The following is a 72089-nucleotide window of genomic DNA, read 5'->3' on the forward strand; positions in this document are numbered from 1 at the left end:
CTTGATAACAATATTTTGTGGCTCTTGATAAAATAAATATATAAAATAAAAATCAAAGCACTTCGTCTATACAAAGGGTTTTGAGGACCATATCTCCGCTGAATATAAATAACATTATTAAATATCAACATAAGCCAATAAGCAATTGAATTTAGCTTAATTGACATTGGAGAAGAAATGTATATTTAGGCTTGCGATTGTAAAGTCTCAAGTGCAAATCCAATTATAACCGAGTTTTATCGTAGTGGACCTTCGAGAGACGGGTTTTCTTCAAAACAAAAGATGGTGGACTTGGACTATACAACATTGTCTACGATCACAAGAACGTATGTAATCGCTTTTAACCGGGCCCGACTCCGAGAATTGAAAAAAAGTTGGGCCGAAGGTGAAAAATATTTTGGGCCTTAAGTAAAAAAGATGATTTTGTTGGGTTTAAACAATTTAATTTTAATTTGACTTCCTTGGTTATGATTTAAGATTTGGGTTGTATAAAAAACTATTGTATTAAAATAGGCTTAAACATGCATTAAATGAGACTTGAACCACAACATTTGGGTTGAAAGTCATATCCCTTTGATAGACCAAGTTAGTTGTTATCTAATTATAAGTTTAAATATTAAATATATACATCTTTTTTTCATAAAAATACATAAAAGAATTTTAAAAAATTTCGGGCCTAACGGGTAGTCAGGCCAATGGCCGTTGACCCCCCTACCATAGGTCATGGCCGGCCCTGTTTTTAACCATTGAATTACCCTTGATAACCGAGTTTTATTCGTTGCTTATTAAAAAAATATTAGTATAACTCAAGACATCGTAAGACCATTCCATCACATCAAAGAGACTTTCACATGGAATAAAAACAACAAACCCACATAAAGAACGGCTGGCTTTTAAAAGCTAGAACATGAGTCTTGTCACTTGTGTTTTTTAACTTAAAAGTTAAAACTTAAACGGACCACAATTAGCCACGTAAGCGTTGTACTAAATGTAGATTATATAAAAATCAAGAATATAGTCACTGTGACACTACATTTGAACCAACGAATGGGACGGCTCCATTTTAGTGGTCCCTACACTACCAAAGATGGCAATGGTGAACGGTGGGCATGCATTGTGCTAACATTTTTGCTTTGTTTTTGATGGCTTTTGTATTCTTCTTCTATGAAAAGGAGAGTTTTTGTAATTTGTATATATCATCTCTAGATGGAGGTGTTTATTTTATATTGTTATACGGACCGGCCAGATTATTCAGTTCAGCCTGTCGGGTTTGGACCAAACCAACTTGAGGACTGAAATGAAGATTATTTGAAACCCAAGGACCTAACCGCGTAGAGTACTATCGGGCTGGTCTCAGTCTAGGCCGAGTTGGTTCTCAGTTATTTCGGGTTGGCCCATTGAAGAGGTAGGTCCCAGCAGAGCCCAGTTGGACCCGCAAGACTCACCTTGAAAAGAGACGTCTGCGCAGAAACCAACTGGATCCGCAGGACCCACCATGCTCAGAGACGAGACGTCCTTACGCGCAGTACGCAAGCTGTTCCCGCAGGAAATGCCTCCCAATGGTGAAGTACTCTGCCTGTTCCCGCAGCTGCGGATACAAGCCATCAGGGATGGCCACCCGCGCAGCAAGGCTACACGCACAAGGCACTTAGCTCTCAAAATAATTCAGTTGTCACCTGAAGGAATGAGCAAAGCCGGGAACAATCCCGCACAAAGGCGGGAGGGGGAATACTCCCGCCCAAATAAGCCAGTCCGTACGATACGGGAAGATCTTTTGTACTGTACCTGACGAGGTATGGGCAAAAGATCTGACCAAAGATACGACAGCTCATTGACAACAGTATGGCGAGCAGCATGCTCTTGTACTATATGTCACTATTAGCCGCTGCCTACTCACCAACTCCTGTCATACCACGTGCATAGCTGGCAGTTGGTGGAAAAGGAATAGTACACAGCAGGCCTGGTCACTGTCAGCCGCTGCCTACCCACCAACTACCAGCATGGCACGTGCATAAGCTACAGTTGGTAGAACAGGAATACTATTCAGCCGGCTATACCTTCTTGGAAACCTACCTTCGGCTATAAGTACCCCAAATGGTATGATCATCTCATCTTATCATCTTATCATCATATACTATCTCGTATTACATATTATACCAGATATCTGCTCTAGCAATCTCTTAATATACATTTATATTCAAGAGCAATCTAGTCTGATTCTCACGCCGGAGGGTGGTCACAAGGAGGAACCCCCCCCCCCCTTCTCAGTGACGAGCTCACGGTGTCTATTTTGCAGGTTATCAGAAGAACCATCTTTGCCGGGTCTAACCCCTCGTGGGAAACATCTATCTAACCCCCAGATTATCCGTAATCTGCCCGGGGTCCGATTAGTGTTTCTTCATTGGCGCCATCTGTGCATAAAAGCTAGAACTTCATTTCTTTTCAGTTTTTTCAAACTTCTGGAAAGATGGTTAAAGAAACTCCGGTAACCACAACCCCATCTACTGGGAGGAATACCGGCGACTACACAGTTTTTACGAACACTACCCCGGTTACCCAAGCCGGGGCAAGTGCAGTATATTTTACGAACACTACCCCAGTTACCCAAGCTGGGGCAAGTGCAGTAAACAACCATCCCCTGGGATTCAATAATACCCAGGCGGAAAGACAACAGACGAGACTCCCCCGCCAAACACTTGAGCAAGTTAAAGCGTGGGCGGAGGCACGTCAGAAGGAATTCCAAGCTGAGTTGGACGAACGCTTGCGTTCCGTCCAACAGGCTGACGAATTCGGATACTGGGACAATGATTCGGAGGAATCCGATAGTGACGCAAACCCTCGTCATAGGGCGAAAGGGAAGCGTAAGGAAACGGACTCCCAACCGAGAAGGCATTTTGAAGAAGCCTTCAAACCAAAAAACACAGGTGGAAATCCACGTGACTTCTCGAAAACATTTACACCAACTGCTGCAAAGGCGGGAATGTCCAAATTTGCAAGGGATATTGCGGAAGCAATCGTCCCGAAAAGTGCCAAACAGATGTCCAACATCGGCACTTACGATGGTATATCTGATCCAGACGATCATTTGAACAGGTTCATAGCGGGGGCAACCGTCAGTAGCTGGACGGAACCTACGTGGTGTTACATGTTCCAAATGACGCTTGTTGAGGCAGCTAGAGCGTGGTTCGATCGTCTACCGGTCCACCACATCTACGATTGGGAAGACTTCCAGCAGAAGTTTAGCCAACACTTCAGCCAACAAAGAAAGTATACCGAAGAGCAATGGACAATCCTCAAATGCATTCGAGAGGAAGATGAATCTTTGCTAGACTTCATCACTCGCTTCAACTCAAAGAAGCTAAGTTTGGGTAATATTAGCGAAGATCTTGTTCGCGCTGCTTTCATCCAGGGCGCGAACGACCCAGAGCTCATCCGCACCTTAACGGGTAAAGATGGCATGCCATCCACATGGGATGCCATCATGACAGCAGCTAAACGCTTTGCGGAAACGGAGAAGCAACTGGGTAGAGATCTCCCCCAGAGCACAAACCTCTACACCCAGAAAACAAGAGAAGACAACGTCCTTACCGCCCGATTAAACAAAAAGCGGAAGCTAGGCATTTGGCAGTCAAGGGTAAACTTTGACACCTCATCCGGCTTGCAACATCGGTTAGGCGGAAGAGATAAAGTACAGTCAAACCAGAACTCCAGATGGACGCCGCTCACCAAAAGCGTCACCGAGATATTCGCCACTGAGGAGCTCCCATGGCCAAAGGCTCCAATAATCCGACATCGTCACAATGCTGATCGGAGCAAATACTGTGACTTTCACAGGACAAAAGGCCACAACACTGAAGAATGCACAGACGTAAAGGACATGGTTGAAGCATTTGTCAGAGATGGGACGCTCGCGCACCTCGTGGCGCAATGAACGCTGAGCAGGCTGATGAGTGTAGAACCCCAGTTGGGGAAAACACGAATAAAATTACAGCTTTAATGTTGGAAACTACATACTACGTAAACAACGAGATCCCGAACCAGGTGCATATCGGCTCGATGGCACTCCCATCCCAACAACATGGAAGGGAGCTCAATTACACAGTTTGCATGTAGATCAATTCCAAATTTGTAAAGAAAAGGCCCAGAGCCACTTCTAATGGAAATGATTCTCCTTAGAACATCGACGCTGATTATTTTACATTTATACTTTTAAGAACTTTCAACACTGATGCCGGTTTTCACCGCATACATAAGTGTGAAAGTCGTTGCGTGGGGAAGGCGGCAAAACCCGCATAAACCCAAAAAACGGCAAACCTTCACGCAGGTCAGTTAAAGGTAAAGTTCAGTCATCCCACTAAATGAAAGTGCCGGTCTATCCGCATGAATCATGATAGAGGAAACTGAACACTAACCTATTAACAACCGCGCGTCGAACGGTTAATTCATTCAACACTGAAGCCGGTTTTCACCGCATACATAAGTGTGAAAGTCGTTGCGTGGGGAAGGCGGCAAAACCCGCATAAACCCAAAAACGGCAAACCTTCACGCAGGTCAGTCATAGGTAAACTTTGGTCATCCAACTAAATGAAAGTGCCGGTCCTAACCGCACAAATCATGAGAAGAAGCCGAACCTATTGACAACCGCGCGTCGAACGGTTAACTTATTCAAAATACTTATAAAAAATTTCTAACAGGATGAGGAAAACCTCCACGCAGGTCAGATGAAGGTAAAGTTTAGCCATCCTACTAAGTGCAAGTGACGGTCCTACCCGCACAATCACGAAAGAGGAAGCAAAACTTCAACCTATTATCTACCACGTTCAAAGGTTAACTTATCCTAAACACTTAGAAATTTCTAAAAAGATGAGGAAAACCTCCACGCAGGTCAGGTGTAGGTAAAGTTTAGCCATCCTACTAAGTGCAAGTGACGGTCCTACCCGCACAATCACGAAAGAGGAAGCAAAACTTCAACCTATTATCTACCACGTTCAAAGGTTAACTTATTCTAAACACTTGGAAAATTGCTAATTTAAACTAAAGTATGCAAGTCATATAACGTTTATAAAGCAAGGAATCCAGTGAAAGTAGCGGTCTTACCCGCACAAAGATTTATATTTCATAATATTCATTACAAGAATGGCCGGGTAACTACACGCCTACAAGAATATAAATCTATACAAGCTAAATCTATCCTAGCAGTGGGAAGGGATCTTCAGGATCAAGCTTCAGGGCCACTTCCACTTGGACTAGCACCATCAGTAGAGTGTGGCGGTGCAAGGAAAGCTTTAAGGATAGCTAGCCCATCATCAGCAGCAGCAACTTCGTTCACCTTCTCCACCACCGGATGCGGGAAGGCGGCATACTGATTCACTGCTTGGTCGTATACAGCTTCAGTATCCACATCAAATAAAGGGAAGTTGGAAGGCGGGATGCCTTTCTCAACGAACCCTAGACCAAGCAGGAATCCGGCCTTTTCCCCATCCTCATGAGAAGCGTTGAGGGCTGCGCTCATAGCATCGTCATAAGACGTCTCCGTGAAGACTCGATGCACAACCTACAAAAAAGAAAATACAAGTATCAGAACCTTTTCTATTTACAAAGAAAAGCGTGAAGACATGAAGCTAAACATACTTGAGACAACGCTTCTCGAAGAAGCCATTCCTTGGCAACCAGAGCTTCTTGGAGGGCGGCTTGAGCTTGGTTACAGGCGCGTTCGGCTTCACTTTTATTGAGGTTGGCAAGCAACACTTCCTTTGCAGCAGCCTCTTCGACACCCTTTAGCTTCCGCTCAGTGTGGTCAAGCACGCCCCTCTGGTCCAGGATCTCTTGGAGCTTCTTCGCGTCCTCCATCGCCAAGGCATCATGAGCCTGTTGGAGCGCCTCTAATTTAGCTTTAAGTTCCTCATTCTCGAGGCGTAGAGGCTCAGCAACAGCTTCAGCCTTGGTGGCCCTTTCAGTTGCGTTCCTAGCAGTTTCCTTAGCCAGCCGAAGCTGTTCGTTAACAGCTTGGGCAGCCTTGGAACGGGCCTCGAGACGGGCCTGAACCTCAACTTCAAGGGCCTTGAACGCCTTCTCCTTCTCCGCAGCCGCGGCGGAGAGCCTCCTATTCTCCTCCCGGACAGCCCGCGACTAAGCTACTTCTTGAATGCGAGCTGCTTTTAACTTGTCGTTTTCACGACAAAGCAGCTCGACGCGCGGCTGCATCCGGGCCAGGAGAACCCGAAGCTCATTGGTTAGCCTACCCTCCTGGTAGCTAGCCATGGCTTCCCCCAACGCACCACTGGGAGCTGCGTGACGAGCCCACTCCACGCACTCCACAGGTGTGCGAAGGGTTGTTCCTCGGCGGATGTTCCATCGTGGAACATACACTTCATTGGAATCCGACACTGCAAAAAACAAAAAGCAGTTAGGAAAAGATGATATATATAAAAAAAAAAATAGGCCAAAAGAACCCTACGCACCTGTAGGGTCAATAACAGGCCGATAGCCGCCAAACCCATCACCTGAACCCAAGGGAAATCCGTCCAAGAGGTCAGGTAGATGGGAAGGAGGCAGAGGTTGGCGAGAAGCCCCATGCATACCTGAAGGATCGGCCGTCGTTGCCGATGACGGAGGAGGCATGGTAAAGGCCGCCGCGGAATCCGCAGCAAAAGTAACCGCCGGCTCAGTGAAAGATGCGGTAAAAATGGCACTGACAGCCGGCGGTGATGTCATCACAGCTGGAACAGTTGGCTCAATGGAATGAGCAACTGAAACAGCGGAAGCAGGCGCAGCCGCCTGGGTCGTCGCCTCAGGTAGGCTGACCAAGCCTACCGTCATGGGCGGGGGGGTACTCCTCCCCGCTCCACCCTGGAATGCGTCAACATCCACGCCTGCACAAAGAAAAGTATTAATGATGGAAAGCTATGAAGTTAAAAATAAAGTTTGTACTTACGGGTTTTCTTGAGCCTAAAAGTGCGGACAGGCGGGGATGAACCCGATGGAGCCGGCCTCTTCACGCCGCTCACCGTTGTCATCCTGGGCTCTCCGGAGGTGACAGTCGTCGCAGCCTCCGGAGCGGTGGTCTTATCACCACCGGGGTTCCCCGCCACCTCCTCGCTCTCGGCCTCTGAGTCAGACCGAGGCACCGGATCGGCAGTGGAGGCCACCTTCTCCTTCCCCTTCCCGCCGGCAGCCTTCTTCTTCCGCACCAACGGAGGACCATCTGCGGATTACTCATCAGAACATAAGATTAGAGGAATGCCAGCAGAGGTTTCAGCATTGAGGGGTCGAGGGTTGAATAACGCCTTACCTGGCCGCCTGGCGCTCAGGATCTCGTGGCCTAGCGGGTAGACCTCCACGAACCGATCCGCCGTTTGTTCTAGGATGGGCAACTCGTTCTCATCTAGAGCACGAGTACCCATCCGAGCGGGACTGTCAGCCTCCCGCGGATACAGGAGCGACTGCAAGTCGTTCCCCTCTGAAATAAAAGAAAAGCAGTTAGAAGACAAACCTATATAAACAAAGTAAACAGAGCATACCGTAAGGAACAGAGTTCAAACCGTATTCGAGGACGATCGGGATCTTTTGCGCATCCGCATCCTTCCACACCCGGCTCATCCCGAGCATCACCATCCCGGACTCCGCAAACCGGTAAACCGGAGATTGGACTCGGGAAATCTTCGAAAACCATTCCGCCTCCTGGTAGTTGGAGGCGTGAAGGCTGGGGAGAGCTTGCCCATTCTTAAATTTCATGGCAAGGGGGATGGCGCGAGCGGAGATGAAAAAGAACTCCCGCTTCCACGAACGAAGACTGCGCTCGGTTGCGCAAATCTTCAAACCCTTTATACGGGTTATCAGAGTATACCACCCCTGGATGCACCTCCAAGAGTAGAAGGTCATCAGGCGGTCGACGAAGGGCTCAATGCCTAGAATCCGGCACACCCACTCGAAGTGGCGAATCTTCGCGATCGCCATCGGGTGCACCTCGGTCAGGTGTACACCGTGCCTCTCTAGGACACGGTACACAAACTTTGTCAATGGGAACCTAAGATTCCCATAGACAAAGAATGCAGCATATACCCCGATCTTGCCTCTGGGGGCATCATACACCGTCTGATGGGGTTCAGGAAACTCAGGCTCGAGAGACTCGAGCATGAACTTCCTGACGATGTACTGATATAGATCGACAGGCAGAGCACACTGGCACTCGCCAGCAGTACTCTTGTCATCGGCGTACACCCCAGCCTCCTGGGCTGTAGCCTCAAGATCGTGAGACGACATCTTGCAGATATGAAAGAAGAAAACGATTTCAAGAGAATGCTCGACTGAAAAGATGAGTATTCGCCGGAAATCGTTTTGAAGATGAAGAGAAAAGTGAAAGTGTGGATTACAAAGAACCCTCTCCCCCTTTATATACTAATCGCAATTAATGCGATGAATTTAATGCGGAAGAGAGAGAAATCGAAGGTGCAATGAAACTATGACACGTGGCAAAAAGCAAGCTGGCAACAGCTGTTGAAAGGACGCGTGCCATTAATTTCGCGGCCGCGCGCCCGAAAAATCGCGCCCACGCGCCTGAAAAAGCGTCTGGAATGACCAGGTACTGTCACGTCACCATAACTTCCTGCACGTCCTGACACAGTCAGAAGAAACCGTCGCACGACGTTTCAGCAGTTTGGACTGTTCTTATCCTTTCACCAACTCTTCAAATTTCAAAAAATTTCAAAAAGATTCAAAAGTAAGCGGGAAAATACCCCTTACCTTGGCAACCAAGTAACTGTAAGACAGGTGCGGGTACAGTGTTAAGGCAAAACCCTTCACATACTCAACGCTCCTGACTTGTGAGGAGGTTACAGACCTACCCGCATCATACCCAAAGATCAAGCAGGAAAGTCGGGAATTTCTGCAAGACATAAGGACTTCTGCGGGAAGAATCCCCATGGAAAACCTTAAAACTAAACCCTTTTCAAAACCCTTTGCTTAAGTCCAAAAGTTCACCTCACTTTATTAAACATTCATGAGAAGAACATTGGACTGGGGGGACTTGAAGAGGTAGGTCCCAGCAGAGCCCAGTTGGACCCGCAAGACTCACCTTGAAAAGAGACGTCTGCGCAGAAACCAACTGGATCCGCAGGATCCACCATGCTCATAGACGTGACGTCCTTACGCGCAGTACGCAAGCTGTTCCCGCAGGAAATGACTCCCAATGGTGAAGTACTCTGCCTGTTCCCGCAGCTGCGGATACAAGCCATCAGGGAAGGCCACCCGCGCAGCAAGGCTACACGCACAAGGCACTTAGCTCTCAAAATAATTCAGTTGTCACCTGAAGGAATGAGCAAAGCCGGGAACAATCCCACACAAAGGCGGGAGGGGGAATACTCCCGCCCAAATAAGCCAGTCCGTACGATACGGGAAGATCTTTTGTACTGTACCTGACGAGGTATGGGCAAAAGATCTGACCAAAGATACGACAGCTCATTGACAACAGTATGGCGAGCAGCATGCTCTTGTATTATATGTCACTATTAGCCGCTGCCTACTCACCAACTCCTGTCATACCACGTGCATAGCCGGCAGTTGGTGGAAAAGGAATAGTACACAGCAGGCCTGGTCACTGTCAGCCGCTGCCTACCCACCAACTACCAGCATGGCACGTGCATAAGCCACAGTTGGTAGAACAGGAATACTATTCAGCCGGCTATACCTTCTTGGAAACCTACCTTCGGCTATAAATACCCCAAATGGTATGATCATCTCATCTTATCATCTTATCATCATATACTATCTCGTATTACATATTATACCAGATATCTGCTCTAGCAATCTCTTAATATACATTTATATTCAAGAGCAATCTAGTCTGATTCTCACGCCGGAGGGTGGTCACAAGGAGGAACCCCCCCCCCCTTCTCAGTGACGAGCTCACGGTGTCTGTTTTGCAGGTTATCAGAAGAACCATCTTTGCCGGGTCTAACCCTTCGTGGGAAACATCTATCTAACCCCCAGATTATCCGTAATCTGCCCGGGGTCCGATTAGTGTTTCTTCACCCATGAATTGCTCACCAAGAAGTAACACATCCAAATAGAATTATGTTTAGCAGGGGTGAGCAACATAACAACCATAAACATTAATTGAACGAACCATAATCGTCATAACCGAACTGATATAAACCGATAACAAACATAGTCGTGGGTTAATTTAATGAATTTTTGTAAATCGTCAAATGCGGGCCGGTTTTGGTTAAAGATAATTCGAAACCCTTCATGACCGAACCGACCCATTTTTTAACCAACAATATGTTTGGGATTAACTTTAACTCACACATAACCAACTCGCTATAACCTTTAAAACCGATTAACCGAAACCGTCATAACAGTTTCAGTTATGATTATCTATTAACCGATGTAACGGTTATGGTTATGGGTTTAGCTCAAAACCATCCCAACCAACCCATGTACCCCTAATTTTAGTACTTGTGAATTGACTTCTTCATGACCAAAAACTACGATGAATTAACTTTATATGCTTCCCTTGCAAAAGTAGCCATTGACAAAGATATGGAATGTATTGTATATTTTGATTATGGACTTTATATATAGAGAATAATATTATACTCATATATCTAGTCTAATATTCTCCAACAAGCTCAGAACGCGCACGCACACGACATGTAGCTTGAAACATAAAGAGAACTTTAACATCAATGTATAGTCTCATCTAATAACAACCAATGCATGCTTTATCTAAAAGTTGATCACAACTTTGTCAACGACTCAGTGGCTACAACAAACAGGGAGCGAAATTTACATGACCCTTTATTTAATATTGTTTTAATTTAAGTGATCACATGTAACATCCTGTTTTCGTTATGAATTAATAAAATAAATCTCTTTTATTTTATAGTGTGTCGTTTATGAGTTTAAATAAATAAACTAATAAAATATGAGCTTGGACCTTGAAAGATGGAATGGAATGGACCTTAGGTCCATGGGCTTAAGGGAGTATAAATACCCTTAAACCCTAAACCCTTCCATTTTTATCCATTCTCTACACCCTAGCCTACACCATCAAAAACACACACAGGACCATCCTTTAACCCGAGCCTAGATCCGAAGTAGAAAACCCGATATTGTTGGTGCTAGATCGTCGTGAAGAACCAAAACAACATCAAGGCTTAACCGTATTCGTATTTCAACTCGTTTAAGGTACATTTATGATTAGAAATCATTCGTTTAGGTTCTGATTGGTTTGGGAAATCTCATATCTGTTTTTGTTTGTTGAAAACGAATCAAACACAACAAATATTACTGAAATCCATCAACGTTTGATAGGATAATCGATAACCTAAAAGAAACCGTAACCTATATACCTAAATCGCACCCCTTAAACACGAATATTTGGACGAACAAAGGGTTAGGGTTTGTAGGCGCTGTAATTCCGAATCCGTGGATACTTAAATCGTGTTATTTGGTTAAGAAATGAATGTTTAATTGCAGATTTAGTAACAGTTGACCATTTTGTGTTCTTGACAATTTTAACTTTGACCCTAAGTCAAAGTCTGGATAAGAACAGCTGCTAGTTCGTTATGGATAGTAATTCGTTACGCGTTCATGACGAATGAGCCCTTAATTCGTGTGACTTGATAACGAATGAACACTTGATTCGTTATTCATCCATTCGTTAGATTCAGATAACGAATCAGCAAGCGAATCAAGTGATTCAATGTAACAAATCAGATGATGTTCAAATAACGAACTAGAATAACGAATCAAGTCATGTAGCGAATCGGAATGACGAATCAGATGATGACAAGAGTACGAACTAGGATAACGAATCAGACCATGTTAACGTAACGAACCAGAGTAGCGAATTAGTTAACGAAATAGGATTAATTCGTTATAGAGAATGGGTTAGCGAATTAGAAAATAATTTAAAATTCTAATGGAAAATGTGTTAAGGCACTTAATGAATCAGACCATGTTAACCCCAGCCAGGGGCTCTGCCCCTTGGACCCCGCTAGGGGCTGCCGCCCCCAGAACCCCGCTGCCAGGGGCGCTGCCTCCGGACCCCCGTTCGTTGTGGATAATAATTAAACTAGAAAGACGATATGGATAGTGGTAGTTAATTGATACGTGCAATTGTTATACAGTTAGTCGTGCACAGCTCAAGAAGGGAATAACGATAAACGGTGAACGTAACCGCATTCAGGTGAGTTTCTAGCCCCATTTCCTTGTTATGTTTTCGGGGCTGTGTGCATACTCGATGTGATAGTTAATACACTTACCTTAACTGGTAAGTGTATGCCTTATATGGTTTATATGTTATGTATGTATATCTTAAATGTGAATGAAAGCTTGTCGGTACGTGAATGATCTTCGGATATTGCACGTGCTAACAAGGGCCTATGTATATTGAAAGTTTGTCAATGCGTGAACGATCTTCGGATATTGCACGTGCTAACAAGGGATGTATGATTATGATAGATGAATGTGTATGATAGATATATGTACAATATATGAATATGTATGAATGATCAAAGAAAGTATATGTATGTTATAGATATGTAAAGACAGTATGTACGAAGATGAAGAAAGAGGGATCAGACCCTAATAATATCTGAGATAGAGAAGAAAGGGATCAGACCCTAATAATATATGAGATAGAGAAGTAAAAAGGGATCAGACCCTAATAATATCTGAGATAGACAAGAAAGGAATCAGACCCTAATAATATCTGAGATAGACAAAGGAAAGAGGGATCAGACCCTAATAATATCTGAGATAGAAAAGGAAGGGATCGGGCCCTAATAATATCCGAGATAGAAAATGACAATAATTTATATAGTATGAAGGAATAAAGTAGGAATGTATGTATGAACTTATGTAATGAAAGTGAATTAGGAAAGTAATGATTATGTGTCTTCGGATGCATAATTGAAGGTAGGTGTATGTATGGTATAAGATGTGATTAATTAGAACTCACTCAACGTAGATGACTTTTAGTATGCACGCAGGTTAACAGATTGAGACAGCTGGTTTGAGATGGACAAATGGCAGGTTTGAAGAGGTTGGCATCTGAAGATTGTCATGATGTTTTGAATGTTATAATTTATGTTATGTTTTAAAAGACAAATTATGGATAATTGTAATGAATGGTTGATGTTTTACATTATTCCATGAAAGTTTTAATTAACTCTGATATTTAGAATTGTGTTTATGAGTAAATCCAACACCAAATGTAGGGCACCGGTAATGGGGCCTTACATCACAATTCACAATCACCACCCTCATTTCATTAAAGAACTGTTTACATCAATAAAAAAAACAAACTAGTAATAACTGGTGTCGTTAGTCTTTCTTGAAGAGCATAACTAAGTCGTCTTAAATTCATGAGGGTCATAACATTCTTATTCATGACACGTTGGACACGACTAAGTAGTTCTACAGCTTCATACGCTAGAAAACCGAAAGTATCAAATACAAAAGATATAAACACGTGTTGGTTGTCAATACACACTTTATGTGTTTGGTATCTTTTAGTGCAGCCTAACACATCGTGAAAGCACCGATACCCAAGCCCACAATACGCAAAACCGCTGTAAGATCTACACATGTGTGTTTCCCTCATATCAATTTAAAAACAAAAATATCAGTAGTCTAAGAGTTGACCTTCAATCTAATAGGTCGTCAAAAATTCATATGTGTTTCCTTCTTAATGGAAATCTCGGCGCGCTTGAATATGTCAAAGAGCACATCCCTAATCAAATTGTGTCGGTACTTGAACCCGGGAGCTCTCTACAATTTACCGCGTGCTCCCCAAAGGAGTCCAAACATGCCTTGCGACAAACATGACATATCTCATTAACTAAAAATTGAGGAATCATGAGGCAATAAGATACTACGATGCTCCACCGGTGACATGTGCTGACCTAAACCTCTATATGGATAGCAAGAAGAAAATTTTAAGCATCTGGTGCTCGTAGATACTCAAAAAAGGCGTTTTGTTTAGATGTCATGTTAAAGTGTGTTTCCAAGTCGCGGACAATTATACTAAGAAGAGCACTCGCAATTCGCCAATGCCTGTCGGACTTTAAGGGAGGTCGTCTCCTTGGAATTGCAAAGTGAATGTTGGAGAGGATGCCTGACCAACTAAAAGTTGTATGAAATGTTAATATAAATAGTGTGACCTACAGAAAACAATGGTAGTCATTTTTTAATGCAATTTGACATTATACCATAATGGTCTATGGACAATGTTTATTTGTAACATATATTCTTAAGTTCACCGGTATAGTTTTTTATATTGTTAACAGTATGTAACTTGTTATAACTCAAATACAGCTTATTGTTGCTTCCATCTCATAATTTACTTCTTTACATTAAGATTACATAGTGTAGGGGTATGGTACTAAAACCCGGTTCTACGACCCTAAATCTATTATGTTTGGCCTATTTTATCGCATGGACTAATACAATGTTATTGGGCCGAGGGGGTTTTGTGGAGGTAACCCTAACTGGGCTAGGCCCATTAGGTTACCATGATGGTGGCCATGAGACTCTATATAAGGAGGTCTCCACCTCCTTATCATGGGGCATACTCAATAAGAGCCACCACCACTTTTTGTGTCTGTGAACAAGAAATCCTCAGGATATCTTAGCAGTCACCTCCACACCCCCGAAACCATTGCAGGTGCCCAACATTGCAGGTCGCAGGCGCAGTCGCAGAAGAAGAATAAGATCAAGACGTGGTTCGTTCATCTCGAAAATCCGTGGAAACATCGTCATGGATCAGGTAAGATTCATTTCGTGCTTCGACATTGGCGCCATCCGTGGGACGGCAACGAACTGCCCTTCGATCTTCATCTCGGCTGTCAGATCTCTCCCAAGAAAAACACAGATTTGGAAGTTTACAGAAAAAGGCTTCAAAGCTTGTTTTATTAAAGCTCAAAAAGATCCATAGATCTAAAAAGAGGCTTCCAGATCTGGGCAAGAAGGAAAATCCGTGATTCGAATGATCAGATCTCCGAATCTGTGAATCTGTGATTCAGGATCTCCGAATCTGTGATGGTTTTAAATCTGCCCCGGGCTTCAGATCTGTCCAGATCTGATTTACAGATCTAGGTCTAGATTACAGACCTGGATTTTAGGTCTAAAGTTGCAGATCTGACTCTTAAATTGCAGATCCAGAAGTTACTAGACTTCCGCCGCCATGTACGCACGCCCGGGGGTTCTCACTCCGCAGCCGTGCATGTGCCGCCGCGGAAACCACCATCTGGGTTTTGCGCAAGAGACCTCCGCCATGCACACGCACTTGCGAGTCACCACTCTATCGCCGTGCATGCGCGCATCAGGCTACGCGCCAAAACTTCAAGGTTGGAAATCCTCCTAATATCCCATATGGCTACGCGCCAAACTTCAAGGTTGGGAATCCTCCTAATATCCCATATGGCTACGCGCCAAACTTCAAGGTTGGGAATCCTCCTAATATCCCATATGGCTACGCGCCAAACTGCAAGGTTGGGAATCCTCCTAATATCCCATATGGCTACGCGCCAAGGTTGGGAATCCTCCTAATATCCCATATGGCTACGCGCCAAACTTCAAGGTTGGGAATCCTCCTAATATCCCATATGGCTACGTGCCAAACTGCAAGGTTGAGAATCCTCCTAATATCCCATATGGCTACGCGCCAAGGTTGGGAATCCTCCTAATATCCCATATGGCTACGCGCCAAACTTCAAGGTTGGGAATCCTCCTAATATCCCATATGGCTACGCGCCAAACTGCAAGGTTGGGAATCCTCCTAATATCCCATATGGCTACGCGCCAAGGTTGGGAATCCTCCTAATATCCCATATGGCTACGCGCCAAACTTAGGGGTTGGGAATCCTCATACCATATGTTCACGCATCACATATGCTCACACATATTACACATGCTTACGTATCACATGCTTACGCATCACATGCTCGCACATGTCACAGTCTACACGCACGTGCACGCAACATCTGCGCGTGGCGCATAACACAAAACCAAAGTCTACGCGCACGTGCATGCAACATCTGCACGTGGCGCGTGACATAAAGTAGCTCGTAAGTCGCCTCACGCGCAGGCTTTTATTATTCACACAGCTCATAAGACGCCTCGCGCGCAAGCTGTTATTATTCTTACAGCCCGTAAGTCGCCTCACGCGCAGGCTTTATTATTCACACAGCTCATAAGACGCCTCGCGCGCAAGCTGTTATTATTCTTACAGCCCGTAAGTCGCCTCACGCGCAGGCTTTATTATTCACACAGCTCATAAGACGCCTCGCGCGCAAGCTGTTATTATTCTTACAGCCCGTAAGTCGCCTCACGCGCATGCTTTACTATTCACAGCTCATAAGACGCCTCGCGCGCAAGCTGTTATTATTCTTACAGCCCGTAAGTCGCCTCACGCGCAGGCTTTATTATTCACAGCTCATAAGACGCCTCGCGCGCAAGCTGTTATTATTCTTACAGCCGTAAGTCGCCTCACGCGCCAGCTCAATTATTATTCTTATAGCTCATAAGACGCCCCTCGCGCGCAAGCTTTATTACTTTCACAGCTCGTAAGTTGCCTCACGCGCCAGCTCAATTATTGTTCTTAGCTCGTAAGTCACCTTTCGCGCGCAGGCATTATTATTCTCAAAGCTCGTAAGACGCCTCTCGCGCGCAGGCTTTTATTATTCTTAGCTCGTAAGACGCCTCACGCGCAAGCTTTATTATGCTACAGCTCGTAAGACGCCCCTCGCGCGCAGGCTTTATTATTCTCAGCTCGTAAGTCGCCCCGCGCGCCAGCTTAATTATTATTCTCAAAGCTCATAAGACGCCTCTCGCGCGCAGGCCTTACTATTCTCATAGCTCGTAAGACGCCTCACGCGCAGGCTATATCATTCTCAGCTCGTAAGTCGCCTCTCGCGCCAGCTTCATTATTATTACAGCTCGTAAGTCGCTTCTCGCGCTAGCTTCATTATTATTACAGCTCGTAAGTCGCCATGCGCGCAAGCTTCGTTATTATTATAGCTCGTAAGTCGCCTCACGCGCAAGCTTCATTATTATTATAGCTCGTAAGTCGCCTCGCGCGCAGGCTTTTATTACAACATGTCACCATCATGAAGAAAACCTCTCAAAACTCAAAAGACAATAAAGACAAGGCCGAAGAAAAGGGGAAAAAATCGCCTCACACCTTATAAAGTCCAGCGCTCCACCTAAACGCTTGCGCGCCCAGGAGCAACACTGGACTTGGGGGGCTTGTAGGGGTATGGTACTAAAACCCGGTTCTACGACCCTAAATCTATTATGTTTGGCCTATTTTATCGCATGGACTAATACAATGTTATTGGGCCGAGGGGGTTTTGTGGAGGTAACCCTAACTGGGCTAGGCCCATTAGGGTACCATGATGGTGGCCATGAGACTCTATATAAGGAGGTCTCCACCTCCTTATCATGGGTCATGCTCAATAAGAGCCACCACCACTTTTTGTGTCTGTGAACAAGAAATCCTCAGGATATCTTAGCAGTCACCTCCACACCCCCGAAACCATTGCAGGTGCCCAACATTGCAGGTCGCAGGCGCAGTCGCAGAAGAAGAATAAGATCAAGACGTGGTTCGTTCATCTCGAAAATCCGTGGAAACATCGTCATGGATCAGGTAAGATTCATTTCGTGCTTCGACACATAGACTCAACTTATGTGGTTTTGCATGAAACTATAAGCAGAACTCCATATAAAACCACAAACACTATATGTAAATTATCGTACGTAACATTGTGAAGACTAGGCTTCTTTTCTAAATGGGCTGAGTGTATAGCTTAAGTTGTAAAATACTAATAGCTAATTAAGACAACAAATTGACAAGACCAGGTTGGGCGCGACTACACTAACCAGCGTTGCCCACTTCTATCTTCTCCATTAAATTGTTTTATTCATTCAGACACGTACACATCAATCCCTTTGTCTTTAAACACTAATCTAATAAAATGTTTATTGAAACCATTATATATTTTTGAGTGCAAAGTTATTGAATGTCTACGGCGTACATATAAAAAAAAAAAAAAAATGTATCTTTGAGTGAAAACCATTATCTAGTTTTATACGTTACATATAAAAATAAAAATAAAATGTGAGCGCAGTTGTCACCGTCCTTGTACTTGTACACCCCATTTTATACTAGAGTCCGTTCATACGGACCATCCAGTCATCGTCCTTGTGAACGGACCATACGGTATGTTCTTTCAGTCGGGTACTCTCTCCTCTATTGCATCCCATTAGTAAGACACTGCCAACCGGCATCCAAAAGATACCAATCGGAGATGCTCTATCAAAAAGTGGTTCGACATTAGTAAGACACTGCCAGCCGGCATCCAAAAGATACCAATCGGAGATGCTCTATCAAAAAGTGGTTCGACGTTTGTAAGACACTGCCAGCCGGCATCCAAAAGATACCAATCGGAGATGCTCTATCAAAAAGTGGTTCGAAAATTATGACTTTTACTCTTTTTAGTCGTGAAGCCAAATCTAAACTTAAGGGTGCAAAGTGAAAGTCACCAATGGTGGAAATGACAACGTGGGAAAGCAAACATCAGATAAGCGCGTGCTACCGAGTCAGACCCTTGTATTTTTTGATTTTACGAACCGCACGTTTAAACCTATGCGTCGGAGCTGACACAGAAACAAAATAAAATAAATCACCAACCAAATTTCCAGATATTTATTTAACCTCTATCCATGGATTATTTCTTCTATAAATCATTCCCAATTTCTCTCTCCTTTACATATCATATCAATCTGCCCATTGTTACAAGTTGGTTGGTGGCGGACCACGGCGGACGGACGTGGTGGTGCTGTTCATCCTCAAATCACTTGTAACAATCGGCATATTATTATTTAGCTACCCATTATATAAATATAACAACTACAACGAGGTTGAAAACGTTTAGGTTTTCCAAAACGAAATTATTAATGTTTACAAAGTGATTATTAAATCAATCTCACCATTGTTCTCTAATTTATTCATAAGGTAACTTTCATTTTATTCGATAATATTTACAATGATCTGTACTTAATAATTTATAAGAATCTAAAACATTATTGATGTGACAATGGGCATAGGATATTATAAGTTTGGATCTGACGAGGAAACAAATCATGGAGAACAGCCACCAGCTGGAAAGTCAAACGGTCATTCAAACACTTGCACCGGTTCCTCCGCCATTACCCGCGAGAACCGTAACTACCCGCACGATGCTCCGGCGACGAAACTGTTGTGTCTCAGCGTCCACGACGGAAACATGGGATCGATTGTTTGACGATGCTTACCGAGCTGACGTTTCAATTCAAACGAGCAGTGACGATATCATCTATGCGCATTCTAGCATTCTCGTAAGTTCAATCGACTTATCGCTTATTAATTTCATCGTTTTATTTTGCATATTATGGGTTCTGCTAAACGTACCCCACCCTAATGAAAAAGGGGTGGTGTACGCTTAGCTGAACCTATTTATGAATTGATAATTATATAATAATATTTGTTTTCTTTAATAGGGGTTAGCTTCTCCTGTTTTTAGAAGCATGTTTAAGAAACAAAGTAGAAGCAAACGGTTATTTGTCGTACCTATACGAGGAGTTCCAACGGAGGCTGTTCGTGTGTTCATTAGATTCTTGTACTCTTCTTGGTAACAACTCTTTTCCTCAAAAAAACATGATTTATGTCTTTAACTCTTTATCTTTATTGTTTATATAGAAGTTTAGAACCTAAACAACACAAGTTTGTTATGTGTTTCTTTTAATGTAGTTATGAGGAGAATCAAATGGAAGAGCATGTTTTGTCTTTGTTGGTTCTTTCGCATTCATACGTGGTACCTCGTTTGAAACGAGAGTGTGAAAATCAGCTTGAACATAAGTATATGAACGTGGACAATGCCATAGATGTTTTTCAGCTTGCGTTGTTGTGTGACGCTCCACGACTTAGTATTATTTTTCATCGGTTAATCCTAAAGAACTTCAAAGCCGCATCTTTGTCAGATGGATGGAAGGTCATGAAAGAGAGTCACCCGATTCTTGAAAAGGAACTTCTTGAATCCGTTGCGGATGAGGCCAATGTAAGCATCTAGCTTGTTGATATGACATAGTCAGATTTTAATATTTTTGGGTTGGCTAAATGTACCCCCTCCTGTTAAATTATGGGTTTTGGAAAGGGAATACTTCTTTTAGAACAAGTAATATTTAATGGTGTACATTTTGACATGTAATTATGTATTTTGTAGAGGCAAAAGGAGAAGGTGAAGAAGGCGAATGAACGAAAGACCTATCTACAACTATACGAAGCAATGGAAGCCCTTGTTCATATATGTAGGGACGGTTGTCGGACAATTGGGCCACATGACAAAGCGTTTAACAAACATCAAGAGCCGTGCAACTACGAGGCTTGCAAAGGGTTAGAATTACTCGTTCGCCATTTTGCTGGATGCAAATTAAGAGTACTCGGTGGGTGTGTCCATTGCAAAAGAATGTGGCAGCTCTTGGAGTTACACTCGAGACTATGCATAGATTCAAACGTTTGTAGGGTTCCTTTATGCAAGTACGAGTCAATATCTCTTATTATTGTTATTATTCTTCAATATTTCATTTTAATTGATGTTTGCATGATTAACAAGTGCCACACTGGCCCATGTGACAGTCCACATGAGGGGAACATTATAATTGACATAACACATTAAGATGTAAGTGTACAAAATAATTAAAGGTGGTTTGGTCTTTTCAGGAATTTCAAGGACAGAACTAGGAAACAAAAAAAGGACGATATAAAGTGGAGAATATTGGTGAGAAAGATATTGAGAACGAAGAGTATAACGGGTGCTCCGTATTTTTCATTGACAGCGTCGTCCTAAATGCTAGCGCTGTTGGTAGTGAGTACGCACCTAGTCATAAAGAAACCTAATTTAATCACTCGATAACGGGATCGATCTCATTGTATTGTAATTATAATCATAGCAACAACAATATTATGGCTAAATTGTTCAATTTGTGGTTGAAACATACCAATCAATCGATACCTTATTGTAGGAGTTCTATATTATTGATTACAAAAAAACTGAAGTTTTAAAATATAGTGCTATCACACAAGTATTTAGGATGGTAATGTTTCTTATATAGAAATAAAAATAAAATATTATGCAAAACAAATAAAATATTACAAAAACTGAAGATTTAAAACATAGTACTGTCACACAACGATTTGTAATACTTTTATAAATTATTATAACCAACAAAAAAGATTACAGAATTAAAGATATAGAAAGGAGAAAAATTTACAAAAATAAGAGAAAATTACTGTTTTAGTCCCTGTGGTTTTTAAGCGGAGTCACTTTTAGTCCCTGAACAAAAACTTGAACTGTTTTACTCCATGTGGTTTTTAAGCGGGGTCAGTTTTAGTCCCTCCATCAATTTTAAGTTATTTTTTCCATCAAAATATGCATGCATTTACAATTTTGCCTCTGTTCAATAAAGTATACCATGTTTAAAGAACATTACTGTGCTAATGATAGATTGCATGTTTCTTTGTATTTAGGCGGTAAAAGAAGTAAATTTTTTGCAATTTTCTTTTGTTCATGCATGTCCTAAAAGACGTAAAAAAATTTAATATTATAATAAAATGTCCTTTTTTATCAATATAACTTTTATGTCCCCCACCAATCCACCGTCATTTATGTTCTTTTTAAACTCATAAATAAGTATCCTGCCATTTTCTATGGATTCTATCATGGAACCACATCAGATAAGCCCTGGATGATTATGAAGGGGATGAACTGTAAAAGAGTATTGACGTTGACCATGTGTACAGTGATAAGATAATTCCACTGTCTTGTAAAAGTGACCCCGCCTGAAAACTACAGGGAGTAAAACAGTTCAAGTTTTTGTTCAGGGACTAAAACTAACCCCGCTTAAAAACCACATGAAGTAAAACAGTTCAAGTTTTTGTTCAGGGACTAAAAGTGACTCCGTTTAAAAACCTCGGGGACTAAAACAGTAATTTTCTCTAAAAATAAAGACAAATAGGCTCAATCAAGGTCAAGCCCAAAAGGGTTTTTAACCGGGAATAGGGCTAATTGGCTAAATCGGTCATTTAGATTGTTTACATAGGGGGTGTTTGGGATTCTTTGTTTTACCTTCTTATGACTTATTTAAGTTATAAGTTATGAAGTTGTAACTTATGAATTATACGCTTATAATCTTTAACTTTTCCAAACATTTTATAATTAACCTATAAGTTATATAAGGAATCTCAAAACACTCCCATAATATAGAGCGGGACAGAGAAATATAGATGGTGTAAAAACATAAGCAAGTAAGCAACCTAATAACTATAATTTTATATATTGTTGTGTTTCTAATGAGAGGAAGAGGGTATATTAGTAATGTAACAACTTAAAAGAGAGTGCATAAGAAAAAGAAAAGGAACGCTTGTTTAGCATAACGTGATATATTAATTTGGTTTTCCTAAGATGATTCCAACAAGTTTTGCGCTGAAATATTATATATCAGCAAAATAAATTGTTTGTGAACAATTTGCCTCAAAACCCCTATTAGTAATCATCACTATTTGAAGCTGTTATTAAATACGAATGTTATGTACGTTTATAATATAGAAACATTATAATTTACGTGAACATGTGGGTTCGTTTGTATAGTGCAATCTATAGAACTAACGAGCTATAACTCTTGTGTAACCAATAATAACTTGCTAAGGTTCTACTTCTACCATCGTATGCTCATCTAACACGGACTTCTCTATAATCTTTCAAGGAACTTATTTGCAAGTTCAACAGTTGTAGTTACTTTGCTATTTGCATCTATACCTATCCAAATACAAAAATATATACAAAAACTTGCATAACAAAGTCAACTGACATTTTAGGATCAAACGTATTTATTATTTATGATGCTTAAATCAATTAATAGTGTTTAAGAACTTGGATAATGAGTTTTCATGAAACGTCTATGCAAGTCATGTATTTCACTTAAGATGCTAAATGATGTAAATATGGGATCATATACTTAAAAATGAACTTAGAAACATATAGTCAAATGAGTTCTCGCATCATTAAGGTATGAATAATAACCATTGTAGGGGAATTTTAATGAGCTGATCAACAAGCCAACCAAGGGGGTCAATAAATGTGGAAAAGGACTCAAAACATATCATAGGTTAATGTGTTGTTAATTGAAATATAATATTCTTTAAACTTGTATTAGAGTTTGGTTAAGGAAGTAGATAGTTGATATGGCCCATATGTTGTAAAATGAGTTTTACACAAAAGAAAACTTGCATAACTGATATAAGGTATGTCGAATTTAGGAAGTAAACAAGGAAATACAGGAAATGGTGTAACATCTTAATTTTATCAGATGATTTAAAATATGTATGCTAGATCTATAAATCCATACCAAAAATTTAGATAGCATTTTTAACGTTTTAAAAAGACGTTTTAAGTATCGGGGATTTGTTATTAACAAGTTATCAAGTATTTATAAAGTTGTTCAACTTTTATTAACAAGTATGTTCAAGTTAAATTAGAATTTTATGAGGAGCGAACTGGTTATTTGAGACAACTTGAATTAAAGGGGTATTTGAGAAATAAAGAGAGAGAGATGAAGAAGGTAGGCTGGATTCTTTCACCCGAGTCACAAGTTCTATGGATTCAAGGGTGATTATGTCAGTTTTCATCGATTAACAGTGTTATCAGTAAGTTATCTTTCTGTCTGGGTAGTAAATACACAAGAGTTGGGATTTCATATGGTTTATGGTCTTAAACCCGCAACTCAGAGTTCTGGTTGCTGCTTGATCTTGAGTTCAGAATCGTGATTGAGTTGGTTTAAACAATTAAAGTTGTTTTTGAGTCATGGGTTTAACTGCATGTTATGAATTAAGTGTTGATTTCATGAATTTGTAAGTAAGGTGTGGATGATTACAATGAATGAATACTTATATGGTGAAATTTGGCTAAATCAATTGAGTAACGTGCAGGTTTTAAGAAATTACTTTATGAATAAAGAGTGTGTCCATATTTTTATGATGGCATGGTTTAGAGATGTTCACATTAAAGTTATAATTGTTGAATGTTCATGCCCACCAGGTGTTTGATGAAATGTCTAAACTATTAAAATAGTTTAAATGCGTTCAAGTTGTAACAATTACTTGAGTGTCCTAGTTTATTTTAAGAGTTAAACTAGTGGGCATGAGATCATGATAAACTAGCAAGTGTCAATGAATTATGTGTATTCTAATTGATTGAGAAGTTGAATTGTTGTCGAGGTAGGTTTTGCGTAGCTTGGAAGACAACGGGTCGGAACGAGTAACAAGGCAAAGACACTCCTACGGGCAAAGGTGAGTGACTCGAATATGGATTCGATTAGAATAGTGTTAATAATGAATTTAGATTCTTATAATTAAGGTGTTTTATTATAATAACTTTTGCATAGTTTAACCAAACAATGTCTCATCGTCTTGACATTGATTGGGGGTTTTGATCCAATAAATAAATGGTGCAAATTGATAAAGCATCAGGTGATACAAGTGCTGAAATTCAGCATATTCAATAATTTATCTCGTTTTGAAATATTCATAATAAATTAACCAGATGTCCGATCGAGGCGTTTAATATATCGACGGAAAGGTCTTTGAGTCTACTTTACTAATATTTTTAGTTGAGATGAAATACCCTCTGTAAGTGGCTGAAAACATTGGGTTTCCACAGCCACGCAAGGCTGTTTTGGAAACTGAATTTTATTGTATTTATAAAACCATTGGGGTGTCTTTGGTATGGTTGTAAACTCCAAGGTGACTAAAACATTTTACATGAGTTGGGGTTGAGGTATGGGTGGTCTTAGAATAAACTAAATGGTGGGATTTTGGTTAAGTTTTGGGGTTTGATGTAATCATGGTGTCGCAAGTTTGTAGCCCGTTTTAAATACACTATTATCGTTTGTGGTTTCTAAGTTGATTTCAAACCAAAGGCGGGTGAATCTTACAAACTTAATAATGGTGTTTGCCGAGGGTAACAGTAAGTTGTTAATCGAGTGGGTTGCGGTGTGATATACAATTAAAATCGGTGTGTTATGTTGTTTAATATTTACGGTACGAACTAACCTACTAATGGTCTTTTGTAGTGTTTTCAGTTCGTATCAACAGGGATATCCTAGGTGAAACGACCCACTGTCGGGGTCAGGAGAAGTGAGGGAACATGGACGTATAAAAATGGAGTTTTAAACCGTTGTGGGAGTCGTACCGCATGAGTGAAGCTTGACACGTTTTGAGTTTATATGAATCGTATTTGTATATTTGTATGTAGAATGTGAGTCCTCACTTAGCTTCGTCTAATTAGTTGTGGTGGTGGTGGTATGCAGGTATAAAGAATCTTTTATAAATGGAGGCGGTTATGATATGTGAATTAAGCGGGTCGACTTGGATTATATATCTTATTGGAAATTAATTGGAGACAATTATCTCCAAAAAAATATGGGCCTATTTTCCGCAAGATGCTTAAATATATGTTTTAAATTTGTGGGTGTAACAAATGGAGATCCTACGGACAAAGGTGAGTAATGCATATCCATAAGTAGAGTAAGAAAGTTTAGGTAGATTCTTATTGGTTATATTAATTTTTATTTGATTTATTAATATAGTTGGTTAGACGTTTGGTTGGGTAGATTCGCGCTTAAAGATTTGTTCCCTGTTTTGTTTCAGCGTGAAGTGAAAAAAAATTGTCTTGTGTGTGATAGGGTTACGTTATTCGGGAGAGTGGGCTTGGTCTACTTCTTCTCTTCCGTCTGATGCTCGTATGGATATTGAAGACTTAACAGAAATGGTGTCTTTATACCTGTTTCATTTTGTGAAGGATGACACTTTGATGGGTGGCGATGCATCGAAAAAATTCTCGGTTTAATCTTCGAGACGGGTTATAACTGCAAAGGTTTATGAGATCGATCCGGTTACTTTGATTACTTGGGATGGTTGGATTCCAATTAAAATAACCTGTTTCATTTGGAGAGTTTTACTAAACAAAATTCCGGTGGCGGTTAATCTAATCGCTAGAGGTTTGGCTTCGATCTCTCCGGGTTGTTCGTGGTGTTCGTTATAGCATGAATCGTCATTCCATGTTTTTTGTTGATTGTGTTCGGGCGAAGCAGGTGTGGAGGGCAGTTTCTATATGGTGTGGTTGGGACCTGACAGGTCTTGACTCATTCGACCAATTGCTCGAGGTTGGTTCACAGTCGCCTTCTTTTTCCGAGAAGAGGATTCATTTAGCAATTATTTATTCCACGATTTGGTTCATTAATTTGGAAGCAAAGGAATGCGAAGATTTTCAGAAATACGACTATCTCTACAACATAGTTTAGGAGGAGATTAGAACTAACTTGTTTGGTTGGATCAAGTCTCGCTCATTACACAAAGAGATCGCTTGGAGAGTTTGGATGGAGTCTTCTCTTTCTAGTTTAATGCTTTGAATTTTGTTTGATTGTTGATTGTCTGCTTTTTCCTTCTCTGAGGTTACATGCCCTTTTTTTTTATCTATTCTTTGCTTTGCAAAATAAAAAAAATGATTTATTAAATATATATTTATAAATAATATTTAATAAAGTTTAGAATTGGCTCATTTACACCTCCAACCTTATGATAAGGTGTCCTGTTTTCATGTAGCAGTATGCAGAGCATCAAGGCATCAATGCCTTGTTTGGCTCTAATTAGATCAATGATCATTCGGCCGCCTGCTGTTGGTTCACTGGTTCTCGGGCCTCTTGGCTTAGATCTGCTATCCGAATATCGTTGCTTTAAAGGTGTTAATTTTTACACTTTTAAAGAGAAATATGTTGATTTTTGAGAAAATAAGAATAATGATAAATAATAGTTGGACTTTCAGTTATCTTATAGTTTTTAAAATACTCTCTCACAGAATAGAAAGTTAATCAAATAAAATAGCGTCTGGATTGAGAGCACATGATATATTCCATTGGGTTATATTCTACATAATATTTATATATGAAATAATGTGGCAAAATATGAAGCTATTGTCTGGCGTCCCTCTAGATAGGGAATCCATAGAATCTTTGTTAGATATCATATGGTATGCATACAATTTTATAAAATATTACATAATATTATTCTGTATAACTTAATTATTAAGATTTACATGGTAAGAGTGATAAGTACACACCATGTTATACAAAAATGAACTTCTAAAATAACAAAAATCTTGATATTGACTTCTCCTAGGTCTTTTGGTTTTGTAAGGATTAGATCACCTGTGTATCAAATTGATCTAACAGTAGAACTGAGCAAAGTATATAACACTCGTTTTGCGCTAAATCTCAAAGAAAGTCTGCTTTTTATTTTATGTCATAATAAACTGATCTCTTTATTTGCTTGGGAATATGAAGAATGCTTGTTATTTGAATGCGTCAAGAGAAAATCGAATCTAAAACGAATTAAAATAAGATAAAGGTGATTGAAATTAGGCTTTTGAATTGGATCCATACCTAAAATTAGGGCTGACATATCGTGTATACTTGTCCACGATAAGACACGAACACCAAATGTGTATACATGTACACGACACGAAAACTTATTGTGCACATGTATCTCAAACACGAACACGAACCTGTTACTACCTGTATACATTTTTTAAAAGTCTTAAAATTATAAAGAAAGTACACACACATCTTACATTCACCTTTATCTAATTGTTGAGATATTTTCAAAATCTATTAGGAGTCTCACACATTTAGGTATAAATTGACTAGATATGTTCTTTAAACATTTGGCATGTCACGATAAATTAGTATACCTTTGACCGGGATTTTATGATATATTGATATGAGATTTCATCCTTTGTATATACCAAAATTTTACAACTCTACTTAGGGTTGGATTTGAAAATTTACGAGTTTAGATACTAGTCACATTATCAATGTCTAGAGTTGAGTTTGAACTACTATTCTTTTCCCTTTGGTTTATACTTTAGAGCAAATCACCTAATTAGTTGAAACGATTTTAACCGAATTCTAATCAACTATGAATAATCGAATTCGAGTCGATTAATGAGTTTAAATTCGTATTCAAGTCAGTTTTTATATAACTTATAAAATTTTGTCATGTCCAAGAAACTAAAAACCAACTCGATAAAACAAACCTAGTAACACATGCATGTATAAAGTTCCAAGAATATCCCTTGGATTTACTAATTACTTCAAACTCTTAAAATTATCTTTGTTGGTTTTTTGTATTATAAAAATGTAAAGTTAAGAATGAACCCTACCGTGATCTTCTTTACCAATCGATCACCTTTGAAACTCAAAACCACGTGAATGCTTTTAGTCCTAATTTCGAAAGAGAGAATCCTAGAGTGGACCACGTGATCCCCACACACAGCCTGCAACTAGAGGTGTGGGTATTTATGTTACATAAAAGAAAACGTATAAAACCATAATGTAATTATTATTTATTTAAATCTACTTACTTTAACTTTCTATAACTACAAAAATCATAATCGTAAAAAGCTTTTTTTTTTTTTTGGCTAAAATCATGTCGCAATAATTATTTTAAAATATTGTTTTTGCAAAATATTTAGGTGGTTACTTAGTTAGTTAAGTAGTTAAAAGTGTTTCAGGGGGCTAAAGAGGTACATATTATAACTATCTCAATATAATAATAAAATTAATATATAAGCAGAAAATTTAAGTATAGCGGAAAAAATCCACGTCAGTATTCCAAGTCGATATATCAGTTCATACACATTGGATGCCATATTGGTAAAAAGGCGCCTACTTTGACCAGTTTCAAGTTAATGTTGTCAAAAAGAAATTGTAGGCTATAGTAAAAAAAGAAATTAAATTTCCTTTTTTACATTTCTTTATGTTTTAAATTGATTATTTATTTAATCAACTGAATACGACTAGATTTGATTTGACTAATATAATTGTGTGATTAACATATTATATACAACTGTTAATCAAGCAACAAATAACATCATAAAAACCTACATGAAACAGAAAACACTTGTTTCACCTAGATGATGTGGTAATTTTACTTTAAATGTTTTCTTTTTATACTCTCTTGCATAACAAGTTGTGATATCATAATATTTTTTTTAACTGGTTTTCTATCGTAACTCATTAAGACTGCTTTAGCATATCCGAATCTTGGTTGCTACCATAACCCCTACATAAGCTATAAAATACTGGTCACTATAGTTGTTAAATGATTTCACAACCTAAATGATTTCACCATCAGGAAAATCACCAAAATAACCATTGACCAACTGAAAATAAGCCAAAATTAACATGAGAAAAATTTGGGTTGCAGTGATTTAACGAAAAACAATAGTATTCATAATGCGACACATGACTGAAACATCTAACAATAGAGGTTTCCTCCGATAACAGGATCCACAGATAGACCAACGAGTTGCTAACATGTGAATTTTTTTTCCAGAGGAAACGTCTAACGATACACATTGTGAAGGGAAACGTCGCGCAAAGTGGAGGTAGCGTCTAGGACCAAGCTGCCTAAGTCGAGAAAAATGTCTAGGGATCAAATGTTTCTCCCCATAAACTTCTATATATGTAACCATTTCTTTTAAAAAAATCGCACGTGTTAGTAAATCGTTGGTTTATCTATGGGTCCAGCAAAAAAAGGAAACCCTGTATGTTTATTTTGCCTTTTTCACTTAGTCAATGGCCATTTGACTCATTGATGATTTTCCTTTTCTTATCGTCCACTAATATTATAAAATAATCAGCCACTGATAAAATAGGTTTTCCTTTAATTACAACCTTAATCTAAACACATACGTGGTCCGGTCTAGTCTGGTCTGAATCTAACGATCAGAAAAACTCACGATTTCATTTGCGAAAGATAAAGTTCCATAATATAGAATATAAGTACCACAAAAGCTCACAGGTGTGTCTCTCTCAAATAAAAAGACGATAAAGAAGGCAGCCGAGCCATGCGGTACGTGGTGCTGAAACTAAAGTTACAAATTAACAACAAACAGCCAAACAATTTCACTGTGGGAAGTGCCAACATTCTGATCTCATCTAATCTAATATTAACCTTTAGCGATAACACACTGTTGCTTTAGTGGCTGGCAAAGATTAACGACCACTCATCTTTTTCCTCCTACCTTGTCTCTTTTCTCTTCTCTTTCTTTTTATATCCATTTATCACTTCACATTTTAGTATAAAGATAACACATATAATTAATTATGTGGGGTACGTTCCTTCCATTTGTTTTTTTCCTTCCTAAAAAGATTGCACTCTCCTAGTGTTCATTTGAGATTCGTTTTTTTTCCTGTTTCTCTGATTTATTCGTTACCATTCGTTTAAACTCGAGATGGGTGTTGTTTGTTTTCATCTTCTATTCAATTTCTCAACTGGCTTTTCAACATAACACTGAGGTTTGTATATATAATTCTATTAAGTGTTACTCGTATATGTATATGTATATGTTTTGAATATCTTACATTAATTATGTTGCATAATATTAAGCCTGACACTGAAACTAGTGGTTAACCATTTCGTCATTAGTGAAGTAATAAGTGTTGTTTTTTAGTGCAAAGTTTGTGTTTTTGTTTAAAGTTCCAAAGCAAGTTGATGTTTGTTTGTTGTCTACATATTTGGTGGTGTATTTTAACTGATATCAAGATTATGTTGGGAGTGTGACACAGGTGCTTCATATTGCCATTGGTAGTAGCAAGATTTTGTGGAAGAATGTGGATTTTGTAGGGTTTGATTATTCAACATTTGGGTTGTTTTGAGGAGAGAGAAAGAAGTAATTAAAAGCTCTCTGAAACTGTGTTTCATTTGAAGTAGTGTCTTATTACTTATATATGATTGTGTGTTGAAGGTGAAATAAGTTTAGCCTGTTGAAGATGAAGTTTATGAAACTTGGATCAAAACCTGACTTGTTTCAGTGTACTGGAGATAATATCCGGTTAGTATTCTCTTGTGAGCTTTGTTGTTGGTGTTCAACTGTTATCTATTTGATGTATAGGCTTGTAAACATTCTGAATGAACACGAATGGAGCATGTTCATGTACGTTTGACTATAAGCAAATGATCGAACACGAACCATTAAATGAATGGTATTTTCTTGTTCATGTTTGTTCGTGAAGAAAATAAACATGTCCGTGTTCATGTATGTTCGTTAGTTAGGAGTATAAACAAACATAACTGAATACAGATGAACAAAGATAACTTAGCTAAAATTATTTTGAAGTAATGTGAAGAACAATGCGTGGCCCTAAAAGGTTATTAAAATTATACTAAAAAGTTTAAATGAATATATTAATGAACAAACTTAAACACATGAATTAAAATGAATGGACGTATGAACGAGACATGTATTCATGTTCGTTCATTTAACTAAATGAACAAAATTGTATGTTCACGTCCGTACATTGAACTAAATGAACAAATTTTATGTTCATATCTGTCCGTTTATTAAATAAACGAACTTCCTTATGAATAGTTCATGAAAATTCACTTTCTTTACATGCCTAAATGGTTATAAAATTCTGTAGCATGTGTTTTCAACTTAACTATTAAATAATTTTGTTCATGTTCAGATATGTAGCAACTGATCTAGCCGCTGATATGATTGTAAGCATTGGAGACGTTAAATTTTGCGTGCACAAGGTTTGATATTTCATTATTTTATATCATGTTAACAAATTAAACATCTTTCCTTAAAACAGTCTAATGAAATATTATCTTCGGTTCCTTTTAGTTCCCATTATTATCCAAGAGCGCGCGTTTGCAAAAACTCGTTACAGTTCAAGACACCGAAAACAACGAAGAAATTGAAATCAACGAAATCCCAGGTGGGCACATGGGGTTTGAAATCTGTGCTAAGTTTTGTTATGGCATGACTGTGACACTCAACGCGTACAATGTGGCCATGGCTCGATGTGCAGCCGAGTATTTGGAAATGTATGAAACCGTCGATAAAGGAAACCTCGTTTACAAAATCGAAGTGTTTTTAAACTCGAGCATTTTTAAAACCTGGAAAGATTCGGTTATTGTTTTCCAGTCAACAAGGGGTCTTGTTCCATGGTCCGAAGAGTTAAAAGTGGTTAGCCATTGTCTAGACTCGATCGCTTCAAAAGTATCGGTTGATAGTTCTGAAGTCGAATGGTCGTTTACTTATACGAGAAAAAAAAGCGTTACGGTTCCACAAGATTGGTGGGTGGAAGACTTATGTGATCTTTCAAGCGATTTGTATAAGCGAGTAATGATCGCGATTAAGTCAAATGGGAAAACAGGCTCGTATGTTATTGGTGAATCTTTAAGTTTATATGTGAAAAAAAGATTGCATTGGTTCGGGAAACGAAGCGGTAAACGAGACGGGGATGTTGTAAAAACCCATGCTTTGATTGAAATGATACTCGAGCTTTTACCGGATGAAACCGAAAGTGTTTCTTGCGGGTTATTGGTTCATTTGTTACACGCGTGTGTGGTTTTAGAGTGTGCGGGAACTAAAAGGAAGGAATTGATGAGAAGGATTGGGAATCGGTTGCACGATGCAACCGTGTCTGATATTGTGATTCTTGATGTCGATTTGGTTCAAGAACTCGTTGCAGTATTTATGACGCGTAATCAAAATGATGAAAACGGGATATTGGAAGTCAATGGTGTCTCGAGTGAGAAAGTTACCGTGGCCAAGATTATCGACGGGTACCTTGCTGAAATTGCGAAGGACCCGGACACATCATTGTTAAAGTTTGCTGACCTGGCGGACATGGTGTCAAGTTTACCACGATCGACACATGACGGGATTTATCGCGCCATCGACATGTACCTTAAGGTTAGTTTAATTATGGGTGCTAAACAGGCCATGTTCGCGAGTTGACGTGTCCAACCCGAAAATCGTGTTAGACACGAGAATCTGAACACGACACATATTCGCTGTTGACAAGGACATAACCTGTTTAACCCCAATTTTTTTATTAATACTTTAAATTTACATTTGTACAGCAAAAAAAGAGAAGACAAGTGCATATATAACTATTACTTCAATTATAAAATATTACACTTATTTCTTTTATAAGTTAACCCATTTAATTTAAGACATATATTTCAAAAGATAAAATAGAAAATAAACGGGTCAAACATGCCAACCTGCGAACCCGGTGATTTGACACAAACACGTCCGGTCTAACTAAATGGGTTCGCAGTTTGAATCTGAAAGTGACTCAAACCCATTTATACTAAACAAACCCGCTAATTTCATGCTAGGTTCATACCTTGTTTTCGTGTTATGTCAGAAATTCACACGTTAAACTGTTTAATACTTTACCTACTAATTTTTCATTATCTTTATCGAGTTTGACTAGTCAAACAACTGATTATATTTTGAAAACATTTAAAGGAACACCCTGGGATAGGAAAGAGCGAAAAGAAACGAATATGCAGGTTAATGGATTGTCGAAAGTTATCACCGGATGCTTGCAAGCACGCGGTTCAAAACGAGCGGCTCCCATTACGGGTGGTAGTGCAGGTTCTGTTTTTTGAGCAGCTACGAGGTGGCGGGGTGTCGGCTGAAGCCGCCATGGGTGTGACGGCAAGTGGTGGCTCGAGGACTAACACGGAAGAAGAATGCGGGTCAGGTCCCACAAGTGAGGAAGGGAAGGGGGTGGTCATATCAAAAAGGGTATTTATGAAGGTGTTTTCGAGTAAGGATAGAGATAGTGACAATGGGAGTTCGGATACATCAGAGAGTCGATCAACGAATGCCGAGGAAACAAAGTCGTGTACGAGAAGCCTGAGGCATTCTTTGTCGTAGGTTATGTGTTTGTGTAAATTGGTTGTGTGTGTTTTAGGATGGTTTTGTATGTTTGGATGGTCTAATGTACCAGTTGATCAACAAGTGCTTTCTTTTTGCTAATTCTGCAATTTCATTTCCAATTTTTTTTTGGTTTGTATCGACTTTCAATTAAATAAATGATTATTGTTTAAATAGGTTTTCTTTTAAAAATATTTTAACAATATGCAAAAACTGACAGTTTAATCAAGGATAATCATTGTTCGTAATGATAGATTATGGGATGATCCTAAGTAAGCCTGTATAATGGATGGGGCAGGCCGGGTAACGATCAAGCTAGATTTGGGTCAAAATAGATGGTTTAAGAAAATATAAATTTGGTTCAAGTTAAAGCGAGCTTCAATAAAAATAGTCAAATAGCGAATAGGTTGAGTTAAAATGTACGATTAGTGTCTACAACACCTAGGGGTTGCTAGTGGTAGATATTTGCAGTCAAATTGACTTGGAGGAAAATGCATGCATGTATTAACATTATTAGTTATCACCGGTCATAACACTTAACAAAATGTTTTCATCATCATGGGTAACCATACAGATTCAAAGCTTGTCATGGGATGCCATGTCTCGCAATAAATGGTTTGGTTTTCTAATTCTTTGCTTATTGTTGTCCAGACTTTTTTTTAAGCAAGAATAAAAAAGAATACTTATATAATATTAAATGTCTAGACCTTTTTTTATTATAAGTTAGCTCTATATTTGAATTGACATGTTTAGCCAAAGTTTTAAAAAGTAAGATTGACTGCATAATCATAAATTAACTTACCAGCTATGAATCATGGCTTCCTACATAGAAAATAATGTCAATCAAAACTCACAAGTTTGGGGAAATCATTAATCTGAAATCAAGCTTCAAATTATGAAATTCGTGTCTTATAATTAAGACATGGTTATCTCTCACAGGATACCGAGACGTTCGTCTATTACTTACGCTTCTATAATTTATAAGTATCACAAGTTATACACATTTTTAAGTTTAGGTCGGACACTTCTTTAACCCAATTATTTTAGTTCAGTTAATTCAAATATGAGTTTGGTATATCTCCATCAGCCCTCTACCACGTTGTCTAAGGTTGAATTAAATCGTGTCGTAGCCCATTTTAGACCAGACATTTTTCATATGTGTATTGGCATATTGTGGGTGCATAGTGGCCCGAGGATAGAAAAACTACACTTTTGACCACCACAAGCTAAGGAAATCGTTAAAAGAGAAAGAAATAAAATTACAATATAGTCCAGAAAGTTCCAAAAAAGTCCCAAAGTATAAGTTTTTGCCGTTAGAGATTTGCGGAAATGCGGGCCCAAAAGCAGTATTAGCCTCGTGACTTTTCGTGGGAAACCCGGCCCGGTTTTCACGTGGTGGAAACATTAAGCACGAAATTTCAAACCAAAACCAAAACCAAAACCAATCATCTTGTTCGAGACACTTCACCCATACCCTCCCTACATATATCCATAACCATTAGCCGGTGGTCAACGATCATTTTATTTTCATTTCCTCTGCAGCCGCCATGGAAGAAGTTAGGGTTAGCTCTGCCTGGGTCGCCTCTCATTCTTCTCACGTCACTATCGATTCCCAAGGTATAACTATTTCTTTTGTTTTTATAAATAGATGCATTTGAGCTCATTGTTTTTTGATTTGGTAGGCATTGAGAAAGTGGTTGAAAGTGTTGAAAATTCCATTCCGAAAGTGGAATGGAATTTCGAAGGGATTCATTACTTTGATAACGGTCCTTTAACTGTTCAATACCTGTTTGTTCTGGATGCTCTCAATTTCTGCTTCTGGCCAGGTAACATTGCATCACATGGCTTCTGAGTTTTCAACATTTTGAGAAAATAATTACTGTTTAAACCCTAAATATTTTTTACTTCATATGTGAATAATTGTTGGAGTTTGAGTCATAGTATGTTTAAGAAGTTATTCAATATAAATATATGGTTTGGGGTATGTAGTTGAAATATTATAATTATAATAAACAGAAAGACTCGATATTGGTTGAGATCAAATTCTGTGTTCATGTCTTGAGCTCAGGGCCGGCTCCGAGAAGGCGAACATTTTTTTGGGCCTTAAGTGAAAGGAACATTTTATTGAGTTTAAACAATTTAATTTAAATGGGCTTACTTGGTTATGATTTGAGTTGTTTAGAAAACTGTTGTATAAAAAATAAACTTAAAAATGTCTCAAATGAGACTAAAACCCACCACCTCTTGGTTAGACTTCATATCTCTTTGCCACTAGACCAAGCTAGTGGTTATGTAATTGTGTTGAAACATTGATTATACATATTTATTTTCACAAATATATATATATATATTTTAAAAAAAAATTTCGGGCCTAGCGGGGTGTCGAGTCTATGGCCGTCGACTACCCTGCCTCCCCTCATGGCCGGCTCTGTTGAGCTGATTTCCAAAAATAATAATATACTTTGTTATACTCTGTTCTTTTGACATGTTTATTGATTGCTATTTGATACCAGATAAGGATTTAAACTATGATAATTTGGCTTCTGGCTTGAAACAAGCCCTCGAAAATGACAAAACTGTGTTTGATGCTGATCGACTTCAAAAGTACACTGGTAATAATACTATTGAATCTTTATAACCTCAGAAAACTTGAGCTGTCGTTGATGGTTGACCAAGTTTGACTTGTGGTTATAATCAGGCCCTGAGTTGCGTGAGCTCTTGAAATGGCCGAGACCTCTTCCGTTGGAGGATGAACGGGTCCGCTTGTTGCATGAGGTATATGCATATACATATATGTGCATGTGTAATATGTGTTGTGACGTTGTGTTATATTATGCAATTAATAGCAAAAGTTGTATGTTTAGGTTGGGTTTGAGTTGGAAAGAAGCTTTGGGGGAAAAGCATCAAACATTGTGGAGTCTTGTGATAAGTCGGCTGCTAAGCTCGTTTCCATTATTGCACGTCATTTTCCGGGTATCAATTTTAATACTTTTTGACCAACTGATACAAATTACGTTATTGACAATGAAATAGATGTTGAACGAGTTAAATGGTGTAGGTTTTCGTGACCACACGGTGTACAAAGGTCACCAGGTGTTTCTGTATAAACGGGCTCAAATATTTGCTGCTGATGTGTGGGGTGCGTTTAAAGGTGAAGGGTATGGTGAATTTAGTGATGCGGGTTCGATCACTATATTTGCAGACTATATTGTCCCTGCAGTGCTTCAACAGCTTGGAGTGTTGAGATATAGTTCAGATTTGGATAATATTATTAAGGGTAATAAGGAAATTGGTTCTGGGACCGAAGAGGAAGTTGAGTTGAGAGCTTGTTCTATATACGCAGTGGAGAAAATGAGGGATTTGATCCAGAAAAGAACCGGGAAACAGGTTGGTGGTGTTGATTTATGACTATATATGTATAATTGTATATGCATACATTAAACAAGTGTGACAGCATATCTATGAATGTTTTTGTTTTCAGGTGTTGAGTGTGGAATTGGATCTTTGGTTATGGGCATACGGGGTCTCAAACCCGTCTCTTCAGCATCATCGTACTCTGTCTATCTATTACTGACAGAGTTAGGTTTCGTGCGGCTATAGTTAATGGTCTCGGTAGTTATGATAAAAAACATATGACAGTTATGTCCAAACTGCGGAAGTTATAGTAGTCCTTGAGTTTCTTAATTTCATGATATATGAAATCCTGAAACCTTTTCTTTGGCTTATTGATGAGTTCATTGCAATGAGTGGTTTCTGACTAATTGTGGCTAGTACTTAGTAGGATGCTTTCCTTTTCATCTTAATAAATCAAAATTTTTGGTTGGGGTCCTGATGATAAATTAAGTGTGCTGCTAAATGTACTCCCTCTTACTTCATTTTTACTAAATATACCCCCCTGAACTTATTACATAAATTACAATTAGCTTTTAACATTATTTATATACATATTAGTCACTACAACATTACTTTCATTTGATAACTTTCACTACACATATCAAATTAAAAACTATCAAGTATTATTATTAATTTATTTTTTTTAATATTAATATTTTTAATATTAATATTATAAATATTTATATTATCTTTTTTTAATTTTAATAGTATATATATTTATAATATCCTTATTTTACCACTTTATCTTTTACAAAATAAACCAAAAACCCTAAACCCTAAACCCGAAACCGAACCCTAAACCCGAAACCGAACCCTAATCCCTAAACCCGAAACCGAACCCTAAACCCTAAAACCGAAACCCTAAACCCGAAACCGAACCCTAAAACCGAAACCCTAAACCCGAAACCGAACCCTAAACCCTAAAACCGAAACCCAAAACCCTAAACTCGAAATCATAAAAAGAAAATGCAACTTGTAAAAAAAATAATATTAAATCCTTACTTTTGTGCTAATTTGGTAATTATATGATTTCAAGGGTTAAGATGAAAGTTGGTTTTTCCAAAAAGGGGGGGGGGGGGGGGTTATGACAAGCAACCAGGGGGGTACATTTAGTCTAACCCTAAATTAAATGGCAGTCAGAAGTTGTGATGTGTTATACTAAAATAAACAAGTTGTGCTTAATTTGTTTGGTTCCTGAGTGTGGCAATAGTTTTATCTTAACCCTTTAAAAAACAAGTGGTTTTTTTGAGTTATTCTAAACTTCTCTGGTAAACAAGTTGTGTTCGAGTTGTACTAAAATAAACAAGTTGTGCTTAATTTGTTTAATAAACATGTGTTCAAGTCATACTAAACTTCAATGGATTTTATCAACCTGTTTAAAATTAAGAAAAATAAGCAGTAAAAACTGTTTATGATTTCATTACAACCTATTAACCAAGGTTTATGACCCGTCTACAACTTGATTACAACTCGTTTTGACTTTTGACTTCTCAACTCACTTGACATGTCAAATAGTCATGAAACCATCTGTGCTAGTAGCTAGATTAGTAAATTTCTTAACTGTTTGGGAGCAAAAGTGTGCATGAATCATGATATAATAAAAAACTGATGGGTGAAAGGTTTTGCTTAATGTTGGATCAATTGGTCAAATTCTCATCTCATTCTCCATGTAATTTTCACCTACTTATTGAATAACAGAATCTAGCAATTCTGTCCTAAAATTGCATTGTAGTTTCAGTCCACTTCAATCAGTGTCTTTAAAACAAATAAATATACATGGTACCTAACACCACTAAACTCCTGATTTCTTAAAACGACTTTATTTGAGAATCTTTTGAATTTCATAGTGGTTTGAAAAACATCCAAGTGTTTCTAGGCATTTTTCAAAAGTATTTGCTCAAATAAACATTTTGCGACATAGTAGCGAACGCAAAAGCTGCCATTGGAATGTTAAGAGTACACCGATGTGGCAAACAAATTCATTAAGTTCATCGACAGCGGAAGCAAAAGATCTAATTGAATGTACTAAATGAATAAACAAAATGAATCTCTGTTGTTGGAATATTAAGAAGTCAACGCAAACATTATATACATACCTGTTGACCTCCATGTACGCTTGGTACATGTTTGACTGCACCCAAACATAATCTCAGTTGTGAATAATGGGCATGTGACTTTGACCCACTTTTCAGGTTCTGACCATTCACTAATTCATTCCACCCAATAACACAATACTACGTCGTTCTTCCATCAATTTCCGATCAATTCATCTCTTCCACTTCCGTCAATCAGGTATTATTATTACTAATCTCCTTCTTCAACATTTCATTTTACCTTCAATTCCTCTTTTCCGATTATTAACAACCAAACCTGTTTTGTTCTTCATTAGTTTATTATTAATTTGAATATATTACTTGTTTTTTTTATCTTTCTAGTGTAGTGATCGATGTTTGGTTTCACTGAATCAACCAACGGAATGTTTTGTTTTGTTTGAGTTAACAACTTCTACCTAGGGTTTGCTCGCTCGATCATATCTGGTTTTAATATAATGTTATCAACATATTGAAAACACCATTATAATGCCTGCGGTTCGTCGCGTTTCCGGAATTAATACTTTCGAGTTAAAGCTTCGAATCGAAAAGCGACTCGGTTCACAAAAGGCTGAGAAATACTTCAATCTGTTAACCCGGTTCTTAAGTCTTAAGCTCGGTAAATCAGAGTTCAACAAGCTTTGTATAGGTTTAGTCGGTCGAGAAAACATTCACCTTCACAATGAACTAATCATAGCCATTGTGAGAAATGGAACTGTTTCCAAACATGTTAAAAGTGATGGTCATTTGGGTTTAAAGGTCCCTAATGGGACCCACCACCCTGTGACGGATCTTCAGTCTCTATGCGCGTTTCCTCGATCCCCTAAAAAAGGCCGAACGCCAAACATTCGTGAAAGAAAGTTTAAGGATCGAACGGTTCATGTTTCCCAACATTTGGGAACAACAAAAGTCCAACAACAGAGTGCTACGGAGTTGTTTTCTTTAGGTAGCAAACCGCCACTAGAGGTTAATTCGGTCGAAGATGGTGAAGAAGTTGAGCAGGATGCAATAAGTCCCGGTGTTTATAGTAGAAGCCCCGTTAGAGCGCCACTTGGCATCAATATCCATTCAATAGAGAAACGAAAAGTACAAACTAACGCTTTAGATTCTGCATATTATGCCGGGACTTGCCATTACAGTGGTCATTTGCCGGCTGCAAGTTCTTTAAAGAATAGGTTGAATCATAGTTTGCAAAAGGACGGGTTGGATGTCTCTATGGATTGTGTTAACTTGTTGAATAATGGGTTAGATTGTTTTTTGAAAAGTATTCTGACACCGGGTTTGGAGTTAGCCCGCGCAAGGTCTTCGCAAAAGTCAGGCTCGGGTGCACGGATTTTAACATCCATGTTGGATTTTCGGATGGCAACCGAGATCAATCCCAAGATTCTTGGAGAATCTTCGTGGATACTACACGAGAAGTTTTAACATTTGACACGTGGTTCATGTTGAAGTACTATGTTATTGGATACTAAAATCAATTATGCACACAGCAGAAGTTTTGAATACCAAAAGAGAACCTGGTAATAATGATCTTCGGGTAATGTGTTTTATCTTAAACCTTTTTCGTTGGGCAATTATCTAACTGTCTTGTGGTTTGCTATCTTGCAGGTTAAGTTTAGTCGATCGTGTGGTTTCTTATATTGTAATCAACAAAGTGAAATACAAATGGGTAAATCAAATTTTCAGGTAATTTGCCTTGGCCTTAAATGTTGTTAAATTAAAATTATGAGTGAAATGTAACTCACCGAAACTATATTAAAATGGTTTGACAGGTCTGAAAACGGGACTTGCCGTAGTGTGCTCATGGTTGCTGTCTTGCAGTTGTGGATCCTTTATTTAGAGTTTTTAAGGGCACTTTGGAGAGAGTTAGTATATTTTTTATAGTTCTTATAGGTTAACATCACAAGCGATTTTGGCACACAAGTGATTATTTAGATGGTAAGTTTTTTGTACCTTCATATATTTAAGGGTTAGAATGGGTTTTCTTGATTAATTCAACAGTCTTAGGGTGTCATGTTATTTTAGAACATAAGTTTGGTGTTGTTTTGGGTGGTTTTATGGGTTGATGAATGTACTTTATAGTTCATCTGTCAAAGATCGTTATGAATGGTGAGATTTTTAAAGGGTCGTTCACATATGCTTATAGTAATATCATAAAACATGACTATGATATTAAACGTGGACGATTATAATATGAGAAAACAAGATCAAATACATTTTATTCTTAACATGAAAACAGTGAGAAACAATTTGTTGTTATCATTAGGTTTATTTTTATAGGTGTTTGTTGTTATTTTTTCTTCGTATTTGCTAATTTTTTATTATGAGACGTTATAAGTATTTGCTGATTTATATTTTGTTGTTATTATTAGATTTTTGCTTTTGTTGTTATAAGGTCTTGTTGGTATTATTTTGTTCTTGATTTTGATTCTTGTTGTAATTTTTAGGTTTTTTCTTTGTTATAATAAATCATTGTTTATGTATATTGGTATTGTTTCTTATGTTCTCATTTTTTTTATAAATTAGTATTATTTCCTACGTTCTCATGCTAAGATTAAAATGTACATGAACCTTCCCCGACTATACAAGTTTATTGATTTCGTATGTGGGGTAATAACTTATCCATGTGTTTAATGCTTCATTAGGTTAGGGACATGCCTAACTCTTAAGATACTGATAAAGAAAAAGACATACAAAGTACACTAGGAGATGGTCAGCAATTACTGAACTCTCTAGGTAATAACTTTAAAGATTAAACTTACGAGGTATTAGGCATTCTAGGCAACGTCATACAAATTACATGAGGGCTATGTAATTTGTGGTGGCTACACGATGTCCACAACGTTTCTAGTGGTCACATGATGGACCATATAAAAACACTCTAGGGTGGGCGGTATGTGACAATAAAAATGGTCCTAGACTTGGTACAACAATGAATGCATACTATTTATGCGCTCTTTCATTTTGGTTGGTCATATCGGGCATTTAACTATTAAGTTCTTTGTTACACGTGGGTAACCCATCCAAGAATAACGATTAAACTGTTCCCCATGTGGTTTACGATAACAAGATAAAGATAACATGAGGATACGAGAGGAATTTTTCAAAGAAAGAAACAGTCTTGTAAAGTATTTGTACTATCGTTAGATCGTATATGATGACACACGTCTCATTTAGACTTACAGCTAAGTCTTGAATTTTAACTAGTTAGACGCGTATGTTGACTACACAAAGTAAGGCGTCTATAACTCTATGTGGTTAAAGAAATGAACACCTAAACATGTCCAGGCCTAAATTATGGGATAGGTGGGGAAGCAATAGTATCTACACATGATTTATCTGCTTATATAAACAACACTTTGTGGTCTACTATGTGTCATACTAGTTACATGACTGTAATATCCTTGATTTATTTGTAATAAAATCTTTGCTGATTAAGTCAAGGTTAACGGAGGAGAGAAATAAAGTTGAGGGACCTTTTGGTTATATGGAAACTTAACTTGCTTGAGAATTAAGTGTTCACTTGGTCTATATCTCCATGATCATTTGGGTCTTCAAAATTTACTCGAAGAGAATTTGGAGAGGGAGGACTTGAACCTAAAGAGAGAAACTGAAAGAGTCAATTGTTCTTGCCTAGATTGAGGGTGCGGGACTAAAAATTTAGCTTGTCGTTATCTCATTCCAAGTGTAAGTGAGGATTAAGCATATCATTTGACAAACGTTTTGGAAACGACCATAAACTGGGGATTAAAGTACTGAAACTGGTATTAAAGGTATGTAGGTTAAACGATTCTGGATGAAAACATATTTAAACTACAAATTCATTCATGGAGCATATGTAAGTTTAGAGTGATGAACACTAGTTAAAATTAGAAGAATTGACATATTGTCTAATAGTGATAAGTTTAGTGAAATTTGATCGATATTATGGAAGAGTCAAAAAAATGATGAAAAAATAACATTGATTGGGATTTTGGTTATGAACTAATTAAAGGACATTATTTAACAAATACCAAGTTTGTATTGTTTTAAAACGAGTATATAAACTAAATTGGTTGTCATAAGCGAAATTATCATACGCGTATAAATGCCCATGTTTCACACATTGCTACGGGTAGCAAATAGACCGAACTGATGCATAGATTTGAAACATTAATTGGATCATTATTCATGTATGAGGTTAGCTTTATAATTCTTGTGGGTATGGAATATGTCATGGTTATGGCGTTACTATTATATGATACCCAACAGCCAACACGATTATCCAAAACTTACATACTTGTCTACCCAAATAATACCAATAAACATTTTTTTTTCTTTTTCTTATCCCTATTCATTTGGTAATAGATTAATTCACTAATTCACTGACTTTTAGTTTTTATATTTCTAATCCTTTTAGATAATTAAATTTAACAAGTTAGCATTGTAAAAAATGTACTTGGAACCATCACTTAATTTTAATAGAGTAACGACTATACCATGTACCTTATGGTTAACGAGTGATCGGGTACACATGTATATGGGTTCAAGTATTTGACATAGTTTTACAATCAGGTATAAGGCTAAGATTACCGATATATGTCCCCAATTGACCTGTTGCCAACCTAAAACTTACCAGACTTGATATTTCTCTCTTTAGTTGTGATGTGTTCTTATTTTTTCGAAAGGGAAAAAAAGAAAAAAAATTGATCATGACAGACATCATATTGTCGACGGTTGTAGTCCGTCAGTTCTTACCAAAAGAAGAATCGTTGACAAATCCTACAAAAATAATAAAAAAAAGTAAAAGTTAATAATTAACCGATGATAAATCCCTGGGTTATTACTGGCTATGGGCGATGAATGGCTTAAACTTAAAATTAAACTTTGACCGACGATTATTTATCCACGTAAACGCCCAAGGATATATTCTCATGAAGTATTGAGGGATCACTAATGCTGCTAACATTCTAATAGAAATTTTGGACATATTGTTTTGTCATTGTCAGTGGGAACCAGTTTTCAACGGACGATCCCTTGGTAATCTTATGCAAATACTCAAGGTAGGATTTCCGTGATACTTTTCAAACATTTGACAACAGGAAACATTCCTGGCAAGTAGATTTTTAGTAATCGCTATTAGTTATAAACATAAGATTTTAGATAAGATTCTTGTTCAGATTTTTCAGGCGTTTGTATGTGGAAACCATTTTATGATATGTATTCCATAGGAAATAGTGACTATAAATTTTGTGAGAACCTCAATGGTTTTCAGCCAAATTCTTCATTTCATAGTTCATACCTATAAATAATTATTACATAAACCCTTTATTTGATGGGATTAGAGTATTGGAAGGAGTGTTTTGATGATTAAAATTGACTGTATACCAAAGGAGGCCAGGAACGTAGGTGATTGTCACATGTGGTGAAAGTGAATCATACGCACATGAAGGTTGATTGAATGGAGATCCAAGGAATGCTCCAAGCAACCATGGAAGTACTAACCACAATTACCCCCCAATTAGTTAGATTGTCTCTTGTTCCTTGGTTATAAGCATGTTTTGTAAATGAAACATAGATTTTTAACCGTAAAGATACATATTTTTTTACCTTGCGGCACCCTTTTATATTCTTTCACTAACTCTCTTTCAGTGATCACTCGCTGAAAATCATCATTGATATTGGCATGTGAATTATTCATCGGCAAACTCTTTACCCACACCATGGCTTTAATGGATTATTGGCGTTACCACTTTCTTTGGGAGACTTAAGACAAATGTGTTTGTCGTAAAAACTCTTTGTTTTATAGCATATATTTTGTAGTAGTTTAGATTTGTTAGAACAAAATCATTCTAACAAAAGAGTCTATGACCTGGAGGTACCAAAATGTTATTTAATGGTATCGTTTCTCAAAGTGATGAAAGTTCAAGTCCTGAAGTAAAAGAAAAATATAGATATAAAAACCTGTCTAAACAAAACAAAGAAAAATTCTTTTATGGTTAACTACTTTATATATAAAAGGCGGAAATCATATATATGTCGCATATAGATATTGTTACGAGTAAAAGCGCTAAATTAAAAGTTAAATACTTCTTACCCTTGACAACACTTGTTCCCGAGTCTCATTTAATGAGGGGAGGGGAGGGGAAGAAGGAGAAAATGTTAAAATATTATGTTCTAGAGATTTTTTAAGGAGAGAATGGGAGGGAAGGGGAGGGAAAATAATAGAAAAATTAAACATATACTCATCCTTCCAAATTGAAGAGATTATGAGAGAAAATCTTTTCAATTACTAAATTACTCTTAAAACTAATTTTATTTTAGTTTTACTTAAAGGGTATGATAGTAAAACTATAACTTTCTTTTCTTTTTCTCTCAACTTGGGAACACATAAAATATGTAAATTCCTTGATTTTCCTTTCCTTCTCATTAAACTCGGGAACATAAAAAAAAACTTTTCTCCTCCTTTCTTTTCTCTCCTAATTTCCTTCCCCTCCCCTCATTAAATGAGACTCTCGAACATAATTTCCCAATATAAAATCATTCGATTATGATCATCTAACTTTTAGTTATAATTAATTATTAAAATGCTTTGTTTTTACACACACCTAAGTTATGTGGCAATAACACCACAAACATACTGACATAGGTTATCATAGAGACCACAACATGTCCAATCAATCATTATGCTTATTAAACCACCTTAACTACACATTATCATCATTTGATTCTGTTTGGAGCCAGCCAGGTCGCAACTTATAATAACACTTAAAAAAGGAACAAAAACAAAACCAGTACCACCACTAACTAAATCCAATTTAAAATGCGAAGGATGCTACATGGGAAAGATAAGATCACGCTTCTTACATATAAAACACTAGTTTATTTATGATAAAATGCCCCTAAAAGAGTATACAGATTGGAGGTACCACCCTTTGTCATCATTGTCCAAATAGGGAAATTAACTAATAGTTAGTCTCTGTCATTTGTCTCATCATACATCCCGTGAATCATGCATACTTTTTATACTAAAAAAGAAAAGAATAATTGAGTGTGATAAACTAATACCATGTGATTTTAACTTTTCATGGTATAAATTTCTTTATGTACATCCGCCCTTCAAAAACATCTATTATATAAATACACAAAGTTATAGAAACTACTCTTTATGCCCACCACGTTGTGACGAGAGACCCATATACGTAGATTTTTTTTGAACGGTTATTTGGATCACTAACGGACCAGTGACTCACCCGATCATCTCCATTCAATCCTCGGGGGCAAACTCACAATGGATGAGAAAATCCGTATACGTAGATGAAAAAAACTGTTTGGCACGTAATGCGTATAAAAATAAGATGATAAAAAAAAGTAATATACTAAAGTCTAAGATAGCTCAATCATATTCAATTTGAATTTGTTAAGTGAAGATTTGAAAGTACGTAACTCTTAAAAGAGAGAAAGAATTGTTTAACAAAATATTGGAATTGATTAATATGTTGAAACTAGAAAAAGTTTTTAAATAGATCTTTAGTCTTGTGGCATCCTCCCCTAGTAAAGTGTTAAGTGTCATTTTATGTGATTTTTTCAATAATATAACTTTAGTACGGTTTTTGAATTAATTGCAACTGAATACTTTACATTTCAAAATATGCAATTTTAATATATTTTTTTAATCCCGTCTATTTTGTTCGTTAAGTCAGGGGTAAAATAATCATTTTGTATTTTAAATTTTTTTTTTTCATTTTTTAATTCTGAAGTTAAGTGTCATCTTCATACCTGAGGTTTGGCATACTATGCAACTTCGGTACATTTTTAAAATATTTTTGCAATTGCACACTTAACGTTTCAAGAAACATGCAAATTTCATATTTTTCATTAAATCCATCTATTTTGGTCATTAAGTCTTGGGTAAAATGATCATTTCATAATTAATTTTTAATTTCTCATATGTCTTAACCTATTATATCATATTATTTTAACTAAACCCTTACACAAATTCATTTCCCAAACTCAATAGACGCTCAAACTCAGAATTTGGGTTCTTTGATTATTCACGCGTATGCCTGGACCATTGTCGGCACAAATAACATTCAAGAAGAGTGTTACATGTGAAGAAGCGAATAACCCAATTTCTGAGTTTGATTGAGTTTGGGGAATGAATTTGTATTCGGGTTTAGTTACCATGATAAACTGATATAAAGAGGTGAAAATAATGAGAAATAAAAAAAATAAATAAATAATAACGTTTTACACCTGACTTAACGACCAAAATAAATGAGATTAGGGAACAATGCGAACTTGAAGTGTCAAGTGTTCATTCAAAGACTTTTAAAAACATATTGAAGTTGCGTAATTAACCAAACATCATGTATGATAATGACACTTAACTCCAGGTTTAAAACAATAAGAAATAAAAAAAAATATACAAAATGACCGTGTTACCCCTGACTTATTGGACAAAATAGTCGGGGTTAGAAAAAAGTACTAAAATAGCGTTTTTTAAACGTGAAGTACTCAGTTGCAATAAATTAAAAAATGGTACTAAAGTTGCGTGATTGAACAAACCACATGTACGAAACTGACACTTAACTCTAAACTTAACTAAGTTTACTCATCAACTCATCAACGAAAAAAAATTAGCACAAAAACGAGTGTGTCGGATTAAATATGATAATCAATCATAAAGAATTTGGGGTAGCTTAGAAAGTATATATATTACTTAATTTGGTTGGTTAGGGTTAAAGCATATTCTAACTAAAGTTGTTTAGGAACGAAACAAACCAGTTTTTTGTTAAGAAATTATGATATATCTATATAAACGACGTATTTAAATACCAAGAACACAAATGTTACGCTTAAAACTATTACAAACTTTAGACTTAACTCATGTAGAACAAAACAAATATGAGAGCATATAGTATGGTATTTTTCTAGGTGGTGTGCATATTATCATATGTGCAGAAAGTAGTAACATTGAGAAGGGTGTATCCATAAACGTACGAGCCCAGGGTGGGACCAACTCGAGCCGTAGCTCACAGCCTTTGCCACCACCTACACACGCACCCATACTCTCTCGTCCTCCGGTCTCAGGCGTGCTTAATTTCCATACTGCCGCACGTCTACATATATGCATGCACCCCAACATCAAATGAAAACTAATATTATTTTTTATTATCGATTCATGTTGAACTAATTTTCTAGGCCTTGAACATGCTGATGCGATAGGTAGCATGATTGTGGTTTTCCAAATAAGCCAACACACCGTGGGCACATTATATCAAAAGGTGTTATGTTTTGTATAATATTTGTGAAGTAAATGATTCCGGATTCCATTAATCTTTGATACAAGAGCATTCACTTTAGGAACCTCATTTGTATCATCATACCTAAAATTTAGAGAAAATCATTAAAAAAACAAAAACAAAAACAAAAAAAAGAAAAAAACTAAACATCACTATATTGGGATTTTTATAAGGGAAAATTCCCAAAATGACCCAATTATAATAGGAGATTCCATATATGTCCCTCCAAATTCAGCATTCCTGATCTGGCCTCAACCTATCTCGTCGCCGGAGACGAGTTAGATTAGCGAGACGACGTGTTATTAATCCAATCAGTGAACGGCGTTTGGTCGGAACTGGTCGTCCGTGATGTGTTTTTCATACCCATCTCGTCGCCGGAACTGCCATATCTGACACCATTGTTCTCGTCAACGCTACCGGCGATTAGTTTCCGATACGTATCGATGAAGAAGATGGAACTGGTTAGAAGATGAAAAGTTCACGTGTGGTTTACTTGTCTTTTGCAGTTAATTGTCATTGTTTCATTTTGCCCCTCCTAATTTACTTTATTAATTTATTTGGTTCCAAAGTATTTTAAAACAAATTGTTATAATGTTTTGTTTTTGTTTCGTTGCATGCTTATTGCTCTAAAGGTTAATTATTCTATGTCCATTCCGTAATTTACAAATTGTTTAAACGAAAGATGTTGTTCTTCGATAATGATAAATTTTATCTAGCGTTTTATTTGAAGATTAATATATAAACAAAATATGTAACTCAAATATTTTTGCCAAATGTATGTTAGCCATTTTGTTTATAATCAACAAGATTATATATATAGATAAATTCATTATTTTTGGTATCACTCTTTTTTCGGCCTAAAATTTTCAAACTCAAAATTATAAAAACTGAAACGAAACTAAAACAAAAACCGAAAAACCAAAACGAACGATTTTAAAAGACCAAAAACCAAAGTTTCAGATTTTGATTTGATTTTAGCCAAAAACTTCAACGAATCGCATCACACATACCCATACTTTGTACACAAAAGTCTATATGGCGTTTTATATAATCTTAAGATGAAAGTATTTCATATCAAAACTTCGAAGTCAACAACAAAGAGAAAACAAGAAAGTTGCTAAACATTATTTTATTTTGTGATTAATGAGAATTGGTATCATTGTTTTAAAAACCCAATTAGATTATATATGTCACACCCCATTTCGGGCCTAGGCGTGTGATCAATAGTTGGTACCATATTTGTAAATAAATCAGAGTTGCAGTTATTAGCGAAGACTTTATAAAACATAAGGATCGATATTATAAATATTTACATTACAAAAGAACGAGACGAAAGTCTCGTTTAGTATTTACTTTTTTATATGTTTTACAAAAAGTTTATATTTCAATATTTAAACAAAATTATCCGAGCCATCGGATTCTTGAGCTTCTTCGTTTCCACAAGCTCTAATCTTGATTACCTGCAAAATGTTATAAAAATACGTCAGCAACGAATGCTGGTGAATATGCTGACGCTAAAAATATTTTCTTTACTTAACTATCCCTCGAGACCACGTAAGCCTCGGCCCATCTTGGCTTAGGAATAATCAAGTTAAACAATCATTATAAACTCGAGTCTCTACACTAGATCACCTCAGAAAAACACCGCAGTGTTTCGACGTACTTAGGTACCATAAATATACACAAGGCCATTGATGGGCTCAAAACAGTCAATTAAATATTAACTAAATTAAACAAGTAATAAAAACTAGACCTAAGACTCAACTAAACAAAACACCGGCAAGTGAACCGGTCAATTGTACTAAAGCTAAGTAAGTCCGGAATATCGAACCTACAGGACTCTATAAATTACGTAAATTAACTAATTAGACTCGACTTACGACACGACTATTTATTATTAATGTTTTAAGGGGGTTTTTAAACTAATATTAAACTAAGAAACAAATAAGCAAGTAAACTAAAAACAAGCAATAAAACACAAGATCGAAACCAATAAGAGAAGGAATCTACCTAGGTAAGAATCCCATGCATCAACAATCATCAAGCGTTGGACAAATAACATGATTATGGAAACTGATTTCTAAACGTATTCATCTAACAAATCCTAAAGGACCCTTGACTGAATCAAACGACATCCCAAAGATAATTATTAGATTATTAAGCAATCAGTTATATTGATTTCCGCAAAGTCATCAATTAGGGTTAATTAATAGTATCTAAAGCAAGCAATCTTACGAAACACTAAACCCTAGATAACTTGATAATCTAACATGACATCATGAACATGGATCAACACAATAAGCAAGAATATTGTCACTAACTATCCTAGCATGAAATTGACCAAGACACATGAACAACTCCTCACCTTACAGCTATTGGAATTTAGCAAAGCATTTAAAACCCTAACCAACAATTAACAAGCTTTTATGATCTAATAGGCCTATTTAACCATAATAATCAAAACACCAAGTAAAGATTAAACATGAACCCTAAGATCTAAAGAACACAATCAATAGAAAGCAAGATCCATGTGAAGCAATAGTTAATAATCAACCAAGATAATAAACACTTATACGCATCATGAAAGCAAAATCAAGTCTTTTACTATTAAATCAACGAAACCATAATCAAAGCATAAGTCCAAAGCAAGAATCAAGTCTTAAACATGTTCATCAAACCTAGGTAGACATGAAGTTTAGCCTAGCATCATTATTAAAAACAATCCTAAACAAGTCTTAAAAACAAAGAGGAAAGACATCAAAAATAGTGAACAAGGAACGAAAGTTAGAGCGATAAAACCCTTTGCGATTGATCCTCGAACACCCGGATGAAAGCTCTCTCGATCCTCCTTAGTTCCTAGCTTCAAATCACCTTCAAAACCTTGGAAAAGCTCTTGAAATCGGCTGCCAATAAGCTTTCATTCGGCTAGGTTTATCACCCTTTATATATTAAACGAGCTGGGCCTTAAAACTTGCAAAACGTGCTGACCAGGAGGCCTAGGTGCCCCGAGACCCCCTCCTTCGCGTGCGGCGGCGCCCTCCTGGGAGGCGTAGGCGCTGCGCGACCCCCTCCTTCGCGTGCGGCGGCGTCCTCCTTGGGTGGATTTGGGAATTTTGCTATCATTTCTTGTTTATTCATGTTAGGTCCTGATGTAACACAAAGTGTACACCTTTTAGCATTAAATTATCCTCTTATTTTGGTAAAACTCCATGCAAATTCGTTGTATTCGGTACTTATTTGAGTTATTTATGAATTTGCAGGTCCGGGCGCCCGTCCGACGAAGAAACGATGAAAAGATGGCGTTTTTCGGACAAAAATCAAGAATCTACCAAAAGTGCATAACCATGCTAAGAAAGTGCATGACCATGCTGAGCCGATGCATGACCATGCTAAGGAAGTGTATGACCATGCTGACCAAACTGCACCATCATGCGCTTTAAGTGCACCACCATGCACCTTTATTGGAACCCGTGCACATCTGATACCGTGCCAAAGTGCATGACCATGCTACGAAAGTGCATGACCATGCACCTTTATTGGAACCCGTGCACAACTGATACCGTGCCAAGGTGCATGACCATGCTATGAAAGTGCATGACCATGCTGAGAAACTGCACCATCATGCACTTTATGTGCATGACGGTGCACCTTTATTGGAACCCGTGCACATCTACTATCGTGCCAAAAGTGAAACTGCACCATCATGCACTTTATGTGCACCATCATGCACTTCCGAGAGCACGAGCCCGTGCACTATCCGATGCCGATAACAAGACACATCAACTTTGAAAGTGTACTAGCTAGTGCCGGAAATGCACGACCATACACTTTTTGTGCATGACCGTGCCCTTTTGTGGAACTTGCAACTTTGAGTAGCCGAAAGTGAAAGTTTGACTTACCCAAAATAGTGCACGACCATGCACTTTTTGTGCATGACCGTGCACTTTTGTGGAACCTGCAACTATGAGCCGCCGAAAGTGAAAGTTTGACTTACCCAAAATAGTGCACGACCATGCACTTTTTGTGCATGACCATGCACTTTGACCAGAAGCTTATAAACACTTGTTTTCACTTCATTTTGGTGTGTGGAGCCTTGGTGATTCTCTCTCAACCCTTGAAAATTAGTTTATGTGTTCCTTGAGAGTTTGAAGGCTTCCACCATCCTCAAGATCCATCATTCTATTCTTCAATTCTTGCTTGATCTTAGTTTTCATTCCTTTGTTCTTGAACATGTTTTGTAAGCTTATTTCTAGTTTGATTGTAGTTGAATTAAGCCTTATGGGCTAATTACCTTTGCTATCTAGACAATGTTGAAACTCTTATTAATGTGATATATTATCTATGCATGATTTTGGTAAAGTGGTTTTCTTTCAAGAATATGGTTGAATTTATAAGTTGATATTGATGGTGTTCATGCTTGTTATGTTACATAACCTTGTTAGTTTTGCAAATGTTTAGGCATTCATGTTGGAAAACTATGTTCTAGATGCTTGTTTGTAAACTTTGAATGTTCATGAAATCTTTGTTTAAATTACTAAGTTAGGAATGACTAGTAAAAATTAATTTGGTTATATAATTGTTGATGAGTATGAAACCCTACACTTAATATTGGAAAATTGATGAGTGTTGTTATGATTCTTGACTTGGTGATGACTTGCTAGTTAAAGTTTCATAAGTTTATATTAATTTCATGAATTTGGCTACTTTAGTGTAATCTTAGGTGGTTAGAATGTTGTTCATGCTAGCTTTCCTTTGATTATGAGACTTTGTTGTTTTGACAAACAAGTTAGTCTATGTTTATCTCTTGATTGAAAACCCATCATGATGATTATTTGTTAGTATTAGGTTGCTTTATTGTAATCTAGTATTTATGTTTAGATTCATGATGTTTTACCATATTATTGCTATTTTATCATATTAGTAGAGTGGATTCATGTCTAGATAGTTTGTTGGATTGATTATATTCTTGTGTTTTTACTTGCTTATTTTCATTGTATGCAAATTTAGTTAATTAAAAGTTCAACTTAAAATTTACTTGTTCGGTTGGTCATTTACAAAGATTTAGTACTAGAAATTTTTCGTGTCCATTGATTGATACTCGGTTTTTACCGACACTTTATTACAAACGATAGGTACACTTGCCTTTCGTGTGTGGTTTAGTTGTAGGTGAAAACCTATTTTAAAACCCGATTTATGTGGAACTTTTACTTAAATTTTTATATATATTCACACACGTCAAGTTTTTGGCGCCGTTGCCGGGGACACGGTAATTTTTAAGGAACGATCCGAGTCTTTGATTAGCCTTGTTGATATTTTTGATTTATGTTATTTTATTTTATTTCATTTTTATTCATCTTATTTTTTATTTTAGTATAGTTTCTAGTTAGTTTCCGTGTCTTTGTTCGTTTTCCGTTCCGCGTTCTTCCGGGTGATGAATGTCCACCACGCCCGGTCCTGAGCTTGTTTCACCTCTTTCTGAGCCTGAGCGACATCTTCGAGAAGGTTTGAGGAGGAGAGCACGCGAGGTTGCCGAGGTCATTGAAAACGAAGAAGTGGAGGATACAAATAAGATTGAAAATCTTATATAAAACGCCAAATTTACAAAACAAAATGTATATGAAGATAATATAATATCTTATGAGTGAAGAGCAAATATCTTTGGTTCAAAATATAACAAGTTGTTTTAAATACTTTGGGTCCAAATAAATTATAAAGTAAATTAAAAGGGCCAAAATGAAACAGTTACAATTAATTGCAATTGAACAACACGTGAATTTTTTCCCATTCTCAACAGTTCATCTTCTTCGGCGAAACACATCGCCGACAAAGTTTCGGGAAGACGTCGACAAGAACAGTGGTGTCAGATATGGCAGTTCCAGCGACGAGATAGGTATGAAAAACACATCACGGACGACCAGTTCCGACTAAACGCCGTTCACTGATTCGATTAATAACACGTCGTCTCGCTAATCTAACTCGTATCCGGCGACGAGATAGGTTGAGGCCAAATCTGGAATGTTGAATTTGGAGGGACATATATGGAATCTCCTATTATAATTGGCTCATTTTGGCCCTTTTAATAATAGATAAAATTTTAGAGAAAACTAAAGTACACGTTATCTAGTTTAGAGACTTATATTCAAGGAAAAATTCCCATAATAGCCCATTTAGAGAAAGTATTTCCATAATTATCCCCACTAATTCAAGTTTTCAACTTTGTCCCTTTGTTATTTCGTCGCCGACGACATGATAGCGAACACCGACGATGCGTTACTGAAACAAATAGGATAACGACACGTGGCTGGAATCTAGCCGGAATAGGTCGTCGACGATGCGTTAGTGGATAACGCATCGCTGCTACCCTACGTTAGCAACATAACGCATCGCTGCTACCCTACATTATGTATAACATAGGGTTGACGATGCGTTATGTTGCTAACGTAGAGTAGCGGCGATGCGTTATGTTGCTGCTACCTTGTTATGACAACACAAGGGTTCCACGATGCGTTAGTGATAACGTATCGCTGCTACCCTACGTTAGCAACATAACGTATCGTCAACACAGATTCCGGCCACGTGTCCTTATCCTATTTGTTTCAGTAACGCATCGTCGGTGTTTGCTATCATGTCGTCGGCGACGAGATACCAAAGGGACAAAGTTGGAAACTTAAATTAGTTGGATAAACTTGGAAACACATTCTATGCATGGGTCATTTTGGGAATTTTCCCTATATTCAATCTTCTGTATTTTTCTTGTAACTGTATAAGAGCTAGCTTCCAAGCCATAATGTTAATCACTATTTGGTGTTTGTAAGGCTAGGAAATCATTGGTATGAAGGAAAACAAGCTCATATAGCATATTTGATTGGGAAAATAAAAGTATTTGGCTTTTTTATTGGTGTTTTGGGAGGATTGACAAATGTTTAATATGTAATGTTTAGGTGTGTTTTGTTGGTGTAATCAGTTGGTGGTATGTTGTATTGGTGTATTCGGTTATAGCGTCTCACTTTGCTGGTTTTGTTAATTAATTAAATGCGCTTTCTTTGGTCGTGTTAAAAAACATCTGAAAATTATATTGACCATTCTATGTTTGAAAATATTTCCTTAGAACATGTCAATTTAATTCTCTATTAAGATACCAGCCAATATCAAGTGGATCTCGGAAAATGTTTGAAACTCTGTCCAATTAAATTAAGTATGCAAGATTTGGCCTAACTAAACCATGGATGAACACTATTGTTTATTTAAAGACAAAAATTTTTTTACCGTTATATTCACACATAAACCAACTTCTTCCGCACTTATTTTTTTTTGTTTTCAAGTCATCTTTAGGTAGCGCCGATATACTGATCATTTTAAACACTTTTATGTTAGAAAAAAAAATCATAGTTACAAAATAACAGATACATAATATTCTATTCAAACCATTATGTTATAATTATAGGTTAGTATATAACATCCGTTCATTTAATTTTTTATCGTAAACTGTAGAAAAACATTGACAATTTGTAATATCGTAGGAAAAATGATGTACATCATGGAGAACCTTCTTTATCAAACTGTTGATTTGTAACTTTCTTGACAATTATTGAGGAAGAACATACTATTCGATTCTGTCATACAATGATGGATGAAGATGACTCATGACTATTGAAGAAGTCTCGATAAAAAATGACGAGTGCACATATGAAATTGTTGGATATAGCTTAACTTAGACGATTGCTAAGGGCTTGAAAACTATGGCCCGAAGATCATGTACATAGATAGGTTTGTACATGAATGAAAAAGGAGGTGAGAGTATAAAAGTGAAAATATTTCATGTTAATTATCTTACATCGATCTGTAGATAAAAACAAAAGACAAAAAGATGTTAGCGTACACAATATTCCCCCCTTGTAATAAATTCATTTTATTGATACATTTAACACGTAACATAGTTATAAAGTAGTTATAGATCATGCACAAGAAATGATGAGGTGTTTGTATTTGAAGGTACATGAAGAGTAGACCACAGAGACACGGATCGAGAAAGAGATCCCCAGACCCACTGATGCCATGTGCACCTTGTCCCACCTCGTTATTTATTTAATTATTTATTTATTATTTTTTCAACTATTATAATTGTTATATTATTTAACATAAAAAAGTTTAGATAACTCATTAAATTTCCCGAATAGCCTACTCATAAAAAAGTATCATTTATTAACAGATAATAATATACTTGGAAATCTACTTTGACGACGAAACTAATTACACTCTTAATTTCACTTTTGTTATTAAAACAATCACATTGTAAACAAGTGTAAGTGTAAATAATTGTAAATCTATGATAATTCTATGTGTTAGATTGACCTTATCAATAAAAGTGAAAGTAAGCTGGTGACACTAGCTAGTTAAATTATTATACTAGTATAAAGTATCAGTTAATCAGTTATAATCTGAAATATAAAAATTTAATTTCTATTTAAATAATATTAAGCCAGACTATTTTAATACAAAAAAATTAGTATTGCATATTTGGACCAATCATTTATTTTAAACATATTTGGACCAATCATGTATATAAGTAAAATTATAAGGTGATGGATGACAATCGCATCTGACAGATCGACAACAAATTTTTATTCCTCAATTTGGTTATATGGTAAAATAACTTACAATTATTGAAATAAAGATGTAGTTTGCATGTGAAAATGAATCTTAGAAGGAGCTATTAATGGTTTGGTTTAATTATTAACTAAAATAGTTAAGTCCACCCCTTACCCCACATGGTTGATTAATGTCAAAGACGGATTTGTTGGATCTAACTCAAATCAAAGGAAACCACGGGAACATAATCTTCTTGGATTGTTCTTTTATGCTAACAATCTTCTAGATAAAAGAAAATCGTTTGCTTAAATAAACAATATTTTATTTATTAATACAACTAAATGTTTTTCAGTGTTAAAGTTATAGAAATATAAATTTTGTTATGATACTTATTCACCTTTTTAGATATAAGGTTCACAATTTACATGAACACACTTCATTTCTAAAAAAATACCGATCTTTTTGTTATAATCAATAATATTTGGCCTATCTACTCGCTTGAAATCAATGTCATGATACTTATTCACCGAAGCAATGTTAGAAGGAACATATGACCAATTGTCTATCACTAACGTTGAAGTTTAAATTTTGGTTAGGCTGTTCGTGTTGAGTGAAATAATAAAATTAACAAAATTCAAATTAAAATGCAAAAAAAACTAATGTTATGGGCTTAACAAGTCGTTATTTTTTAGTATAAATGTGATTTAAGGTTCGTTGTTAAGGTTATTAAGGATTTATTGTAAAGGTTTCTACGGGTTTGATGTCAAAATAAACGAATATATAACACGAATTTTTTTTTACGGGTCGGCAAAATCCATTGCCTTTTACATGTCTACGCCTTTGGTCTTCAACACCCCCCCAACGTTTAAGATTTCTTAACCGTAATCCACATCGAAGGGTTAGACTATCACATGTCAGGAGTAGAGTACTCTGCTATTCTTAAATATCGTTATGATCCCATTGTTCCCAATTGATGAACCCTGCCCTGTTTGTCATAAAGTTTTCGCAGATAATTTTGTGAACATGCGGTTCATTGCAAGGATCTTCAAGGGTTTTAATATAAGGTTAATTTGGTCAGGGGTACTTGTTCTCGTGCACAGTAACTTATCGTGACGAAGAATCATACACTTGTTTACAGTATGATTGATTTGCTATTTAAAAGGAGGTTGTGGTGCAACTTATTGTCCGCTTGCCTTTCTCTTTATTGTTATTGGATTTTTTTAACGATAACAATTTATATTTTTATAATTTATATAAAAAGTAGTGATTTGAACGGGACATGTAAGAATTGTCTTCTATCACTTCGATTACCTTTTATGCACCATGTACTATACAGTATAAACTAAATTATGCGTTCTTAAGAATATTATTGGTTCTGAGTTAAAAATATCCGTAAAATATATAAATTTGCACTTGTCATTTCATAGATGGATAAAGGCTAATTTTTATCGTTTTAAATAATAAAATCGTACAAGATAGATTTTGTTATGTGGATCCAGACAAATATAAAAGAACGGTCAATATCCATCCACAAGTGAGGCCAGGTGCATGTTGACACCTAATTCGTCCTCCACAATCACATATTCCGTTTCGTACTGACCCACACCGGTTCGTATAATATCTTAACTTTCAGTTTCAGATGAACAAAGTTACACTTCACTACCTCGGCATTTATTCCTTTTTCATTCTCACCCACTATTCAAAATTCTAAATATATCTTCAAGTTGCAAATAGTATTAATTTCTTAAGATTATATATGAAACATATCATGTATCATGTATGTACCTGTTACTGATGTTTATTATTTGGTTGACTATTATTTAGCCATCAAAAACTCTATGAAGTAGAGGTTTTGTGATAAGTGTTTTAAGTCTTTCAATTCTTAAGAAGGTTTCATGTTAACTTGAATATAATTTTTACACCTTTCCCTTAAAAGAACAATAACCGGCATAAACTGTACGTGACGATGTGTTATCTAATCATGTTAGTTACGGCCCCGGTAGCGACGCTTCAAAAATTGAATACAATCTACCTAATTTTATTTTTAGAATTTATTGAGGATAGAAGAAATGGTGTGGGGCAGGAGTAGCACAAAACATGAAGGAGATTGGACAAAGGAGTAAGATTTGTTTGGTATGCATAGTATATGCCTCAAACTTCAGCATGCTTTTGAATTTCTGTGCACTATAAACGTTAAAAAATAATACCCAAATCTTGTCTCAGGTTATTTCTAATATTTTAGAATTTTAGATTTAATTTATCGTTATTTTTTAAAAGATGAATACTAGTCAAACCCCAAAAAAAGCTCTCAGGAAGGTTCACTTAGTGGTGTTTTAATTAGGCTTAAACCTTGAAATATGGTCTGAAAAATCACGCACAAACTAGCATCGGAGTAGTGATTTGTCGTCACTCAATTAACTCATCATTAAAAACACAATTCATGGGATAACGGTAAATTTATAATTCAAACTCTAGTGGTATCCAAACCATAAGTCCATAACCATTTGATTTCAAGTTATCGTAAATTTTGTCAAAACCGTTAACATGTTATTACTCATATATCTACGTTACAAGCGAGTCTTCGGTCTGAAAACATACACGTTAGATATACATCTTTGTACCGTAACCAAATTACTTGTCGGCTGCAGGGATTTATCAGTAAGTGCAACATTTTTGTTAGATTTGGAATTGATGGGGTTTAATAAGGAAAAAAAAGTAAATCATAATCAGATTTAAAGTGATCATAAATTAAAATAAGAACATACGATCAAATCAATCGTTCATTTAATAAAAATAGCTGCTACTTTAACTAACCAATAATTTAAAATATTGTGAACATGAGGATTATATGGTGTCATCCTAAAGTTATTATCATGCGTATCAAACAAACTGATTAGCTGTTTGTGGTTATTCTCTATCACAACTCTGAGTTGTAAGCAACACAAATAAAGAAACATCCCCCCCCCACCCACCCCACCCCACACTAGGTACCCCCCCCCCCCTCCCCTACTAATTATATGCTTTATTTCTTCTTCTTCTTGGAACACAATCACTACAAACTTGAAACTCTTTTTAGCACTACCAACTTGCTTCATTCTTCCAATTCCAAAAAGGTTAGAAACCCTAACATATGTACATGATCTTATGAACTTTAATGGTAATTTTGTGTTCTTTGTCAATCATTTGCTTCAAGAATTGATCATTACATAATATAAGATCATGAGTTCATCACTTGATGTGATCATGACATTATATTACATGAATAAATTATCCAAAAGAGAATCTGGACTTGAATAGTTGAATTCTCTACTTTTTGTGTTACATTTGAGCCATGCAATTTCTTAATATGTATATATATTCATGCTCTAAAAATGCAGTAATTAATTCTTAGCAGATTGGAAACTTAGCAACACGAAATTCGACTTCGGCTTTCCTAATCCAAAGAAGATAATAATGGACAAGTTGGTTCAACCATATGATAAGGAATGCATGAAGATGGTCTTGTTAAAGCAGGAAGAAACCTTCAAAGAGCAGGTATACATATTACACATATATATGTGTCATGTGTGACTAAAATCTGATTTTTCTTTATGGATTTAGTGTTTATAAAAGATTATTGAAATTGCGTTTTTATCTTTTTAGGTATATGAGCTTCATAGACTGTATCAAATCCAGAAGATGCTGATGAAGAACTTGCAAAGTAGCATACATAATCATCAAGAAAACATATGCTTCAATAATAATCAACAGAATCACAAGATTGATTTAGAACAGCCAGCAAGGTATGATCATGTTACACAAGATGATCAAGAGATTGAAGAAGAAGAATGCGAAATCGAGCTCACGTTGGCCCCAACAAGTTTTAACCGGAGGAGACGCACAACGAGTAAGCCCGAATCATACGATTCTTTACCGAGTTTTTCATCGTCTTCCACGGGATCTAATAATATTAAAAAAGTCCTGAGAATTACAAGAGATGTATCACTCAAACACCCTCAATGGATGCATCAAGTTCTAAGTTTGAACATGACTTGACACGATATTTCAAGAACATGTTTGGTATATTACAAGATCTTTAAGTTTTAGGGTTTTTATCTAAAGTTTCTATTTATGAACTGATTGCTTGTTTGTGTGAAGTTCTAGTTTACTTTTTCTTTTTCATTTCAATGAGATGATCAGTTTAGCTTTTAGAAGGTATCTCTTCTTTATCTTGTGCTATATATGATAACTTGTATCCCATGCATTAAGTCATGTACATGGACTAATTTGGCTTTTTGCAATGATAGTTGTCTCTCTGGTCTTTTGTGTGAAAAAACCAATTTCATATCTGTGGAAAAAAGTGGCTTTTTTTGCTTATGATGTATGGTGATAAGAGTCCCATCACCTATAGCATGCGTTATCGGTAACGGATTATTTTGTCGAAGTGTTTACGTTTTTCTCGTATTATTGGTGATGCTAAGGATGATGATGATGATGCATGGTCATGGTGGGGGTGGGATCCACTCAGAACCATATCTTATGATACAACACAAGTACACACAAAAGATGTCACCAATGTGGATAAGTGGAATCATAAGCTTCCAAAGGGCCAAAATCTTTGTTCAACTTGTTTGAATCTTATCAATATTATTTAAAAGAATTCAAGAAGTTGTTATTATGATCTTAAGTTAAATAGTTCAGCTTCAAACAATCTTATACAACCAAACCATAAGTCGTTATATATGATCTTTGTTTAATGGCTTGATCTCGATCAAGTGGATATAAGGACGTTTCTTTTTCATTAAAAACTGTATAATTGATCTTCCGTATGTAACAACCTAAAATATTCATTAAGTTTTATTCAAAGATTAATTTAGTTATTTGATCATACAAGTAACATTTCATGTTTCTAGTGTGAACTAAGGGAATAGAAATACATAAAGCTTTAAGTCAATTATTATTCTCTCTTTTTTAAAAGCATGGAGACATGTTGGGATCGAGTTTCTTATTAGATTGCTTTTGAGGTATCTAAAATGTGAAAGCAAGGGGGGACGAATCATATCCAAAGATAAATAAATATGGCATCTTCAACTACATATTCATTGGTTGATTGAACTTATAATAGTATGTAGAATATTTTAATTAATAATATTAAAAAACATATCTCACATTATTAAACACTGGCTCGCCTACACAACAACGCATTAAGAAATTAAGTTTATTCCTGAAACCTACTCTTTCTATTCTTTATTGATTACCACAAAAATATACATTGATTTTCAAACTAATTACAAATTTTATACACATTAAATTATCTAGTTTACATCGGTATGTACAATAAATGACGAAAAACATTAAAAAATTCACTGTCTACAGTTTTGTACTTTTTGTTAATGTTTTTAAAAATAAGCATCTATAACATTTTAGACTAGTCAAGTTGATTATGACAATAAAATAAAGATAAGAATTGAGCTTATTTGGGAGCTTGTAAGTTCGAATTCAAGCCGTATGGGGGGTTTTGTCTTGCTTGCGTTGCGTTAGAGAGTTTCGACTCTTGTGATTGCACAACAAGTGTCGAGACTCGACCCACTTTTAACTTTCTTGGTTACTTCACATCATAGGCACACAAATTAACAAAGCTAAATGAATACATAGTGCATTTGAACACAAAAACCAATCTTATTTAACAACAGGCAAAAAGAATTTAGTCATAAAGGAGACAACAAAAGATTAAAAAGAAAACAATACAAGTGTCGGAAAACAAAAAACTCATGGATAAGACCCACCCCAAAATAAAATCAGTCGTTCCTAGGGTAGTGACAACAATTTGTACTTTGAGCACAAAGGTTCGGTAATTTTCGTTTCTAACTCCAAAAGGGGTTTTATATAACCTGTTACCCAATTACTCGTCCCTTTATTACAATCCTTTAAATAAATAAATAACAGTTTTATAAAAATAAATGTGTATAAACTACAGATTTTAAAGAAATAAAAGAAAGGATTACAAAGATTACATGCAAAGTTGGAGGGGGTAATGTGAAATTTAGCATGGGGTGTATTTATTTATTTATTTTTATTATTTTTTTACAGCTAATGTAAGGATTAAACTCTAAACCCTCATTCTACACCACAACCGTTTTACCACCCTATCGAAGTGGGAACGACAGTCAGTGTGGTGTGTATTGTAGGCCTTGTGAGTAAAAGTTTTTATAATACAAAGAGTAGTTTATGGTATTGTGAGTGAATAAAAAAGAAAATATAATAATATTTTTGTATATTTCAAAAGTTATTGCTCACTCTCTATAATTTTTAATATATCTTTTTTTAAATGGTTGTAATTGGGGTGATAGAGAAAAACAAATAATAGGTATAAATAAATATTATTTAACTAAAAATAGAAAAAAAATATAGTAATTTTTAGTATAATTTTTTTTTTCATATGATATGTGAATTACACTTTCATTATTTGTCATAATATTTTTATTATTACTATTGTATTTTATTTGAAAAGACTGTCATAATCCTTTTAGTCAACTTTTTATTTTATTTTTCTTTTATAACTGTATATATTATATTTTACATTAATCTGAATAATTGATGCTTTATTTTATTTATAATTAATTTAAAATTAAAAAATAAAGTTATTTGTCTCTCTTTTTTTTTTTATAGAAACATAGATATTACATCAACATAGCAAGTAGGCGGGCAACAAGCTGCGCCGCCACCCCTTTCTGAATTGCAAACCCTAACCTGCTAAAGACATACCCCTGCGCCTTTGGAGTCGACACATTGCTATGCACAACCCGTTGGACCCTGGTTAGGAAACGGATAGCTTCCGGTGCAAAGGAGCCAAAGGTATCAAAAGCCAGAGGGACAAAACCATGTTGGTTCTCTTCGCAGGCTTTAGCATGTTTCTCCACCTTCTTCGTTTCAGCCCTTTTCATTGCTTGCCCAGTTACAAACCCATTATCCCTCAAACCAGCTAAGGGAGATACCCCTGTGAGGTCAACACAAGCGTGCTTTCCCCCGGCCCAACCAAAGACGAGCATGTATTAGCTTACAATGTTATATTGAATATAAAGTATTTTATGGTCTCCTAGCATATTTTTTGTTTACATAGTTTGATATTAGCTTCTTTATCATCGATTGTGATTAAAATAAGAGCTTTTCAGACTGGATATATATTATTCTAAGAGAGTGTTTGGGATTGTTTATTTTCATCAACTTATAAGTTATTAACTTTTTGAAATGTAATAAGGTATTTGGGATTGCTTATACTGTAAGATAAAAGGTTCAATAAGTTACACTTTTGTAACTTAATAACTTATTGAAAAGTTATAAGAATAATTAAATAAGGAATCCCGAACACCCCATAAATAGTACTTAGTTTTTAATAAGAATTTTATATTTATACATAGATAAAAACAAACTAGATAAAAATATATGTAATTTATTCCACAAGCATTGGATTATATTTATATGCAAATTAGAGTTGTACAAACTGGGTATTTTCAGAAATCGAGAATCAGGTAGGAACCGGTTCAGGTATGATCAACAAAATTCAAAACCGTGTTCAGGTAGGAACTGGTTCAGGGTATAGTTTGGTATTTGACCGGGTTTTGACTGGTTCCACCGGGTTTTTTCCGGATTTCGGGTAGGGTATGGTCGGGTTTTGGCTGGGTATTTCCGATCTCGGTTCCGGGTACGGCTCCGGGGAGAAATCATATACTTGGTCCTTCCCGCGGATCAGTTATGGGTAGAAACCGGTTCCAGTATGAATACACCAGGCCGGGTCCGGAACCACGTATTTTGTGAACCTATAATGCAAATGGTATTTCTTAATTGGGGCTGGTGGTTATAAATATCTGGGCTGAGATCACACTGACCCAAAGATGGTTGGGCCTTTTCCCCTCTTCTTTCTAAGTGTATCAAACTTCAAACCTCTTTATCACACTTAATATTTTCTAATCAAGTTATGTCCTGATGCATAGACGCAAATCGGGTTCTAGACCCAAATTAGCGGTTCAGGTTCTGTCGAACTTAGTCAACATCGGTTTTTTGGCATAAACCGGTTTGGGTTGAAACAAGTTTGAAAAGTGATCATAGAAATCTTTCCATCTCGATTTCTCATTAACCCCAGTTAGGTTTTTATAAGATGTTTAAAAGAATTATAAACCAATAGTAACTCTTAAATAGCTATGTAGGGGATATTATGGTAACATGACCAATATAACTCAAAACACATTAGAGATCCTATTTTATTACGGTTTGTAAGAGGAAAAGGTTTGGCTTGGTTCTAAACCGGTTCGGGTTTGAAACATAGATAACCGGGTATGTACCTGGCAACACCCTACGGTTCAGTTTGGTGATGTTTCGTTGGTAACTATCAGTTTTCTAGTAGTGACGTGAATCCCTTTCTCACATGTAATCAAAATTTTTGACAACAATTGATAAAATTAAGAGAATGAGTGTGTAATATGCTATATTACATGTTAACAGCATATTTTACCACAACATTATAAAAACTCTCTTGTATTCTTTTTAATTGCTCTTGATAATAGTCATCATAATTTTTAAATGCATAAATAACATATCAAAAACCCACTTTAAATAAACAAGAGTAGTTGTTATAAACATTTTTATTTTAGTAAAGTTCACTTTCATTCCTAATCCATTTGGTTGCCACCCATTTCTGACCTTTGATTACATCACAGCCCCCATGAAGTGCTGCCTGCATTAGGAACCATTAAACTTTATTATAGCTTCCACAAAGAAATGATAAAAGATTAAAAAGCTACACCTAGTTGAAATGATCAACTTACCGAGTCAATAGTACCGTTCGGGTGTAATGTATAAAACAAAAGTCCGTCACCTTTTCGCGGTTTTACTTTCAAACCACTACACTTTTTGAAATCATAAGTTGCATTCTTACTCTCACCATTCTGCATTTCATAGTTATTGCCCAATTGGGGATTAGCTAATTAGGTTATAGTGTCAGTCAATACAAACTTACCTCAAATGGAAACATGGTTTCGCCACCTTCTTCAACATCAGATAAATATAACAAGAAAGAAACCATCTGTAAGCAAGCATTCACTGGTTACTATTGTGATATTCTAAAATCTTCAGGCAAATGGTTAATGATCAAAGATTAGTAGTCATTTACCCGTTGGCTCTTCTGTGGACTGTATTCAGCAGGGTTGAAAGTATCATAATGTGCAAGATACCTCTGCCCAATATCATACCTTAAAACATTGAATGCCTGGAAAACAAAAACATTCTTGCATCAAACTAGTATACTAAATGAGTCGAAATGGTTCTCCAAGATGTCTACTACATTGATTACAATTAGATTTGCTCAATGCATTAATTGTTTGACGCCTTGTTATTTGTGTATTCTAGAGACTGAATTATTTGATATAGTTTTGTTTATGTGAATGATAAAATTGTTGCAAGCACCTCTACGACATTTGTGCCAAATTTGATTGGGTTCTTACATGCGCAGGTCAATGTTGGAACTACTTAGTTGCAAGCACCTCTACGACATGTTAGGTCAATTTGATTGACTTACCCGTCATTGTGATCAAGGGAAGCTTTGAGGATGGGCAATGTGGCCGTCCGGCTGTGGCATATTTGGGCACAAATTTTTTTAAAAAAACAAATATTATATATATAACATTCGAACTCTTATGAGCACACTATTTTTATAATACCCAAACTCTTGAAGTTATTAAAATCGTATATACGATTCACAATGTCCCAATAAAAACTTAGCAGGTTGGTGATGATAGTTATGTAGAAATAAATATTAGAGTGCATAAACTGCAAAGAGTTAATCCACCGATTTGCTATCAAGAATGCCCGGAGAGCTTCACAAATCCTTGATTAGCTATTAGCCTATTCGGTATATCATAAACTCATTTTAACACCATGATTTTGTTAATTGCTATAACTTTAATCTCCGTTTAAGAAAAACTACTTTACATTATTTCGTGTATTAAGGCTTAAGGATATTTTTTTCAGCTCGACCAAGGCACGTGAATTTCAGGACGCCACTAGGGGGACATGTTAGTGATATGTTTGAATTATATGTTATATTTATATATTTAATTGAGTTCCTATCATAGTTTAGACATAAGTTGGTATTGTTATCAAACTTTTATCAGCTTATTCATTAGTTTGTTACTTTCATAATAATCTATTAGTAGCATCTATGTATATAAAGCAATCCTTACGATCTAATAAACATAACAGGGAAAAAAACAGCATTTACATTATGCATCTCCTTCTCTCTTTCAATATAACCTATCACAAGTCTATTGAAATGATAATGAAAGAATACCTCTCCGTGACTTCGTGGGATCATTGTAGCCCTTTCAATTTTCTTCTCAATGAGATCCAAGATACCCGTTTTGTCCTCATTTGCACTTATGAACGTACCAGAACTGGTTCATTTAATTGACAAACAAAGTATAAGAAATAATATATATCCGGCATCTAATTAATAGTATATGAATACCTTGTTCTAACCCCCTTAGTATTTTCTTCTGTATCTCCCTCTCGTAAAGCCAAGGTTGAAGGTGTGAGTTCAACCTCAGCCATCTTGATTATGCTTTCACATTGTTGCGCGGTTGCAAAAGCCGGAAAGTATAATGCTCGGGGTGTCCAACTTAATACCTAAAAAGGAACATCAATCATATAATTACAAAAACAATAGCCTAAGCAACGAAACTTGTGAGATTCTTAGTAATATATTAGCTAGGATTTATTCTAATCTCCTTTAGCATAACTATAAGATATAATTTGACTATTGTTACTTTGTATTAGTTATCCTCATAACCTCATTGAAACATTTTTTTTTGAAAGGCCAATAATATTAAAGAAGGAAAGGGGGCAACTAACAAGACGCGAGAAGCCCAACAACGTACAAGAAAAGAAAAATAAACATTACAAGGCGAAAACATTCAACAAACTATAATGGGAAATTTACAAAACTAAACTTGCACCGTTTCTCTTATTCCAAGCTTGAGTGTTTACTTCTATCAATTCTTCACCCATAAAAATGATGTTACTTTTATGTCATTTACCATCTTCGACACTGAAAGAGGAATATCATTAAAAATAAAATCATTTCTTGATTTCTAATTTATCCAACACGTGACCCCCGATATAGATTGAATAGCTAGACATTCCTCCTTATTGTTTTATGCTTACTTGGAAAATCAAGGATATCTTTCACCAAATCGAAATATACAAGATTTGGTAATCTAACCCAATCATGAATAATCGACCAAACCCATTTGGCAACATTGCAATTTACGAACGGATGTTGTGAAGTTTCATCATTAAGACCGAATAACACACATTTTGAGTCGCCCAAAATAATGCTTCTAGTTGACAATGCCATTTTGGTAGAAATCCGGTCTAAATGTAATCTCCAAATAAAGCAATTGACTTTAATAAGGATCCATTTAAACCAAAAAGTTAATTTTATGACTTGATGATCCCAATTATCTATCTCCCATCTTAATGATTTCATCAAGAATGGCGAGGGTGATGATGTACTTTCATGGACCGTCCTCTACTAACTTAAGGCAGGTTCCGTTTTGGTCTAACTTTTGGATGATCAAAGAAAATAAATACGGCAAGGTTGAAAGTTATTTTGTTGGAAAGCGAGTAAGAATTTTCCAACGAAAAATCATGTTGTCGCTATTTTGATGATATACTATAGCAAAATTAGAGCTTTTTTTTTCTTCTTTTTTGGAAATTCATGTGAAATATATTGGAGTTCTTGTTGTATGAAATTTTTAGAAACACGAGCTTTTCTCCAGTAGTTAAGGATACCTGAAACGGAATTGTCGTTAGGAAGTCATCACCGGATTTTCCTGGAGGCAAAGGTTCATATTCTTTTTCATGAAGTACTCTAGGTTTGGGATGTAAACTAAATTCAGTTTCAACCTGTTAATCAATTACTCACAATTGGTTTAATAACAATCCATGAAGAGTAAAGATTATATAATATATAGAGTGATCATATGAGATCATATCAGTCTTAATACAGTTCAAGACTAGCGACGAAAGACAGACCTGCCGAGATAATAGTGATGAGCCGAAGAATCCCAAAAGGAAGACGAAGACGCATAAGATGAAAACACCAGGTAAACCAAGAGTAGACCATCTTCCAATTACTCCTCTGCCGCCTATTTTACCTCTGGACTTCATTTTTGCCTGAGATTCGATCGCTTCAGACAATTGAAACTCAAACTTGAGCAGTGATTGAGTTGAAATGAGTTCAAGTATGGATGGTTTCTTAAAGTTTATCTTATCGGTAATTAGAAGCTGTAACGGATGAAAAACATGCCAAAACCGTGACTCCCAAATACTCTCCTAAGATTTTAGTCATGCTTTCATTGGGAATATATAGTTATACTAATTAGTATTAAAAAAATTAGTTCGTGTGTCTCGGTTTGTTTCTTATGTTGTAGAATAGGATAGTATATATAATTTTGTAAATAGTTAATAAATAACTAAACCCGTTAATTAGCACTTGTCTCTTATCTTGAATATTTTTCACTATCGAAAAAGTAAATAATTTCAGTTAGTATAAGAAAAGAGTCAAATACATTGACACTACCTAAAAGAAGATATCGCACATGTCCCCCTCCAAAACCGGTACAAGATGGACATTTTATATTTGCGTGACTTAAAAAAATGACACTTTAAAACTGAAATAAAACAGATAGTTGGTAAACTTAAGAGTCACAAACTCACAATACAAATCTTCAATACATCCAACACTAGTACTCTTCTCGAATACTTTGAAGTCTTGACACTATCTGTTTTCATCAACTAAGATCATTCATGACGTAGCGTGATGATAAAATTGGGAGCAGTCAAACATGTTGATTCTAAGAATACCCATGAAGAACTTCCCAAAACTTCCAGAAAAGACGTAGATCGTAAATAAGATAAATAATTGAACCTGTTGATTCACACGAATACCAGGATCAATTCTTCCAAATATCGTTGATTCACGAAGAATACCGATAATTAGGTCATTCAAACACTAACACACAATGTGATAGAGAGAAAATGATTTTTTTTATATATATTCCAAACCTTATTTTCTTACATAACAAAATCTCAATTATTTAAAAGAAATAGAAAACCATTGGGCTTTTAATAATTAAACCAAAAGACATAAAATATTAATTATAAACTCTTGTAATTTCATAACTCATGTCGTCATTAGTTGGTAAACTTTTTATCTCCCCACATCAATTCACATCCCCCACGCCATTCACTCTCCATTTTTTAAACTTAAAGAAAAACAAAATTGGAAAATAATAATAAAACTTCTAAAAATGTGTTGCATTCCGTCCACCATTTCTCTACACCAACCCTAAATTATAAAAAAAGATGTTCGTAACTATATATATATATATATATATATATATATGTTTAAGTTGAAGAAAGAAGTCATTTTATTACAAGAAGTGCAAGAAATTAATCCAACCAATCAAATTTTTTCTTGTTCTTTTTCTATTTAATTAAATGTACGGGCATAATAGGAAATGTTGTAATTTTTATATATGGTAACTATTAATATTATTAAAAGTTTCAACTTTATTTTCTTATTAATTTATCTATTTGCTATTTAAGTAACAAATAAAATAATTAACATTGTTCTGGTTTCATGTGTACATAGTTTGTATCAGATTGGTTTACCTTTTCTTTCCATTTTAATATAAATTTATTTTTTGTTAAATAAAAAAATAAAAATGGTTTAAAATTTTATATACAATATTTAAAATTAAAAATGGTTGATATAATTATGATCATATATCAATATCAAATTTTCTTTTCTCAAAATATGAAATACATTGTTGTACATTCATTTTGTATGTGTGTTTTATTGAATCATAAGATTATAATAATGATTAAAATTCACATCCGTTTATACACGTTTGTGAAGAATTTTTTTTAATATAATTTTATGATTAAACCACCAAGTACTAAATATAAATATGGGTTCACGATTACAAGATTGACAAAGTGTAATAACTACAAATAACTGACGTATAAACATTCATCTACATAAAACAGAATACAACCTACACATGAAATCAACCATTAAATAACATATCAGTACACAACCAACATATACCTACTCAACTTTTTAACAGCCTACACAATATATATGTATTTAGAGAACGAGATTAACATATACCTACACAAACTTTTAAAAACCTACACAACGAATATGTATTTGGTGAACTATATGATAATATACATACGCAAAGTTTTAGCAGCCTACACAACTAAAATTTTCTCTACATATTTTAGTTGTTAAATCCAGTTGTAGTTATTAGTTGTTTTTTTTTTCTGTTTCTTCTTTGTAATAACTATGTAGTATGTTAAAATAAAAAATATGTGTATGACGGGTGGTTGTGTAGGAAAAATTGTTTCTTTCGTGTAGGTTAATAAACCAATTATAATATATATACATTTGTATTGTGTCAGAGATTCCTTTGATAGTTTTGTTAGCAGCCACATCACATGTCTTTAATCCTACATAAATTATGAATTTGCCCGAACACATATTTACCAATTAAGTGAAGGATTTTATCCGGTTCGTGTAGGATAGTATTTATATACAACAAAACCCCTACACTATATGTGTAAGATTATTTACCAATTTTGTAAGGCTAGTCTTTTGTTTGTTCATGTTTTTTCCTAATGTAGCAGCTTTATAGCATTTTTTTGTAGTAAAATAAAAAGGCACTTTTTTTCTTATATAATTATTTTTCACATAATTTTTCTTTATTTGTTTAGTGCTTGGTAGGAATTTGGCTAATATTTGAATGTCAAACAATAAACAATGTGCATTTAATAATGTCAATGCTACAATT

The 72089-nt window shown here is 36.2% G+C and overlaps 5 protein-coding genes across 7 annotated transcripts; 4 read left to right on the plus strand and 1 right to left on the minus strand.

Annotated features, from left to right (window-relative positions):
- Positions 1-19065: 19065 nt before the first annotated feature.
- Positions 19066-21164, plus strand: LOC143624038 (BTB/POZ and TAZ domain-containing protein 4-like). Its single transcript, XM_077094790.1, has 5 exons — positions 19066-19383; positions 19546-19676; positions 19796-20102; positions 20268-20581; positions 20765-21164. Exons 1-5 carry the CDS (start codon positions 19150-19152, stop codon positions 20889-20891), a joined length of 1113 nt encoding a protein of 370 aa, XP_076950905.1. The 5' UTR covers positions 19066-19149; the 3' UTR covers positions 20892-21164.
- A 9144-nt stretch (positions 21165-30308) lies between these two features.
- On the plus strand, positions 30309-33924 carry LOC143624080 (phototropic-responsive NPH3 family protein NPY4-like). Of its 2 annotated transcripts, XM_077094826.1 has the most exons (5): positions 30309-30456; positions 30727-30992; positions 31627-31696; positions 31788-32864; positions 33429-33924. In XM_077094826.1, the coding sequence occupies exons 2-5, from the start codon at positions 30931-30933 to the stop codon at positions 33840-33842; spliced, it is 1623 nt and encodes a 540-aa protein (XP_076950941.1). In that variant the 5' UTR covers positions 30309-30456; positions 30727-30930; the 3' UTR covers positions 33843-33924. The 2 variants fall into 2 exon arrangements, with proteins under 2 accessions (XP_076950941.1, XP_076950942.1); XM_077094827.1 differs by lacking the exon at positions 30309-30456 and having other exon boundaries at positions 30541-30992.
- Positions 33925-35301: 1377 nt separating this feature from the next.
- On the plus strand, positions 35302-37551 carry LOC143624040 (uncharacterized). Its single transcript, XM_077094791.1, has 7 exons — positions 35302-35459; positions 35525-35668; positions 36356-36454; positions 36541-36617; positions 36707-36815; positions 36901-37229; positions 37324-37551. Exons 1-7 carry the CDS (start codon positions 35390-35392, stop codon positions 37414-37416), a joined length of 921 nt encoding a protein of 306 aa, XP_076950906.1. The 5' UTR covers positions 35302-35389; the 3' UTR covers positions 37417-37551.
- Positions 37552-39744: 2193 nt separating this feature from the next.
- On the plus strand, positions 39745-40994 carry LOC143624041 (uncharacterized). 2 transcript variants are annotated; one of them, XM_077094792.1, is made up of 2 exons: positions 39745-40862; positions 40934-40994. In XM_077094792.1, the coding sequence occupies exon 1, from the start codon at positions 39815-39817 to the stop codon at positions 40748-40750; it is 936 nt and encodes a 311-aa protein (XP_076950907.1). In that variant the 5' UTR covers positions 39745-39814; the 3' UTR covers positions 40751-40862; positions 40934-40994. The 2 variants fall into 2 exon arrangements, with proteins under 2 accessions (XP_076950907.1, XP_076950908.1); XM_077094793.1 differs by having other exon boundaries at positions 39745-40845.
- Positions 40995-65802: 24808 nt separating this feature from the next.
- LOC143624042 (putative prolyl 4-hydroxylase 9) lies at positions 65803-69648 on the minus strand. The gene is made up of 8 exons (XM_077094794.1): positions 69265-69648; positions 69022-69135; positions 67697-67854; positions 67520-67622; positions 66344-66439; positions 66191-66256; positions 66000-66119; positions 65803-65908 (listed from the first exon to the last, which is right to left on the minus strand). Exons 1-8 carry the CDS (start codon positions 69397-69399, stop codon positions 65822-65824), a joined length of 879 nt encoding a protein of 292 aa, XP_076950909.1. The 5' UTR covers positions 69400-69648; the 3' UTR covers positions 65803-65821.
- Positions 69649-72089: the final 2441 nt, after the last annotated feature.

Source organism: Bidens hawaiensis, unplaced genomic scaffold (genome assembly GCF_021521415.1).
Source record: "Bidens hawaiensis isolate Kalapana, Puna unplaced genomic scaffold, B.hawaiensis_p1.1 tig00003653_1, whole genome shotgun sequence".
NCBI lineage: Eukaryota > Viridiplantae > Streptophyta > Magnoliopsida > Asterales > Asteraceae > Bidens > Bidens hawaiensis.

Coding starts and splice junctions, on each gene's coding strand:
- LOC143624038 (XM_077094790.1), top strand. CDS start 19,150: ATGGAGAACAGCCACCAGCTGGAAAGTCAAACGGTCATTCAAACACTT. Junction 19,384..19,545: donor ATGCGCATTCTAGCATTCTC/GTAAGTTCAATC, acceptor TTTCTTTAATAG/GGGTTAGCTTCTCCTGTTTT. Junction 19,677..19,795: donor AGATTCTTGTACTCTTCTTG/GTAACAACTCTT, acceptor CTTTTAATGTAG/TTATGAGGAGAATCAAATGG.
- LOC143624041 (XM_077094792.1), top strand. CDS start 39,815: ATGCCTGCGGTTCGTCGCGTTTCCGGAATTAATACTTTCGAGTTAAAG.
- LOC143624080 (XM_077094826.1), top strand. CDS start 30,931: ATGAAGTTTATGAAACTTGGATCAAAACCTGACTTGTTTCAGTGTACT. Junction 31,697..31,787: donor TTAAATTTTGCGTGCACAAG/GTTTGATATTTC, acceptor GGTTCCTTTTAG/TTCCCATTATTATCCAAGAG. Junction 32,865..33,428: donor CCATCGACATGTACCTTAAG/GTTAGTTTAATT, acceptor AAACATTTAAAG/GAACACCCTGGGATAGGAAA.
- LOC143624040 (XM_077094791.1), top strand. CDS start 35,390: ATGGAAGAAGTTAGGGTTAGCTCTGCCTGGGTCGCCTCTCATTCTTCT. Junction 35,460..35,524: donor CGTCACTATCGATTCCCAAG/GTATAACTATTT, acceptor TTGATTTGGTAG/GCATTGAGAAAGTGGTTGAA. Junction 36,455..36,540: donor TCGACTTCAAAAGTACACTG/GTAATAATACTA, acceptor GGTTATAATCAG/GCCCTGAGTTGCGTGAGCTC.
- LOC143624042 (XM_077094794.1), bottom strand. CDS start 69,399: ATGAAGTCCAGAGGTAAAATAGGCGGCAGAGGAGTAATTGGAAGATGG. Junction 67,623..67,696: donor ACTAAGGGGGTTAGAACAAG/GTATTCATATAC, acceptor TAAATGAACCAG/TTCTGGTACGTTCATAAGTG. Junction 65,909..65,999: donor CGAACGGTACTATTGACTCG/GTAAGTTGATCA, acceptor TTCCTAATGCAG/GCAGCACTTCATGGGGGCTG.